Consider the following 72,089-nt stretch of genomic DNA (forward strand, 5'->3'; position numbering starts at 1 on the left):
GAAAAAGTTTGACATGACTTCAAATTGCACAAGCCATACACTTCATGTCCTCAATCACAATCACCAATTTGCAGCATCATCGATCAACTCTACACTTGTTGGAATCTTATTTGCCACTATTGACAGAAGTAGTTCGTGGTTCTTGCTCTTCTTTAGGCTTGATGAAGTTTCCGTTGATCCACTTTCCCTCCATACTCCTCGATTATTTCCTTGGAGCTGCACAAGTGAGATTAAATGAATGGGCTTCGTCCATGCTGGTTTTGGAGCTAGAAAATCCCGTGAAACTTGTTTCACTGTGGGCCATGACTTTGGATCAATACTTAAGCAAGCAAGCGCCAGAGAAATTACCATAATGATACTTCTTGTAATAGAATTTTCTCTTGGGATTGGCAAGCGCAGATCTAATATTTGATGTAGCATGATATCTTATTTGAATGGTGTCAGCATCATTAATATGATCTCACCCGGATGCTCACCTGTTACTATGATCTCACCCGGGTTTGTGTCGATGGGTTTCCTCGTCTGTGTCCTTGCGATCATCAATTCTAGTTAATTTAAAGGCTGCTTTCATTATCGCAAAACTTCAAGACATAAATCAATTTATACCATTGATAGTGTCTTCATAGTGGATGAACTCTGATTCCGCAATATCGTGATTGCAAAGTGGCAGGCCCTTCATCGTAAACTTCACGGTTAAATAATGATTAATTCAATAAGTGAAGGTCTTTGTCGAATACGCACCTCAAAAGTCAACAAGTCAAGGTCTTCGGACATGTATTGATTGCTGGACCAATTTACACGGTTCGTCTAGAGTAATCGTGGTCTTTTGTTGTTTTCAGGATGTCAATTTGCCGTCTAGCAAGGCTTCAACTAAATGTAAATGATCCAGAATAATGCGTAATGAATGTCCTCACGTTGCCCAATTTTCGTGGCCACAGACACATTGTCACCCATCATCCATTCCGATCTTACTAAAAAAGACGAGATAAATTACTGCCGAACAAATGCTTCTCACTCCTTATTGCGACATACGTAAATCTTAGCCTAGCTATTTTAGAAAAAGTTTGACATGACTTCAAATTGCACAAGCCATACACTTCATGTCCTCAATCACAATCACCAATTTGCAGCATCATCGATCAACTCTACACTTGTTGGAATCTTATTTGCCACTATTGACAGAAGTAGTTCGTGGTTCTTGCTCTTCTTTAGGCTTGATGAAGTTTCCGTTGATCCACTTTCCCTCCATACTCCTCGATTATTTCCTTGGAGGTACACAAGTGAGATTGAATGAATGGGCTTGGCCACATACACATTATCACTGACCATCCATTCCAATCTTACTAAATAAATGACTGCCCGATAAATGCTTCTCACTACTTAATGCGATATAGGTAAAAGGGAATTTTCTCTATCGAGTCATCATTCTCTGATTTCAGCTTACTTTCAAGGTATCAGGATCTCAGGATCTCCAAAATATTAAATTATACCGAAATAAAGCTTTTGGAGCCCATTTATCCATGCAGCTTCCATCTGCCGGAATCTGCAATGGAAATACCAAAAGGGAATTTTTAATGGAACCAAAGGGAATTTTCTCTTGCAAATCTTCATTTTCTGATTTCAGCTGACTTTCATGGTATCGGGATCTCCAAATTATTAAATTGTATTGAAATAAAAATTTTGGAGCCCATTTATGCATACAGTTTCCATATGTCAGCGTCTACAATGAAAATACCGAAAGGAAATTTTTAATGGAACAAAACGGAATTTTCTCTATCCAGTCTTCGTGTTTTGATTTCAATTGACTTTTAGGGTATTGGGATCTCCAAAATATTAAATCGTTCCAAAATAAAGCTTTTATAACCTATTTATCCATGCAGTTTTCATTTGCCGGGGTTTGCAGTGGAAATACCGGAAGGAAATTTTTAATGGAACAAAAGGGAATTTTCTCTATCAAGTCTTCATGTTTTGATTTCAAATGACATTCAAGGTATCGACATCTCCAAAATATTAAATCGTATCGAAATAAAGCTTTTGGAACCCATTTATCCATGTAGTTTCCATCTGCGGGGGTCCGTAGTGAAAATACCAAAAGGGAATTCTTAATGGAACAAAAGGGAATTTTCTATGTCAAATCTTTGTTTTCTGATTTCAGCTGACTTTCAGGGTATCCGGATCTCCAAAATATTAAATCATATTGAAATAAAACTTTTGGAGCCCATTTATACATGCGGTTTCCATCGCGAGTGCGGAATGAAAATACGGAATTTTTAATGGAACAAAGGGAATTTTCTGTCAAATCTTCGTTTTCGATTTCAGTGACTTTCGGGGTATCGGGATCTCCAAAATATTAAATATTATCGAAATAAAGCTTTAGGAACCCATTTGTCCATGAAGATTCCATCTACCAGAGTCTGCGGTGAAAATATTGAAAGTGAATTTTTAATGGAACAAAAGGGAATTTTCTTTGTCAAATCTTCGTTTTCTGATTTCAACTGACTTTCAAGGTATCGGGATCTTCAAAATATTAAATCTTACCGAAATAAAACTTTTGGAGCCCATTTATGCATGCAATTTCCATCTGTCGGGGTCTACGGTGAAAATACCGAAAATGAATTTATAATGGAACAAAAGGCAATTTTCTTTGTGAAGTGTCCATTTTCTAATTTCAGCTGACTTTCGCAGTATCGGGATCTCCAAAATATTAAATTGTATCTAAATAAAACTTTTGGAGCCCATTTATCCAAGCAAATTCCATCTGTAGAGTCCGTAGTGAAAATATCAAAAGAGAATTTTTAATGGAACAAAGGGAATTTTCTTTTTCAAATATTCGTTTTCTAATTTCAGTGACTTTCGGGGTATCGGGGTCTCCAAAATATTAAATCTTACCGAATAAAACTTTTGGAGCCCATTTATGCATGCTATTTCCATCTCACGGGGCGTTTTTTGTGAATATACCGAAAGGGAATTTTTAATGGAACATAATGGAACTTTCCCTGTCAAGTCTTCGCATTTTGATTGCAGTTGACTTTCAGGGTATCGGGATTTGCAAAATATTAAATCGTACCAAAATAAAGCTTTAGGAACCCATTTATCCAAGCAAATTCCATCCGCCAGAGTTTGTAGAAAGTACTTAAAGGGAGTTTTTAATGGAACAAAAGGGAACTTTCTCTGTCAAATCTTCATTTTTGAATTCAATTGACTTTTAGGGTATCGAGATCTCTAAAATATTAAATCATGCAGAGATAAACCTTTTGGAACCCATTTATCCATGTAGATTCCATCTGCCGGAGTCTTCATTGAAAATATCGAAAGGGAATTTTCTCTATCAAATCTTCTTTTTTCGACTTCAACAGACTTTCAAAGCACATTGGGATGCCCAAAATATTAAATCGTACCTGAGATAAAGCTTTTGGAACCCATTTAACCATGCAGTTTCCATTTGCTGTGGTATGCAATGAAAATATAAAATAGGACTTTTAATGGAACAAAAGGGAATTTTCTCTATCAAATATTTGTTTTATGAATTCGGTGACTTTCGGGGTATCGGGATCTCCAAAATATTAAATTATAACGAAGTAAAGCTTTTGGAGCCGATGTTTGCATGCGTTTCCATCTATAGGGTCTGCAAAGTGAAAATACCAAAAGCGGATTTTTAATGGAACAAAAGGAAATTTTCTTTGTCAAGTGTTCGTTTTCTAATTTTAGGCGACTTTCACGGTATCGTGATCTCCAAAATATTAAATTTTACTGAAATAAAACTTTTGGAGCCCATTTATCCAGGTAGATTCCATTTGCTAGAGTCGGTGGTGAAAATATCGAAAGGGAATTTTTAATAGAACAAAAGGGAATTTTCCTTTCAAATATACATTTTCGATTTCAGCTGACTTTCAGGGTATCGGGATCTCCAAAATATTAAATCTTACCGAAATAAAAGTTTTGGAGCCCATTTATGCATGTTGTTTCCATTTGCCGGCGTTTGCAGCGAAAATAAAATAGGGAATTTTTAATGGAACGGAATGGAACTTTCCTTGTCAAGTCTTCGTGTTTTGATTTCAATTGACTTTCAGGGTATCGGGATCTACAAAATATTAAATCGTACCAAAATAAAGCTTTAGGAACCCATTTATCCAAGCAGATTCCATCTGTCAGAGTTTGCAGTAAAAGTACCGAAAGAGAATTTTTAATAGAACAAAAGGGAACTTTCTGTCAAATCTTCGTTTTCGATTTCAATTGACTTTCGGTGGTGTCGGGATCTCCAAAATATTAAATCGTACAGAGATAAACATTTTGCAACCCATTTATCCATGTAGATTCCATCTCTTTGAGTCCGCACTAAAAATACCGAAATGGAATTTTTAATGGAACAAAAGGGAATTTTCTCTATCAAATCTTTTTTTTATTTAAACAAACTTTCACGGCATCGAGATGTCCAAAATATTAAATTGTACACATATAAAGCTTTTGGAACCCATTTATCCATGCAATTTCCATCTGCTAGGGTTTGCAATGAAAATATCGAATGGGAATTTTTAATGGAACAAAAGGGAATTTTCTCTGTCGAATCTTCGTTTTCTAAATTCAGCTAACTTTCAAGGTATCAGGATCTCCAAAATATTAAATCATAACAAATTAAAGCTTTTGGAGCCGATGTTTGCATGCGTTTCCATCTACTGTGGGTCTGCAGTGAAAATACCAAAAGTGAATTTTTAATGGAACAAAAGGAAATTTTATCTGTCAAGTATTCATTTATTGATTTCTGTGGACTTTCATGATATCGAGATCTCCAAAATATTAAATCATACCCAAATAAAACTTTCGGAGCAAATTTATGCATGCAGTTTCCATCTGCGGGAATCTGCAGTGAAAATACTGAAAGGGAATTCTTAATAGAACAAAAGGGAATTTTCTCCATCAAGTCTTCGTCTTTTGATTTCAGTTGACTTTCAAAGTATTGGGATTTGCAAAATATTAAATCATACCAAAATAAAGTTTTTGGAACGCATTACCCATGCGATTTCCATCTGCCAAGGTCTACAATAAAAATACCAAAAGGGAATTTTTAATGCAACAAAAGTGAATTTTCTCTTCTAGTGTTCGTTTTCTGATTTCTGCTAACTTTCAGTGTATTGGGATATCCAAAATATTAAATCGTACCAAAATAAAGCTTTTGGAGCCCATTTATGCATGCAGTTTCCATCTGCTGGGGACTGTAGTGAAAATACAAAAAGGGAATTTTTAATGGAACAAAAGGGAACTTTCTCTGTCAAATCTTCGTTTTATGATTTCAATTGACTTTTAGGGTATCGGGATCTCCAAAATATTAAATCATATAGAGATAAACCTTTTGAACCCATTTCTCCATGTAGATTCCATCTCGCCGGAGTCTCGCCGTGAAAATACTGAAAGGGAATTTTTAATGGAACAAAAGGGAATTTTCTGTCAAATCTTCCTTTTTTGATTTCAATAGGGTTTCGGGGCATCGAGATCTCCAAAATATTAAATCATAACAAAGTAAAGCTTTTGGAGCCGATGTTTGCATGCGTTTCCATCTGTGGGTGCAAAGTGAAAATACCAAAAGCGAATTTTTAATGGAACAAAAGGAAATTTTCTCTATCAAGTGTTCGTTTCCTAATTTCAGCCGACTTTCATGGTATTGGGATCTCCAACATATAAAATTGTACCGAAATAAAACTTTTGGAGCCCATTTATCCAGCAGATTCCATCGTGAGTCTCAAATCAAAATATCGAAAGGGAATTTATAATGGAACAAAAGGGAATTTTCTTTTTCAAATATTTGTTTTCTGATTTCAACTGACTTTCAGGGTATCAGGATCTCCAAAATATTAAATCTTACCAAAATAAAACTTTGGAGCCCATTTATGCATGTTGTTTCCATCTCGCTGGCGTTTGTAGTGAAAATACCAAAAGGGAATTTTTAATGGAACAAAATGGAACTTTCCCTGTCAAGTCTTCGCGTTTTGATTTCAGTTGACTTTCAAGGTATCGGGATCTGCAAAAGATTAAATCGTACCAAAATAAAGCTTTAGGAACCCATTTATCCAAGCATATTCCATCTGCCGAAGTTTGTAGTAAAAGTACTTAAAGGGAATTTTTAATGGAACAAAAGGGAACTTTCTCTGTCAAATCTTCGTTTTCTGAATTCAATTGACTTTTAGGGTATCGAGATCTCCAAAATATTAAATCATAAAGAGATAAACCTTTTTTAACCCATTTATCCATGTAGATTCCATCTGCAGGAGTATGCACTGAAAATACCGAAATGGAATTTTTTATGGAACAAAATTGAATTTTCTCTGTCAAATCTTATTTTTTTGATTTTAACAGACTTTCGGGGCATCGGGATGTCCAAAATATTAAATCATACACAGATAAAGCTTTTGGAACCCATTTATCCATGCAATTTTCATATGCTAGGGTTTTTAGTGAAAATATCGTATGTGAATTTTTAATGGAACAAAATGGAATTTTCTTTGTCAAATCTTCATTTTCTAAATTCAGTTAACTTTCAAGATATCGGGATCTCCAAAATATTAAATCATAACAAAGTAAAGCTTTTGGAGCCGATGTTTGCATGCAGTTTCCATCTACAGGGGTCTATAGTGAAAATACGAAAAAGCGAATTTTTAATGGAACAAAAGGAAATTTTATCTATCAAGTATTCGTTTATTGATTTCGGTGACTTTCAGCATATCGAGATCTCCAAAATATTAAATTGTACCCAAATAAAACTTTCTGAGCAAATTTATGCATGTAGTTTCCATCTGTCGGGATCTGTAGTGAAAATACCGAAAGGGAATTTTTAATAGAACAAAAGGGAATTTTCTCCATCAAGTCTTCATTTTTTTATTTAAGTTGACTTTCAAAGTATTGGGATGTGCAAAATATTAAATCCTACCAAAATAAAGTTTTTGGAACCCATTACCCATGCAGTTTCCATCTGCCGAGGTCTGCAGTGAAAATACCAAAAGAGAATTTTTAATGGAACGAAAGTGACTTTTCTCTTCTCGTGTACGTTTTCTAATTTCAGCTGATTTTCAGGGTATCGGGATATCCAAAATATTAAATCGTATCGAAATAAAGCTTTTCGAGCCCATTTATGCATGCGGTTTCCATCTGCTAGGGACTGCAGTGAAAATACCAAAAGAGAATTTTTAATGGAACAAAAGGGAACTTTCTCTATCAAATCTTCATTTTCTGATTTCAATTGACTTTTAGGGAATTAGGATCACCAAAATATTAAATCATATAGAGATAAACCTTTTTGAACCCATTTCTCCATGTAGATTCCATCTGCTGGAGTCTAGAGTCAAAATATCGAAACGGAATTTTTAATGGAACAAAAATGAATTTTCTATCAAATCTTCCTTTTTTTTCTCTGTTTTTCCATAGAAAATTCCCTTTCGGGCCATTTTTTCGCCGAAAAATCCAAATAGTTGGAAATCATAGGAAACATGGTTTCCAAAAGCTTTAGTTCCGTACAACCCATCATTTTGGAGATCACAATACCCTAAAGGACCAGCGAAACAAGAGAATGAAGATTCCACAGAGAAAATTCCCGATTTTTCCATAGAAAATTCCTTTTCGGGCCATTTTTTGGAAGGAAAACCCATATAGTTGGAAATCGCTGAAACATGGCTACCAAAAGGTTTAGTTCCGTACGGCCCATGATTTTGGAGATCATAGTGCCCTGAAGGCCCAGCGAAACAAAAGAACGAAGATTCCACAGAGAAAATTCCCTATTTTTCCATAGAAAATTCCCTTTCTAGCCATTTTTTGGTTGAAAAACCCGGACAAATGAAAATCTGCTGGGAAACATGGCTTCCAAAAGGTTTAGTTCTCTACGACCCATCATTTAGGAGATCACGGTGCCACTGAAGGCTCGGCGAAACAAGGAAAAAAAGTTTCCAAAGGGAAAATTCCCTGTTTTTCCATAGAAAATTTCCTTTCGCCATTTTTTGGTGAAAACCCCAACAGCTGGAAATACGTTTAGGAAACATGGCTGGCAAATGGTTTAGTTCTGTACAACCAATCATTTTGGAGATCACAGCGCCCCGAAGGCCCAAAAAAAAGAGAACGAAGATTTCACACAAAAAATTCCATGTTTTTTCATAGAAAATTCCCTTTCTAGCCATTTTTTGGCTGAAAAACCCGAGAATTTGAAATCTACTAGGAAACATGGCTTCAAAAAGGTTTAGTTCCATATGACCCATCATTTTGGAGATCATAACGCCATGAGGCCTAGTGAAACAAAAGAAAGAAGATTCCACAAAGAAAATTCCCTTTCCGACCATTTTGTGGCTGAAAAAACCCTAATAGTTGGAAATCTCGCTAGGAAATATGGCAGCCAAATGGTTTAGCTTCATACGACCCATCATTTTGGAGATCACAGCACCCTAAAGGCCCAATGAAACAAGAGAAAGAAGATTCCACACAGAAAATTCCCTGTTTTTCCATAAAAATTCCCCTTCTTACCATTTTTTGGCTGAAAAACCCCAACGGTTGGAAATCGCTTGCAAACATGGTGGCAAAAGGTTTAGTTCCATACGACACATGATTTTAGAGATCACGGTGCCTTGAAGGCCCAGCGAAACAAAAAGAACGAAGATTCCACAGAGAAAATTCCCTATTTTTCATAAAAATTCCATTTCCAAAGAATTTTTTGACTGAAAAACCGGACAAATGGAAATCTGTTGGGATACATGGCTTCCAAAAGGTTTAGTTCTCTACGACCCATCATTTTGGAGATCGAGCGCCCGAAGGCCTGGCAAAACAAGGGGATGAAGTTTCCAAAGGGAAAATTCCCTGTTTTCCACGTAACATTCCCTTTGAGCCATTTTTGGCTGAAAAACCCCGATAGTTGGAAATCAGTGGGAAACATGGCTGGAAAATGGTTTAGTTCCGTACAATGCATTATTTTGAGATCACAGGCGCCCTAAAGGCCCAAATAAACAAGAGAATGAAGATTTCACACAGAAAACCGCATGTTTTTCCATAAAAATTCTCTTTCTAGCCATTTTTTGGCTAAAAGACCCCGACATTTGAAAATTTGCTGGGAAACATGGCTTCCAAAAGGTTTACTTCCATACAACCCATCATTTTGGAGATCACAGCGCCTTGAAGGCCCAGCGAAACAAGAGAACGAATATTCCGCAAAGAAAATTCCCTTTTCGACCATTTTGTGGCTGAGAAACCCTAACAGTTGGAAATCTGCTGGGAAACATGGCTGCCAAATGGTTTAGTTTCCTACGACCCATAATTTTGGAGATCACAGTGCCCTGAAGGGCTAGCGAAACAAGAGAAAGAAGATTCCACACATAAAATTCCCTGTTTTTCCATATAAAATTCCCTTTATTGCCGTTTTTTGGCTAAAAAACCCCCGACAGTTAGAAATCTGCTGGGAAACATGGCTTCCAAAAGTTTTAGTTCCGTACGACCCATCATTTTGAAGGTCACAGTGCCCTGAAGACAGGGCGAAACACGAGAACGAAGATTCCACTGAGAAAATTCCCTATTTTCCATGGAAAATTTCATTTCCAGCCAGTTTTTGGTTGAAAAACCCTGACAAATGGAAATCTACTGGTAAACATGGCTTCCAAAATGTTTAGTTCCATACAACCCATTATTTTGGAGATCACAGCGCCCTGAAGGCCCGGTGAAATTAGAGAACGAAGATTTCAAAGAGAAAATTCCCTGTTTTTCCATAGAAAATTTCCTTTCGAGCCATTTTTTGGCTGAAAAACCCCGCTAGTTAGAAATCTACTGGGAAACATGGCTGCCAAATGGTTTAGTTCCATACAACCATCATTTTGGAGATCACACACCACCGAAGGCCCAGCCAAACAAGCGAACAAAGATTCCACACAGAAAATTCCCTGTGTTTCCAAAAGCATGGCTATCTGGCCATTTTTAGGCTGAAAAAGCCCGACAGTTGGAAATCTGTTGGGAAGCATGGCTTCCAAAAGCATTAGATCAGTCCGTCCCATCATTTTGGACATCACAAAGACCCTGAACGCCCGGTGAAACAAGAACACGAAGACTCCACAGAGAAAATTCCCTGCTTTTCCTTAGAAAATTCCCTTTCCGGCAATTTTTTGGTTAAAAAAGCCCGATAGTTGGAAATCTCTTGAGAAACATGGCTTCCAAAAGCATTAGATCAGTCTGTGCCATCATTTTAGACATCACAGCACCCCGAGCACACAGCGAAACAAGAACACAAAGACTCCACACAGAAAATTCCCTGTTTTTCCATAGAAATTTCCATTTTCGGACATTTTTTGGCTAAAAAAGCCCGACAATTGGAAATCTCTTGGGAAACATGGCTTCCAAAAGAATTAGATCAGTCAGTCCCATCATTTTGGACATCACCACACCCTAAACACCCGGCGAAACAAGAACACGAAGACTCCACAGAGAAAATTCCCTGTTTTTCCTTAGAAAATTCCCTATCCGGCCATTTTTTGGCTGAAAAAGCCCGACAGTTGGAAATGTTGGGATACATGGCTTCGAAAAGCATTAGATCGGTCTGTCCCATCATTTTGGACATCACAAGTACCACTGAATGCTCGGCAAAACAAGAACACGAAGACCCCACATAGAAAATTCCCTGTTTTTCCATAGAATATTCCCTTTCCAGCCATTTTTTGGTTGAAAAAGCCCGACAGTTGGAAATCTCTTGGGAAACATGGCTTCCAAAAGCATTAGATCAGTCCGTCCCATCATTTTGGACATCACCGCATCCCGAACGCTCGACGAAACAAGAATACGAAGACTCCACACAGAAAATTCCCTGTTTTTCCATAGAAAATTCCCTTTCCGGCCATTTTTTGGTGGGAAAAGCCCTACAGTTGGAAATCTATTGGGAAGCATGGCTTCCAAAAGTATTAGATCAGTTCGTCCCATCATTTTGGACATCACAGCACCCTGAACGCCCAGAAAAATGAGAACATGAAGACTCCACATAGAAAATTTCCTGTTTTTCTATAGAAAATTTCATTTCCGGCCATTTTTTGGCTGAAAAAGCCCGACAATTGAAAATCTCATGGGAAACATGGCTTCGAAAAGCATTAGATCGGTCGTCCCATGATTTTGGACATCACAGCACCCCGAACGCCCGGCAAAACAAGAACACAAATACTCCACAGAAAAAAATTCCCTGTTTTTTCATAGAAAATTCCATTTCCGACCATTTTTTGAATGAAAAAGCCCGACAGTTGGAAATCTCTTGGGAAACATGCCTTCCAAAAGCTTTAGATCAGTCTGTCCCATCATTTTGGACATCACAAAGACACCCTGAACACCCGGCGAAACAAGAACAGGAAGACTCCACAGAGAAAATTCCCTGCTTTTCCATAGAAAACTGCCTTTCCGTCCATTTTTTGGCTAAAAAAGCCCGACGGCTGGAACTCGGATGTTTAGGGTAGGCAAAACCGAAGCTAGAGTGTGACTTGTTCTTGAAAAAGCTTGCTGATTTCGTGTACACCGCCTGACCCAGAAACTTGTGGAGGCTTACTTGCATGTTTCAAGTTTGATTTTGACTTTGACTCCTTCATGAAAGTTGTAGAAAACATTTCAAAGTATAACATACGAAAATTTAAGACAAAAGGCTGAGTTTTAAGGGGTGAAACCCATCCTCTACAAAAAGGCTAGATCTGGAACGGTTTCGTCGAGCTCTTGATGGTTTTGTGTGCTGCATGTCACTTTTTACCGAGAATCTCCCTTCGACTTCTTCATGAAACTTGTAGATAACATCCTAAAGAATAACATACTCAAATTTGAGGTAAAATGAGCAAGTATAGCCTAGTGAATCGACTTTCTCTTGAAGACGGTAAATCTGGAAATACGGTACTGGACACCCGAGACTTCTTGGACCAATATGGTGACTATTCTTTGGAAATTTCACTTAGATCCCTTAATGAAAGTTGTAGGGGACCTCTTGAGGCACAAAATATCCAAATATCAGAGGAAACGAAGAAGAATAGGTGGGTGAAAACTCGATATTTCGGAGATAGCTATACTGGACGTTTCGGTGTTAGAAACAGGAGCTTCGGACGCCTGTAGAAAATTATCTAGAACGAATATGACCTAGATGTCTTCATGAAAAATCTACTTTAGTGTCTTAAATATAACCTGGTAAAATTTCATAATTTTCGGAGGTCATTCGGGTATTTTAATCGAATTATTTCAAAAACTGTGCAATCTGTTTCTATCCGAAATTACATGCTGTATTTGTGTGAATTATATCTTCTCGTGTGAAACTCTTTTGGACATGTTTTTCATGAAATTGTTATCTTATTGTCTTGCCTATCATATGTCCTGATTTCATGATTTTTGAGAATCATATGGATATTTAATTTAAATGTTTTCTAAAATGGTACAAGCTGGAATTTAGTAAACTTCAAAAAGGCATGATAAATGGACTATTCTAAATTGTATGGACTCCATGAATTGTATTGTTATGAATGATTATGTCTTGCTACATGTATGATGATGATCGGAGATGCATGTATGAATCAAAGGATGAAAATGATCTTGATTGCCATCACATCACATGCCATGTTAAAATTGAACTATAATTGAAGATGTGAATTGAGATAAGTGAGAAGGCCGTCGGAGGTGTGAGCCGACGATGCCCCGGGAGTGTCGAGATGCTTGGCTAGAAGGGTACGGCCAGTTGCCCGGTGGCCTGGAATGGCCGAATGCCGGAGGGTCCTCGGGAGTTTCGAGATGCCTGGAGAGTGGGGGAGCGAGAAGCTTGGCTGGTATTGAGCCGAGGGATGCCTCGCGATGCCAGTTGGGGTGCAAGATGCCTGGCTAGAAGGGTATGGCCGGATGCCCGACAAGTATTGTGCCAGAGGGTCCTCATGATGCCAGTTGGGGTACCGGATGCCCGGAGCGTGGGGGTGCCGGATGCCCGAAGGTATTGTGCCGAAGGGTTCTCGCGATGCCAGGATTGGGCGCAAGTGATGAATATGGGATGCAAACATTGGTCCCGGGAAAGAGAAATGTGGCGGTCCAAATTGAAAGGATGAAGTTGAGAAATTGAAATTGAATTATGCATGATGGTATATGCATGACATGATGATGATATGTGCATGGATGCATGGAAATGATGATGATATGTGCATGGATGCATGGTAATGATGATGATACATGCAATATGACGATGATGAGTGCATGGATGCATGATGATGGTAAATGCATAGATGTATGTGCACCTATGGCATGATGGTACATGTGACATGACGATGGTAAGTGTAGGATATGATGGTAATGACTATATGATGATGTATGTACATGAGGTATGATGACATGTGCATGATATCAAGGTAAATTGTGCATGGATGCTTTAATGACATGTGATGCTATGATTGTGATGATTGTGTGGCATGATGCATTGAGTGGTTTATTGGTCCTTTACCTGCTGAGTGGTTGTACTCACCCCTTCGGGGACCAATATTTCAGATTAGCAGGATGCCGCTCTCTGCTGTCACGCGAGGCGTCTTTTACGGCCTTCCTTCGAACGTAGAGGTCAAATGCGTGGAGATCGACTGTCCCACCATCCCTGGTCTTACGTTTATTCGGGTTCGTGCGATAGTGATGTACGATATAAGCCTGGCTGATGGCCCTGTCATTCAGGAGTTCATATCGGTTCACATTCGACGAGATGGGGCAATGCGAGGGATGTTGCCGCCGCCGCCGCCACCGCCTGATGCACCGGGATGGGTGTGAGGGCCCGTGCGTGAGAAGTAGGAGCAGCACCTTGAACGCCCGGCGAAACAAGAACATGAAGACTCTACAGAGAAACTTCCCTGTTTTTCCATCGAAAATTCCTTTTCCGGCTACTTTTTGGCTGAAAAAGTCCAACAGTTGGAAATCTGTTGGGAAGCATGGCCTCCAAAAGCATTAGATCAGTCCATCCCATCATTTTAGACATCACAGTACCCTGAATGCCCGGTGAAACAGGAACACGAAGACTCCACAGAGAAAATTCCCTATTTTTCCATAGAAAATTCCCTTTCCGGTCATTTTTTGGCTGAAAAAGCCCGACGGTTGGAACTCTCTTGGGAAAGATGGCTTCCAAAAGCATTCGATCAGCCCGTCACATCATTTTGGACATCACAGCACCCTGAATGCTCGGCAAAACAAGAACAAGAAGACTCCATGGAGAAAATTCCCATTTTTTCCATAGAAAATTCCCTTTCTTGCCATTTTTTGGCTGAAAAAGCCCAACAGTTGGAAATCTGTTGGGAAGCATGGCTTCCAAAAGCATTAGATCAGTACGTCCAATCATTTTGGACAACACAGCATACTGAATGCCCGGCGAAACAAGAACACGATGACTCCACAGAGAAAATTCCCCGTTTTTCCATACAAAATTCCCTTTCCGGCCATTTTTGCGCTAAAAAGCCCGACAATTGGAAATCTGTTAGGAAGCATGGCTTCCAAAAGCATTAGATCAGTCCGTCCGATCATTTTGGACAACATAGCACCTTGAACACCTGGCGAAACAAGAACACAAAGACTCCACAAAGAAAATTCCCTGTTTTTCCATCGAAAATTCCCTTTCCGGCCATTTTTGGCTAAAAAAACCCGACAGTTGGTCATCTGTTGGAAAGCATGGCATCCAAAATTATTAGATCAGTCCGTCCCATCATTTTGGACATCATAGCACCCTGAACGCCTGGCAAAATAGGAACACGAAGACTCCACAGAGAAAATTCCCTGTTTTTTCATAGAAAATTCCCTTTCTAGCCATTTTTTGGCTGAAAAAGCCCAACAGTTGGAACTCTCTTGGGAAACATCGCTTCCAAAAGCATTAGATCAGCCAGTCACAACATTTTGGACATCACAGCACCCCGAACACCCGGCGAAACAAGAACAAGAAGACTCCATAGAGAAAATTCCCATTTTTTCCATAGAAAATTCCCTTTCTGGCCATTTTTTGGCTGAAAAAGACCCACAGTTGGAAATCTGTTGGGAAACATGGCTTCCAAAAGCATTAGATTAGTCGGTCCCATCATTTTGGACATCACAGCACCCTGAGCGCTCGGCGAAACAAGAACACGAAGACTCCACAAAGAAAATTCCCTGTTTTTCTATAGAAAACTCCATTTCCGTCCATTTTTTGGCTGAAAATGCCCGACAGCTGGAAATCTGTTGGGAAGCATTAGATCAGTCCGTCCCATCATTTTGGATATCACAGCACCCGAACGCCTAGCGAAACAAGAACACAAAGACTCCACAGAGAAAATTCCCTGTATTTCCATAGAAAATTCCCTTTCCGGCCATTTTTTGGCTAAAAAAGCCCGACAGATGGAAATCTCTTGGGAAACATGGCTTCCAAAAGATTAGCTCAGTCCCATCATTTTGGATGTCACAGCACCCTGAACACCCAGAGAAACAAGAACACGAACACTCCACAGAGAAAATTCCCTATTTTTCCATAGAAAATTCCCTTTCCGACCATTTTTTTGCTGAAAAAGCCCGACAATTGGAAATTTGTTGAGAAGCATGGCTTCCAAAAGAATTAGATCAGTTCATCCCATTGTTTTGGACATGAAAGCACCCTGAACGCCCTATGAAACAAGAACACGAAGACTCCACAAAGAAAATTCCCTATTTTTCCATAGAAAATTCCATTTTCGGCCATTTTTGGCTGAAATAGCTTGATAGCTGGAACTCTCTTGGGAAACATGGATTCCAAAAGCGTTAGATCAGTCCGTGCCATCATTTTGGACATCACAACACCCTAAACGCCCGGTGAAACAAGAACAAGAAGACTCCACAGAGAAAATTCTCTGTTTTTCAATAGAAAATTCCATTTTCGGCCATTTTTTGGCTGAAAAAGCCCAATAGTTGGAAATATGTTGGGAAGCATGGCTTCCAAAAGAATTACATATGTTCGTCCGATCATTTTAGACAACACAGCACCCTGAACACCCGACGAAACAACAACAGGAAGACTCCACAGAGAAAATTCCTTGTTTTTCCACAGAAAATTCCATTTCCAGCCATTTTTGGTTGAAAAAGCCCAACATAGTTGGAAATCTGTTGGAAACATGGCTTCCAAAAGCATTAGATCAGTCCCTCCCATCATTTTGGACATCACAAAGCACCCGAAGGCCCGCTGAAACAAGAACACAAAGACTCCACAGAGAAAATTCCCTGTTTTTCCATAGAAAATTCCCTTTCCGGCCATTTTTTGGCTGAAAAAGCCCGACAGTTGGAAATCTGTTGGGAAACATGGCTTCCAAAAGCATTAGATCAGTCCGTCCCATCATTTTTCCCAACACAGCACCCTAAACGCCCGGAGAAACAAGAACAGGAAGACTCCATAGAGAAAATTCCCTGTTTTTCCATAGAAAATTCCCTTTCCAGCAATTTTTTGGTTGAAATAGCCCCACAGTTGACAATCCGTTGGGAAACATGGCTTCCAAAAGCATTAGATCAATCCATCCCATCATTTTGGACATCACAGCACCCTGAACGCCCGACGAAACAAGAACACGAAGACTCCACAAAGAAAATTCCCTGTTTTTCCATAGAAAATTCCCTTTCCGGCCATTTTTTGGCTGAAAAAGCCCGATAGTTGGAAATCTGTTGGGAAACATGGCTTCCAAAAGCATTAGATCAGTCCGTCCCATCATTTTGGACATCACAGCACCCTGAACGCCCGGCGAAATAAGAACACGAAGACTCCACAGAGAAAATTCCCTGTTTTTCCATAGAAAATTCCCTTTCCGGCCATTTTTTGGCTGAAAAAGCCCGACATTTGGAAATCTGTTGGGAAACATGGCTTCCAAAAGCATTAGATCAGTCCGACCCATCATTTTGGACATCACAGCACCTTGAATGCCCGGCGAAACAAGAACACGAAGACTCTACTAAGAAAATTCCCTGTTTTCCATCGAAAATTCCCTTTCCGACCATTTTTTAGCTGAAAAAGCCCAAGTTGAAACTCTCTTGGGAAACATGGCTTCCAAAAGCATTAGATCAGTCCGTCCCATCATTTTGGACATCACAGAACCCTGAAGGCCCTGGCGAAACAAGAAACGAAGACTCCACAGAGAAAATTCCCATTTTTTACATAGAAAATTCCCTTTCGGGCCATTTTTTGGCTGAAAAAGCCCGACAGTTGGAAATCTGTTGGGAAACATGGCTTCCAAAAGCATTAGATCAGTCCGTCCCATCATTTTGGACATCACAGCACCCTGAACGCCCGGCGAAACAAGAACACGAAGACTCCACAGAGAAAATTCCCTGTTTTTCCATCGAAAATTCCCTTTTTGACCTTTTTTTGGCTAAAAAGCCCGACAGTTGGAACTCTCTTGGGAAGGCAAAAGCATTAGATCAGTTCATCCGATCATTTTGGACAACACAGCACCCTGAACACCCAGCGAAACAAGAACACGAAGACTCCACGGTGAAAATTCCTTGTTTTTCCATAGAAAATTCCCTTTATGGCCATTTTTTGGTTGAAAAAGAGCGACAGTTGGAAATCTATTGGGAAACATGGCCTCCAAAAGCATTAGATCAATCCATCCCATCATTTTGGACATCACAGCACCCCGAACGCCCGGTGAAAAAAGAACACAAAGACTCCCATAGAGAAAATTCCCTATTTTTTCATAGAAAATTCCCTTTCCGGCCATTTTTTGGTTGAAAAACCCCACTGTTCGAAATCTGTTGGGAAACATGGCTTCCAAAAGCATTAGATCAGTCCGTCACATAATTTTTGACATCACAGCACCCTCAACGCTCGGCGAAACAAGATCAAGATGACTCCACAGAGAAAATTCCCTGTTTTTCCATAGAAAATTCCCTTTCCGGCCATTTTTTGCTGAAAAAGCCCGACAGTTGAAAATCTGTTCAGAAGCATCGCTTCCAAAAGCATTAGATCAGTCCGTCCGATCATTTTGGACATCACATAGCGCCCTGAACGCCCGGCGAAACAAGAACACGAAGACTCCATAGAGAAAATTTCCTGTTTTTCAATAGAAAATTCTCTTTCCGGCCATTTTTTGGTGAAAAAGCCCCACAGTTGGAAATCTGTTGGGAAACATGGCTTCCAAAAGCATTAGATCAGTCCGTCCCATCATTTTGGACATCACAGCACCCTGAACGCCCGGCGAAACAAGAACACAAAGACTCCACAAAGAAAATTCCCTGTTTTTCCATAGAAAATTCCCTTTCTGGCCATTTTTTGGCTAAAAAAGCCCGAGTTGGAAATCTGTTGGAAACATGGCTTCCAAAAGCATTAGATCAGTCCGTCCCATCATTTTGGACATCACATCACCCGAAAGGCCGGCGAAAAAAAGACACGAAGACTCCTTAGAGAAAATTCCCTGTTTTTCCATAGAAAAGTCCCTTTCAGGCCATTTTGTGGCTGAAAAATGCCCGACAGTTGGAAATCTGTTGGGAAACATGGCTTCCAAAAGCATTAGATCAGTCCGTCCCATCATTTTAGACATCACAGCACCTGAACGCCCGGCAAAACAAGAACACGAGTACTCCACCGAGAAAATTCCCTGTTTTTCCATAGAAAATTCCCTTTCCGGCCATTTTTTGGCTGAAAAAGCTCGACAGTTGGAAATCTGTTGGGAAACATGGCTTCCAAAAGCATTAGATCAGTCTATCCATCATTTTGGACATCACAACACCCTGAACGCCCGGCGAAACAAGAACACGAAGACTCCATAGACAAAATTCCCTATTTTTCCATAGCAAATTTCCTTTCCGGCCATTTTTTGGTTGAAAAAGCCCCACTGTTGGAAATATATTGGGAAACATGGCCTCCAAAAGCATTAGATCAGTCCGTCACATCATTTTGGACATTACAGCACCCTGAACGCTTGGCGAAACAAGAACAAGATAACTCCACAGAGAAAATTCCCTATTTTTCCACAGAAAATTCCCTTTCCGGCCTTTTTTTTTTGCTGAAAGGCCCGAGCGTTGAAATCTATTGGGAAACATGGCTTCCAAAAGCATTAGATCAGTCTGTCCAATCATTTTGGACATTAGAGCACCCTGATTGCCCGGCAAAACAAGAACACGAGCACTCCACAAAAAAAACTCCCTGTTTTTCCATACAAAATTCCATTTTCCGGCCATTTTTTGGCTAAAAAGTCCGACAGTTGGAAATATGCTGGGAAGCATGGCTTCCAAAAGCATGAGATCAGTCCGTCCGAACATTTTGGACAACACGGCACCCTGAACGCCGGGAGAAACAAGAACACGAAGACTCCACAAAGAAAATTCCCTGTTTTTCCATCGAAAATTCCCTTTCCGGCCATTTTTTGGCTGAAAATGCCCGACATTTGGAAATATGTTGGGAAATGGCTTCAAAAAGCATTAGATCTGTCCGACCCATCATTTTGGAAATCATAGCACCCGAAGGCCAAATGAAACAAGAACACGAAGACTCCACTAGAGAAAATTCCCTGTTTTTCAATAGAAAATTCCCTTTCCAGCCATTTTTTGGCTGAAAAACCCCGACAGTTGGAAATCTATTGGGAAACATGGCTTCCAAAAGCTTTAGTTCAGTCCGACCCATCATTACGGACATCACAGCACCCTGAAGGCCCGGCGAAACAAGAGAACGAAGATTCCACAGAGAAAATTCCCTGTTTTTCCATAGAAAATTCCATTTCCGACCATTTTTTGGTTGAAAAACCCCGATAGTTGGAAATCTGTTGGGAAACATGGCTTCCAAAAGCATTAGATCAGTCCGCCCATAATTTTGGACAACACAACACCCTGAACGCCCAGCGAAACAACAACACGAAGACTCCACAGAGAAAATTCCTTGTTTTTCCATAGAAAATTCCCTTTCCGCCCATTTTTTGGTTGAAAAGCCCAACAGTTGGAAATGTGTTGGGAAACATGGCCTCCAAAAGCATTAGATAAGTCCGTCCCATCATTTTGGATATCATAGCACCCTGAACGCCCAGCGAAACAAGAACACGAACACTCCATAGTGAAAATTCCCTGCTTTTCCATAGAAAATTCCCTTTCCAGCCATTTTTTGGTTGAAAAGCCCCACTGTTGGAAATCTGTTGGGAAATATGGCTTCCAAAAGCATTAGATCAGTCCGTCACATCATTTTGGACATCACAGCACCACGAAGGCCGGCGAAACAAGAACAAGATGACTCCACAGAGAAAATTCCTTGTTTTTCCATTGAAAATTTCCTTTCCGGCCTTTTTCCTTAAAAGGCCCGACAGATCAAAATTTGTTCAGAAGGATGGCTTCCAAAAGCATTAGATCAGTCCATCCAATCATTTTGGACATCACGAAACAAGAACACCTTGAAGAAAATTCCCTGTTTTCCACTAAACGCCCGGCAAAACAAGAACACGAAGACTCCACAGAGAAAATTCAATGTTTTTCCATAGAAAATTCCCTTTCTGGCCATTTTTAGGCTGTAAAAGCCCGAGAGTTGTAAATATGTTGGGAAACATGGCTTCCAAAAGCATTAGATCAGTCCGTCCCATCATTTAGGACATCACAGCACCCTGAACGCCCGGCAAAAGAAGAACATAAAGACTCCACAGAGAAAATTCCCTGTTTTTCCAGAGAAAATTCCCTTTCCGGCAATTTTTTGGCTGAAAATGCCCGACAGCTTGAAATATCTGGGAAACATGGCTTCCAAAAGCATTAGATCAGTCTATCCCATCATTTTGGACATCACAGCACCCTGAAGGCCAAATGAAACAAGAAACGAAGATTCCACAGAGAAAATTCCTTGTTTTTCCATAGAAAATTCCTTTCCGGCCATTTTTTGGCTAAAAAAAAGCCCCGACGGTTGGAAATCTGTTGGGAAACATGGCTTCCAAAAGCATTACATCAGTCCGTCACATCATTTTGGACATCACAGCATCCTGAACGCCCGACGAAACAAGAACAACATGACTCCATCGAGAAAATTCCCTGTTTTTGCATAGAAAATTCCCTTTCCGGCCATTTTTTGGCTGAAAAAGCCCGACAGTTGGAAATCTGTTGGGAAACATGGCTTCCAAAAGCATTAGATCAGTCCGTCCCATCATTTTGGACATCACAGCACCCTGAACGCCCGACGAAACAAGAACACGAAGACTCCACAGAGAAAATTCCCTGTTTTTCCATAGAAAATTCCATTTCCGGCCATTTTTTGGTTGAAAAAACCCAACAATTGGAAATCTGTTGGGAAACATGGCCTCCAAAAGCATTAGATCAGTCCGTCCCCTCATTTTTGATATCACAGCACCCTGAACGCCCGGCGAAACAAGAACACGAAGACTCCATTGAGAAAATTCCCTGTTTTTCCATAGAAAATTCCCTTTCCGGCCATTTTTTGGCTGAAAAAGCCCTACAGTTGGAAATTTGTTAGGAAACATGGCTTCCAAAAGCATTAGATCAGTCCGACACATCATTTTGGACTTCACAGAACCTTGAACGCCCGGTGAAACAAGAACAAGATGACTCCACAGAGAAAATTCCCTGTTTTTCCATAGAAAATTCCATTTCCGGCCATTTACTTGCTGAAAGGGCCCGACAGTTGAAAATCTATTTGGAAGCATGGCTTCCAAAAGCATTATATCAGTCCGTCCCATCATTTTGGACATCACAGCACCCTGAATGCCCGGCGAAACAAGAACACGAAGACTCCACAGAGAAAATTCCCTGTTTTTCCATAGAAAATTCCCTTTCCGGCCATTTTTTTTCGACAGTTGGAAATCTGTTGGGAAACATGGCTTCCAAAAGCATTAGATCAGTCCGTCCCATCATTTTGGACATCACAACATGTTGAACGCCCCAAAACAAGACACGAAAGACTCCACAGAGAAAATTCCTTGTTTTTTCCATAGAAAATTCCCTTTCCGGCCATTTTTTTTGCTGAGAAAGCCCGACTGTTGGAAATCTATTGGGAAACATGGCATCCGAAAGCATTAGATCAGTCCGACCCATCATTTTGGATATCACATCTCCCTGAAAGCCCGACGAAACAAGAACACGAACACTCCACAGAGAATATTCACTATTTTTCCATAGAAAATTCCCTTTTCGACCATTTTTTGGCTGAAAAAGCCCGACAGTTGGAAATCTGTTGGGTAACATGGATTCCAAAAGCATTAGATCATTCTGACCTATCATTTTTCACATCACAGCACCTTGAACACCTAGCAAAACAAGAGAACGAAGACTTCACAAAGAAAATTCCCTGTTTTTCCATAGAAAATTCCTTTTCCAGCCATTTTTTCGCTGAAAAACCTTGACAATTGGAAATCTATTGGGAAACATGGCTTCCAAAAGCATTAGATTAGTCCGACCCATCATTTTGGACATCACAGCCCCCTAAATGCCCGGGGAAACAAGAACACGAAGACTCCACAGAGAAAATTCTATGTTTTTTCTATAGAAAATTCCCTTTCTGGCCATTTTTTTGTTGAAAAAAACGATAGTTGGAAATCAATTGGTAAACATAGCTTCCAAAACATTAGATCTATCCGTCCCATCATTTTAGACATCACAGCACCATGAACGCCCGGTGAAACAACAACACGAAGACACCACAAAGAAAATTCCCTATTTTTCCATAGAAAATTCCCTTCCCGGTCATTTTTTGTCTGAAAAAGCCCGATAGTTGGAAATCTATTCGGAAACATGGCTTCCAAAAGCATTAGATCAGTCCGACCCATCATTTTGGACATCAGACCCCCCTGAACGCCTGACGAAACAAGAGTACGAAGACTCCACAGAGAAAATTCCTTGTTTTTCATAGAAAATTCCATTTCCGGCCATTTTTGGCTGAAAAAGCCCAAAACAGTTGGAAATATGTTGGGAAACATGGCTTCCAAAACATTAGATCAGTCCGACCCATCATTTTGGACATCACAGCACCCTGAACGCCCCGCGAAACAAGAACATGAAGACTCCACAGAGAAAATTCCCTTTCCGGCCATTTTTTGGCTGAAAACGCCCGACAGTTTGAAATCTGTTGGGAAACATGGCTTCCAAAAGCATTAGATCATTCCATCCCACCATTTTGGACATCACAGCACCCTGAAGGCCCAGCAAAACAAGAGAACGAAGACTCCACAAAGAAAATTCCCTGTTTTTCCATAGAAAATTCCATTTCCTACCATTTTTTGGCTTAAAAAGCCCGACAGTTGGAAATCTATTGGGAAACATGGCTTCCAAAAGCGTTAGATCATTCCAACCCATCATTTTGGACATCACAGCACCCTGAACACCCGGCGAAACAAAAGAACGAAGACTCCACAGAGAAAATTCCCTGTTTTTCCATAAAAAATTCCCTTTCCGGCCATTTTTTGGCTGAAAAAGCCCGACAGTTGGAAATCTGTTGGGAAACATGGCTTCCAAAAGCATTAGATCAGTCCGACCCATCATTTTGGACATCACAGCACCCTGAATGCCCGCAAAACAAGAACATAAAGACTCCACAGAGAAAATTCCCTATTTTTCCATAGAAAATTCCATTTCCGGCCATTCTTTCGCTGAAAAGCCCCCACGGTTGGAAATCTGTTGGGAAACATGGCTTCCAAAAACTTTAGATCAGTCTAACCCATCATTTTGGACATAATAACATCCTGAATGCCCGGCGAAAATAGAACACGAAGACTCCACAGAGAAAATTCCCTGTTTTTCCATAGAAAATTCCCTTTCCGGCCATTTTTTGGCTGACAAACCCCGACAGTTGGAAATCTTTTGGGAAACATGGCTTCCGAAAGCATTAGTTCGGTCCCACCCATCATTTTGGACATCACAGCACCCTGAAGGCCCGGCGAAACAAGAGAACGAAGACTCCATAGAGAAAATTCCCTGTTTTTCCATAGAAAATTCCATTTCCGGCAATTTTTTGGCTTAAAAAGCCCGACAGTTGGAAAACTGTTGGGAAACATAGCTTCCAAAAGCATTAGATCTGTCTGTCCCATCATTTTGGACATCACAGCACCCTGAAGGCCCAGTGAAACAAGAGAACAAAGACTCCACAGAGAAAATTCCCTGTTTTTCCATAGAAAATTCCATTTCCGGCAATTTTTTGGCTTAAAAAGCCCGACGGTTGGAAATCTGGTTGGAAACATAGCTTCCAAAAGCATTAGATTTGTCCGTCCCATCATTTTGGACATCACAGCACCCTGAAGGCCTGGCGAAACATGAAGACTCCACAGAGAAAGTTCCCTGTTTTTCCATTGAAAATTCCTTTTCCGGCCATGTTTTGGCTGAAAAAGCCCGACTGTTGGAAATCTGTTGGGAAACATGGCTTCTGAAAGCATTAGATCATTCTCACCTATCATTTTGCACATCACAGCACCCTGAACGCCCGGCGAAATATGAAAATGAAGACTCCACAGAGAAAATTCCCTGTTTTTCCATAGAAAATTCCCTTTCCGGCCATTTTAAGCTAAAAAGCCCCAACAATTGGAAATCTGTGAGGAAACATGGCTTCCAAAAGCATTAGATCAGTCTGTCCCATCATTTTGGACATCACAGCACCCTGAAGGCCCGGCGAAACAAGAACATGAAGACTCCACAGAGAAAATTCCTTGTTTTTCCATAGAAAATTCCCTTTCCGACCATTTTTTAGATGAAAAAACCCAACAGTTAAAAATCTGTTGGGAAACATGGCTGCCAAAAGCATTAGATCAGTCCGACCCATCATCTTAGACTTCACAATTAATGCCCAAAACAAGAACACGAAGACTCCATAGAGAAAATTCCATGTTTTTCCATAGAAAATTCCATTTCCGGCCATTTTTTCGATAAAAAGCCCCCACAGTTGGAAATCTGTTGGGAAACATTGCTTCCAAAAACATTAGATCAGTCCGACCCATCATTTTGGACATCACAGCATCCTAAATGCCCAGTGAAAATAGAACACGAAGACTCCACAGAGAAAATTTCCTGTTTTACAAACGAAAATACCCTTTCCGGCCATTTTTTGGCTGAAAAAGCCCGACAGTTGGAAATCTATTGGGAAACATGGCTTCCAAAAGCATTAGATCGATCCAACTCATCATTTTGGACATCACAGCACCCTGAAAGCCCAGCAAAACAAGAGAACGAAGACTCCACAAAGAAAATTCCCTGTTTTTCCATAGAAAATCCCATTTCCAGCCATTTTTTGGCTTAAAAAGCCCGACAATTGGAAATCTGTTGGGAAACATGGCTTCCGAAAGCGTTAGATCATTCCGTCCCATCAGTTTCGACATCACAGCACCCTGAAGGCCCGTTGAAACAACATAACAAAGACTCCACAGAGAAAATTCCCTGTTTTTCAGTAGAAAATTCCCTTTCCGGCCATTTTTAGGCTAAGAAAGCCCGACTGTTGGAAATCAGTTGGTAAACATGGCTTTCGAAACCATTAGATCAGTCCGACCCATCATTTTGGACATCACAGCACCCGAACGCGGCTGAAACAAGAACACGAAGACTCAACAGAGAAAATTCCATGTTTTTCCATAGAAAATTCCATTTCCGGTCATTTTTTGGCTTAAAAAGCCCGACGGTTGGAAATTTGTTGGGAAACATGGCTTCCAAAAGCATTAGATCAATATGTCCCATCATTTTGGACATCACGGCACCCTGAAGGCACAGCGAAACAAGAACACGAAGACTCCACAGAGAAAATTCCCTATTTTTCCATAGAAAATACATTTTCCGACCATTTTTTGGTTGAAAAAGCCCGATAGTTGGAAATCTGTTGGGAAACATGGCTTCAAAAACATTAGATCGGTCTGACCCATCATTTTGGACATCACAGCACCCTGCAGGCCCATTGAAACAAGAGAACGAAGACTCCACAGAGAAAATTCCCTATTTTTCCATAGAAATTCCCTTTCTGGCCATTTTTTTATGAGAAAGCCCGACTATTGGAAATCTATTGGGAAACATGGCTTCCGAAAGCATTAGATCAGTCCGACCCATCATTTTTTATATCACAACTCCCTGAACTCCCGGCGAAACAAGAACACGAAGACTCCACAGAGAAAATTCCCTGTTTTTCCATAGAAAATTCCCTTTTTCGACCATTTTTTGGCTGAAAAAGCCCAAGAGTTGGAAATCTGTTGGGAAACATGGCTTCCAAAAGCATTAGATCATTCCGTCCCATCATTTTGGACATCACAGCACCCTGAACGCCCGGCGAAACAAGAACACGAAGACTCCACAGAGAAAATTCCCTGTTTTTCCATAGAAAATTCCCTTTCCGGCCATTTTTTGGCTGAAAAGCCCGACAGTTGGAAATCTGTTGGGAAACATGGCTTCCAAAAGCATTAGATCATTTCGACCCATCATTTTGGACATCACAGCACCCTGAACACCCGGCGAAACAAGAAAATGAAGACTCCACAAAGAAAATTCCCTGTTTTTCCCAAAAAATTCCCTTTCCGACCATTTTTTGGCTGAAAAAGCCCGACAGTTGGAAATCTGTTGGGAAACATGGCTTCCAAAAGCATTAGATCAGTCCGACCCATCATTTTGGACATCACAGCACCCTGAATGCCCGGCGAAACAAGAACATGAAGACTCCACAGAGAAAATTCCCTGTTTTTCCATAGAAAATTCCATTTCCGGCCATTTTTTGGCTGAAAAAGCCTGACAGTTGGAAATCTGTTGGGAAACATGGCTTCCAAAAGCATTAGATCAGTCCGTCCCATCATTTTGGACATCACAGCATCATGAATGCCTAGCAAAAATAGAACACAAAGACTCAACAGAGAAAATTCCTTCTTTTACAATCAAAAATTCCCTTTCCGACCATTTTTTGGCTGAAAAAGCCCGACAGTTGGAAATCTATCGGGAAACATGGCTTCCAAATGCGTTAGATCAATCCAACTCATCATTTTGGACATCACAGCACCCTGAAGGCCAAGAGAAACAAGAGAACGTAGACTCGACAGAGAAAATTCCCTGTTTTTCCATTGAAATATCCGTTTCCTGCCATTTTTTGGCTTAAAAAGCCCGACAGTTGGATATCTGTTGGGAAACATGGCTTCCAAAAGCATTAGATCAGTTCGTCTGATCATTTTGGACATCACAGCACCCTGAAGGCCCGGCAAAACTAGAACACGAAGAGTCTACAGAGAAAATTCCCTGTTTTTCCATAGAAAATTCCCTTTCCGACCATTTTTTGTCTGAAAAAGCCCAACATTTGGAAATATGTTGGCAAACATAACGTCCAAAAGCATTAGATCATTTCCGACCCATCATTTTGGACATCACAGCACCCGAACGCCCGGCGAAACAAGAGAACGAAGACTCCACAGAGAAAATTCCCTCTTTTCCCATAGAAAATTCCCTCTTTTCCCATAGAAAATTCCCTTTCAAGCCATTTTTTCGCTGAAAAACCCCGACAATTGGAAATCTATTGGGAAACATGGCTTCCAAAAGCATTAGATCAGTCCGTCCCATCTTTTTGGACATCACAGCATTCTGAATGTCCAGCGAAACAAGAACACAAAGACTCCACAGAGAAAATTCCCTGTTTTTCCATAGAAAATTCCCCTTTCGGCTTTTTTTTCGCTAAAAAAGCCCGACAGTTGGAAATCTGTTGGGAAACATGGCTTCCAAAAGCATCAGATCATTCGACCCATCATTTTGGACATCACAGCACCTGAAGCCCGCGAAACAAGAACACGAAGACTTCCACAGAGAAAATTCCCTGTTTTTCCATAGAAAATTCCCTTTCGGCCATTTTTTGGCTGAAAAGCCCGACTATTGGAAATCTATTGGGAAACATGGCTTCCAAAAGCATTAGATCAGTCCGACCCATCATTTTGGACATCACAGCACCCTAAAAGCCCGCGAAAAACAAGAACACGAAGACTCCAAAGAAAATTCCTATTTTTCCATAGAAAATTCCCTTTTCGACCATTTTTTTGGCTGAAAAAGCCCGACAATTGGAAATATGTTGGGTAACATGGATTCAAAAAGCATTAGATCATTCCGACCTATCATTTTGCACATCACAGCACCCTGAACGCCTAGCAAAACAAGAGACCGAAGACTCCACAAAGAAAATTCCCTGTTTTTCCATAGAAAATTCCCTCTTCCAGCCATTTTTTCGCTAAAAAACCCCGACAATTGGAAATCTATTGGGAAACATGGCTTCCAAAAGCATTAGATCAGTCCGTCCCATCATTTTGGACATCACAGCACCCTGAACGCCCGGCGAAACAAGAACACGAAGACTCCACAAAGAAAATTCCATGTTTTTCCATAGAAAATTCCCTTTCCGGCCATTTTTTGGCTGAAAAAGCCCGACAGTTGGAAATCTGTTGGGAAACATGGCTTCCAAAAGCATTAGATCAGTCCGTCCCATTATTTTGGAAATCACAGTACCCTGAACGCCCGGTGAAACAAGAACACGAAGACTCCACAGAGAAAATTCCCTATTTTTCCATAGAAAATTCTCTTTCCAGCCTTTTTTTTGCTGAAAAAGCCCGAAAATTGGAAATCTGTTACGAAACATGGCTTCCAAAAGCATTAGATAATCAGTCCGTCCCATCATTTTGGACATCATAGCACCTGAACACCCGGCGAAACAAAGAACACGAAGACTCCACAGAGAAAATTCCCTATTTTTCCATAGAAAATTCCCTTTCCGGCCATTTTTTGGCTGAAAAAGCCCGACAGTTGGAAATCTATTGGGAAACATGGCTTCCAAAAGCATTAGATCAGTCCGACCCATCATTTTGGACATCACAACACCCTGAATGCCCAGCGAAACAAGAACATGAAGACTCCACAGAGAAAATTCCCTGTTTTTCCATAGAAAATTCCATTTCCGGCCATTTTTTGGCTGAAAAACCCCGACATTTGGAAATCTGTTGGGAAACATGGCTTCCAGAAGCTTTAGTTCAGTCTGACCCATCATTATGGACATCACAGCACCCTGAAGCCCCGGTGAAACAAGACAACGAAGATTCCACAAAGAAAATTCCCTATTTTTCCATAGAAAATTCCCTTTCCGACCATTTTTTGGCTGAAAAAGCCTGACAGTTTGAAATATATTGGGAAACATGGCTTCCAAAAGCGTTAGATCGATCCGACTCATCATTTTGGACATCACAGCACCCTGAAGGCCTAGCAAAACAAGAGAACGAAGACTCCACAGAGAAAATTTCCTGTTTTTCCATAGAAAATTCCATTTCCGGCCATTTTTGGCTAAAAAGCCCGACAGTTGGAAATATGTTGGGAAACATGGCTTCCAAAAGCATTAGATCATTCCGACCCATCATTTTGGACATCACAAGCACCCTGAAGGCCCCCAAAACAAAAGAACACGAAGACTCCACAGAGAAAATTCCCTGTTTTTCCATAGAAAATTCCTTTCCAGCCATTTTTTGGCTGAAAAAGCCCGGCAGTTGGAAATATGTTGGGAAACATGGCTTCAAAAATCAGTAAATCTTACATTAGATCAGTCCGACCCATCATTTTGGACATCACAAAGCACCCTGAATGCCCGGCAAAACAAGAACACGAAGACTCCACAGAGAAAATTCCCTGTTTTTCCATAGAAAATTCCCTTTCCATCCATTTTTTGGTTGAAAAGCCCAACAGTCGGAAATCTGTTTGGAAACATGGCTTCTAAAAGCATTCGATCAATCCGACCCCTCATTTTGGACATCATAGCAACCTGAATGCCCGGCGAAAATAGAACACAAAGACTCCACATTGAAAATTCCCTGTTTTACAATCGAAAATTCCCTTTCCGGCCTTTTTTTGGCTAAAAAAGCCCAACATTTGGAAATCTATTGGGAAACATGGCTTCCAAAAGCATTAGATCGATCCGTCCCATCATTTTGGACATCACAAAGACACCTGAAGGCCCGGTGAAACAAGAAACAAAGACTCCACAGAGAAAATTCCCTGTTTTTTCCATAGAAAATTCCATTTCCGGCCATTTTTTGGCTGAAAAAGCCCGAAACAAGTTGGAAATCTGTTGGAAACATGGCTTCCAAAAGCATTAGATTCAGTCCGTCCCATCATTTTGGACATCACAGCACCCCGAACGCCCTGTGAAACAAGAACATGAAGACTCCACAGAGAAAATTCCCTGTTTTTCCATTGAAAATTCCTTTTCCAGCCATTTTTTGGCTGAAAAAGCCCTACAGTTGGAAATCTGTTGGGAAACATGGCTTCCAAAAGCATTAGATCAGTCAGAGCCATCATTTTGGACATCACAGCACCCTAAACGCCAAGCGAAATTGGAACATGAACGCTCCATAGAGAAAATTCCCTGTTTTTCCATAGAAAATTCCCTTTCCAGCCATTTTTTGGCTGAAAAAGCCCTACAGTTGGAAATCTGTTGGGAAACATGGCTGCCAAAAGTATTAGATCAGTCCATCTCATCATTTTGGACATCACAGCACCCTCAACGGCCGACGAAACAACCACACAAAGGCTCCACAATGAAAATTCCCCGTTTTTCCCTAGAAATTCCCTTCCCAACCATTATTTTGCTGAAAAAGCACGATAGTTGGAAATCTGTTGGGAAACATGGCTTCCGAAAGCATTAGATCAGTCTGTCCCTTCATTTTAGGCATCACAACACCTTAAACACCCGACGAAACAAGCACACGAAGACTCCGCAATGAAAATTCCCTGTTTTTCCCTAGAAAATTCGTTTTCCGGCCATTTTTTGGCTGAAAAAGCCCGACAGTTGGAAATCTGTTGGGAAACATGGCTTCCAAAAGCATTAGATCAGTCTGTCCCATCATTTTGGACATCACAGCACCCTGAAGGCCCGGCGAAACAAGAACACGAAGACTCCATAGAGAAAATTCCTTGTTTTACAATCGAAAATTCCCTTTCCAGCCTTTTTTTTGCTGAAAAAGCCCGAAAGTTGGAAATCTATTGGGAAACATGGCTTCCAAAAGCATTAAATAAGTCCGTCCCATCATTTTGGACATCACAACACCCTGAACGCCCGGCAAAACAAGAGAACAAAGACTCCACAGAGAAAATTCCCTGTTTTTCCATAGAATATTCCCTTTCCAGCCATTTTTTCGCTGAAAAACCTCGACAATTGGAAATCTATTGGGAAACATGGCTTCCAAAAGCATTAGATCAGTCCGTCCCATCATTTTGGACATCACAACACCCTGAATGCCCGGCGAAACAAGAACACGAAGACTCCACAGAGAAAATTCCCTGTTTTTCCATAGAAAATTCCCTTTCCGCCATTTTTTGGCTAAAAAAGCCCGACAGTTGGAAATCTGTTGGGAAACATGGCTTCCAAAAGCATAAAATCATTCCGACCGATCATTTTGGACATCACGACACCCTGAACACCCGGAAAAACAATAGAACGAAGACTCCACAGAGAAAATTCCCTGTTTTTCCATAGAAAAATCTCTTTCCGGCCATTTTTTCGCTGAAAAGCCCCCACGGTTGGAAATCTGTTGGGAAACATGGCTTCCAAAAAGCATTAGATCAGTCCAACCCATCATTTTGGACATCAAAGCATCATGAATCCCCAGCAAAAATAGAACACGAAGACTCCGCAAAGAAAATTCCTTGTTTTTCCATAGAAAATTCCCTTTATGGCCATTTTTTGGCTGTAAAATCTCGACAGTTGCAAATATGTTGGGAAACAAGGCTTCGAAAAGCATTAGATCAATCCACTCCCATCATTTTGGACATCACAGCACCCTGAACGCCCCGAAACAAGAGACACGAAGACTCCACAAGAAAATTCCTTGTTTTCCATTAGAAAATTCCATTTCCGGCCATTTTTTGGCTTGAAAAAGCCCGACAGTTGGAAATCTGTTGGGAAACATGGCTTCCAAAAGCATTAGATCAGTTCCGTCCGATCATTTTGGACATCACAACACCCTGAAGGCCTGGCGAAACATGAACGCGAAGACTCCACAAAGAAAGTTCCCTATTTTTCCATAGAAAATTTCCTTTCCGACAATTTTTTGGCTGAAAAAGCCCGACAGTTGGAAATCTGTTGGGAAACATGGCTTCCAAAAGCATTAGATCAGTCCGTCCCATCATTTTGGACATCATAGCACCCTGAACGCCTGGCGAAACAAGAACATGAAGACTCCACAATGAAAATTCCCTGTTTTTCCCGAGAAAATTCCCTTTCTTACCATTTTTTGGCTGAAAAAGCTCAACAATTGGAAATCTGTTAGGAAACATGGCTTCCAAAAGCATTAGATCAGTCCGTCTCATCTTTTTGGAAATCACAGCACCCCCGAACGCCCGGCGAAACAAGAACACGAAGACTCCACAGAGAAAATTCCCTTTTTCCATAGAAAATTCCCTTTCCGGCCTTTTTTTTTAGCTGAAAAAGCCCGACAGCTTGGAAATATGTTGGGAAACATGGCTTCCAAAAGCATTAGATCATTCCAACCCATCATTTTGGACATCACACAGCACCCTAAACACCCCGAAACAATAGAACATGAAGACTCCACAGAGAAAATTCCCTGTTTTTCCATAGAAAATTCCATTTCCGCCATTTTTGGCTTAAAAAGCCAAACAGTTGGAAATATGTTGGGAAACATGGCTTCCAAAAGCATTAGATCAGTCCAATCCCATCATTTTGGACATCACAGCACCCCGAAACACCCGCAAAACAAGAGAACGAAGACTCCACGAGAAAATTCACTGTTTTTCCATAGAAAATTCCCTTTCCGCCATTTTTTGGTGGAAAAAGCCTGACAGTTGGAAATCTGTTGGGAAACATGGCTTCCAAAAGCTTTAAATTAGTCCGACCCATCATTTTTGACATGGCAGCACCTTGAACGCCCGCACGAAACAAGAACATGAAGACTCCACAGAGAAAATTCCCTGTTTTTCGATAGAAAATTCCATTTCCGACCATTTTTTGGCAAGCCCGACAGTTCGAAATCTGTTGGGAAACATGGCTTCCAAAAGCATTAGATCAGTCCGTCCCATCATTTTGGACATCACAACACCCTGAATGCCCGGCGAAACAAGAACACGAAGACTCCACAGAGAAAATTCCCTTTTTTCCAAAGAAAATTCCCTTTCCAGCCATTTTTTGGCTGAAAAAGCCCGACAATTGGAAATCTATTGGGAAACATGGCTTCCAAAAGCATTAGATCAGTCCGTCCCATCATTTTGGACATCACAGCACCCTAAACGCCCGGCGAAACAAGAACACGAAGACTCCACAGAGAAAATTCCCTGTTTTTCCATAGAAAATTCTATTTCCGGCCATTTTTTTGCTTAAAAATCTCAACAGGTGGAAATCTATTAGGAAACATGGCTTCCAAAAGCATTAGATCAGTCTCGTCCCATCATTTTGGACATCACAGCACCCTGAACGGCCGGCGAAACCAAAACACGAAGACTCCACAGAGAAAATTCCCTATTTTTTCATTAAAAAAATTCTCGTTCTAACCATTTTTTCACTGAAAAACCCCGATAGTTGGAAATTTGTTGGGAAACATGGCTTCCAAAAGCATTAGATCAGTCCGACCCATCATTTTGGACATCACAACACCCTGAAGGCCCGTTGAAACAAGAACACGAAGACTCCACAAAGAAAATTCCCTGTTTTTCCATAGAAAATTCCATTTCCGGCCATTTTTTGGCTGAAAAAGCCCGACAATTGGAAATCTGTTGGGAAACATGGCTTCCAAAAGCATTAGATCAGTCCATCCCATCATTTTGGACATCACAGCACCCTAAACACCCGACAAAACAAGAATATGAAGACTCGACAAAGAAAATTCCCTGTTTTTCCATAGAAAATTCCATTTCCGGACATTTTTTGGCTGAAAAAGCCCGACTGTTGGAAATCTATTGGGAAACATGGCTTCCAAATGCATTAGATCAGTTCGTCCCATCATTTTGGACATCACAGGATCCTGAACACCAGGCAAAACAAGAACACGAAAACTCCACAATGAAAATTCCCTGTTTTTCCTTAGAAAATTCCCTTTCCGGCCATTTTTTGGTTGAAAAAGCCCGACAGTTGGAAATCTATTGGGAAACATGGCTTCCAAAAGCATTAAATAAGTCCGTCCCATCATTTTGGACATCACAACACCCTGAACGCCCGGCAAAACAAGAACACGAGAACTCCACAGTGAAAATTCCCTGTTTTTCCATAGAAAATTCCCTTTCCGGCCACTTTTTGGCTGGAAAAGCCCGACAGTAGAAAATCTGTTGGGAAACATGGCTTCCAAAGGCATTAGATCAGTCCGACCCATCATTTTGGACATCACAGCACCCTGAACACCCGGCGAAACAAGAACACGAAGACTCCACAGAGAAAATTCCCTGTTTTTCCATAGAAAATTCCCTTTCCGACCATTTTTTAGCTGAAAAAAAAAATCGACAGTTGGAAATTATTTAGGAAACATGGCTTCCAAAAGCATTAGATCAATCCGTCCCATCATTTTGGACATCACAGCACCCTGAACGCCCGGCAAAACAAGAGAACGAAGACTCCATAGAGAAAATTCCCTATTTTTCCATAGAAAATTCCGTTTCCGGCCATTTTTTGGCTAAAAAAGCTTGACAGTTGGAAATCTGTTGGGAAACATTGCTTCCAAAAGCATTAGATTGGTCTGACTCATCATTTTGGACATCACAGCACCTTGAAGGCCCGGTGAAACAAGAGAACGAAGACTCCACAGAGAAAATTCCCTGTTTTTCCATAGAAAATTCCATTTCCTGCACTTTTTTGCCTGAAAAAGCCCAATAATTGGAAATCTGTTAGGAAACATGGCTTCCAAAAGCATTAGATCGGTCCAACTCATCATTTTGGACATCACAAAGCACCTAAAGGCCCGGCGAAACAAGAGAACGAAGACTCCACAGAGAAAATTACCTGTTTTTCCATAGATAATTCCATTTCCGACACTTTTTTGCTTGAAAAAGCCCGACAGTTGGAAATCTGTTGGGAAACATGGCTTCCAAAAGCATTAGATCAATCCATCCCATCATTTTGGACATCACAAAGCACCCGAACCCGCCAAAACAAGAACACGAAGACTCCACAGAGAAAATTCCCTTTTTTTCCATAGAAAATTCCATTTCCGGCCATTTTTTGGCTAAAAAAGCCCGACAGTTGGAAATCTGTTGGGAAACATGGCTTCCAAAAGCAGTAGATCATTTCGACCCATCATTTTGGACATCACAGCACCCTGAACGCCTGACAAAACAAGAGAACGAAGACTCCATAGAGTAAATTCCCTGTTTTTCTATAGAAAATTCCTTTTCCGGCAATTTTTTTGCTGAAAAAGCCCGACAGTTGGAAATCTGTTGCGAAACATGGCTTCCAAAAGTACTAGATCAGTCCGACCCATCATTTTGGACATCACAACACCTTGAATGCCAGGCGAAACAAGAACATGAAGACTCCACAAAGAAAATTCCCTGTTCTTCCATAGAAAATTCCCTTTCCGGCCATTTTTTTTGCTGAAAAGCCCCGACAACCTTAGGCATATGATGGAACCAAATGTTGAACATTTGTAAATTATTCTACTGCTAGAAATGGGGCACCATAATTAGGTCTTTCCTAAGGTAAAAATTTTAAAGGTTATAATATACAAACATATGGAAGGACTGGAGGTGGTTATGACTTTGGGAAACATGAGAGCTAAGGTTTTTTCGATACTTCTAGAGGGAAAGAGTTCTTCTTAACCCATTTATGAATGGTTTGTAGAAGGGTGAAACAATTGACTTTCGAGGTGAAAGTTTCCTTTTTGGTGGTGACTTATGAGGTGAAGGAGGTTCACATGGTTTAAGAATTTTTTACGGAGGGTGTGATCGAGGTGGTACCTATGAAATCAAGAATTAACATTTTCCTCCATCTTCACCAAGAAGTCCAACAATGGGGTCTCTATCAAGGCACCTCCGGTAAAATTTATCTTTTGACATTTTCTTTTTCCTAGGAGCCTATTATCATTTTCTTCATTAGGAGGATTTGTGCAAAAGGAACATCACAATCAAGATTCAAAAAATAGTGTCATCTCTGGGGATCTTTGTAATAATGAATAGGTCATCCCTACTAGTCAAAAGATTTAAACGTGAGCTTTGGATCTACATGGCCATTATTTGTTGGAACATCAACTAAGACGTCCAAAACGTCGCTCGACACGTGATTATTGTATTATTACTCTTTTTTAACATGCAGAAATGTAATCAAACATTTAAGAATGTTATTTTAACAATTAAATCCTTACAAATGTAACCAATATACTTAAGCTTCTTTTATTTATACCATATTTGAGTTCATAATTCCATTACATTAAGAGTAAAATGACAAAAGTCTGAATAGGGGTAAGGAGACCCATCTCTATACTATACTTGTAAAAGTCTATCTATACAAACGTCCAGATTGAAATCACGGGTCAATAACTTCTTCATCCATTATGTCTTTATCGTCCAGGTTGAAGCCACCCAACAGATTGACTAACTCACCGTCGATACCAGGCAACAAACTGAAAAGGAACCCACTCCGTGAAACCTCCTACATCAACTCATATTGTAGAACTATATTTGATATATATTATTCCATACTCTAGTTCAAGCACATTTTTATAAAGGGTTTCGTTATAATAGGGACTCAATAGTACAAAAGTTGAGGGGTGTCCATTCTACATGTCTAAAAAGTGAAAGAAATAACCCAAAACCTAGTAAATGAAATCTCTAATTTTAAGTTAGAAAAATTCTCTTACCACTTTACCTAGTATACATAAAATGAATACATAAATCATTTGATAGGTATGATCAAACATAAGTGAACATTACTTTTCCCATTTCATTTATCACATAAATCGTCAACTAATAAAACATCCATCTAAACTCATGAATATACACACATCATGTTTTACACAAACAAACAATTTAAGCAGTATTACATTTTACACATGGCAATGCATTTTATTCATTAATGTTTCCTTTTCAACCGCTCGAACTCTCAACTTTGAGGGGTAAACTTCCACCACAAGGGCATCTCACTCTTAGGGTGTTCATTTTCAACCAGGGTCGCTCGAGCATCTCAACTTTGAGGTATCCTGTAAACTTCCACCACAAGGGCATCTCGACTCTTGAGACATCCCGATACACTTCTCAGGGCATTCCAACCACTAGAACATCCCACAAACTTCCATAATGGGGTATCGTCACTAATCGCTAGACGGATGACATAATCATATTAATCTCATTCAAGTCATACTATATGCATATTTACAAGTATGGCATACATATTTCAATTCAATTTAATGCATTAACCAAATAACTGTATATCAAATAACATATAATCATAGTATGATCGTCAAAGTATAGACATTCAATAAGTACATTCTAAGTCTAGATATTGAGAAGGTTTTAGACATTAACATCTGATAAATCTAATGGGTATATTCCGAGTTTGAACAAATAAGTATATTTTGGCCGCAAAGTTTGAATAATTAAAAGGGTAAATTTTGGCTTGATAAAAACTTATAGAACAAAAGAACAAATCCAACAATGGACAGATTTACAAATGAACAAATTCAACGATGAACAAAATCAACAAATGAATGGATTTAACAATAAATATATTTAATTTTAGTAAAGTTTGTCTGAACCAATGGACAAATTTATCAACAAACAGATTCACAAATTGACAGATTCAAAGAGGAATAGATTCAAATTCAGTAAAGTTTGTCTAAAGCAATAAACAGATTTATCAACAAATGGATTCATAAGTTGGTACTTTCAACAAGTGAATGGATTCACAAATTAATGGATTCAAACAAATAAGTAGATTCACAGAGGGGGGCAGATTCACAAATGGATAGATTACATTATTAGGAAGTTTAATAGAAATAAGTGAAATGAACAAATTCTGACTAGTAGAATTCTAGTAGAACGAAGTAAAACAAACATGGAATAGGTCATTGACATGCAATGGATCATCAAAATAAAAATGGTAGAATAACCAAATTCTAACTATTTAGAATGAGACAGAAAAAAGTAGAACGAATATATAATGGGTCATCAAAGTAAATATTGCAAAATAACCAGTTTCTAACTATCCAAAATGAGGTAAAAAGAAGCAAAATGAACATACAATGGGTCATCAATATAAATATGGTTAAATAATTCAATTTCTAACTACATAGAATAAAACAGAAAGAAGCAAAACAAACATGCAATGGGTCATCAAGACAAATATAACAGAATGACTAAATTTTAACCGCACAAAATGAAGCAGAAAGAAGCAAAACCAATATACAATGGGTCGTTGGGATAACTAGGGCAAAACGAGTCGAATCTAAATATGGCAAAATAACCAGTTTCTAATTATCCATAATGATGTAGAAAGAAGTAGAATGAACATGCAATTGGTCATCAAGATAAATATGTTTAAATAATCAATTTCTAACTACATAGAATAAAACAGAAAGAAGCAAAACAAACATGCAATGGGTCGTCAAGACAAATATAACAGAATGAATAAATTTTAACTACACAAAATGAAACGGAAAGAAGCAAAACCAATATACAATGGGTAATTGGGATAACTAGGGCAGAACGAGTAGATTCTAAATATGGCAAAATAACTAGTTTCTAATTATCCATAATGAGGTAGAAAGAAGTAGAATGAACATGCAATTGGTCATCAAGATAATCATGGTTAAATAACCAAATTTTAACTACCTAGAATGAAATAGAAAGAAGCAAAACAAACATGTAATGGGTCATCAAGACAAATTTGACAGAATGACTAGATTCTAACTACTCAAAATGAAACAAAACAAATATACAATGGGTTATTGGGATAATTAGAAGCAAAACAAATATGTAATGAGTTATTAAAACAAATATGGTAGAATGATCATATTTTGTTTACTTGGAATGAACCAGAACGAACCAAAGCGAAGCAAAATGAACTTGTAAGAAATTATTAAAGTCACTTAACAATCACCATACCCACATCAAGACTTTATCTCTCACCCAACCAACCAAGATAGAAGCAATCAAGTAGATTTAAGCTAACTTAATACTAAAATCTTCACTTACCTTTGACACAACCACAAACCATGAACTATCGATTGCCTTCATCATCTTAGCAACTCTTGAATATGAAGTTTTGCTCTTCAAATTCTTGGATTGAAAGGTGGAAATAACACATGCATGTTTCTACTTGAATTTTTGGAGGAATGAAAAGAGTTCTACAACAAAGCTAGAATGAGTTTTTTTTTTTCAAAATTAATTGAGGTAATTTGAAGTCTTTCCTTACTAGGTGTAAATTTGCATGCTAATCTTTAGCTTGATGCGGCACAAATCCAAAGCAAGGCTCTTGCATGTGGCCAAGGGAAATGGAAGAAGAAGAAAAGTCATTTTGAAATAATCATAATTTAATTTAGGTGTAAGAGAAATTAACCACAAAATCTTATTTTGTAAGAACACATCGCCATGCAAAGCTTGAATAAGGACATATGGGACTCCTAATTTTAATTAATAAATTTTGCAAGGGGAATATAGCAAGCGGAGTGTAATCTTTTCTTCTAGCATTATTAACACAAATTATTTATTATTACTATCAATTAACTAAAACTTACATAATTAATATCAACCGTCACTATTAAGATTATAATAAATTAATTAATACCACCATGACATTATTGTATGCATAATTCAATTCACATGTCAGACTTAGGATGATTTACGTTGGCGGAAAAGTTACCCACCGTGTTTTCCGAAACTTACGATTCAACTAAAAACATTCATAATGCAAATAATATTTAGTTTAAAATCTAAGTATTATTATCATATATGAGAATTTATGAATATTATATAATTATAAATACGAAAATTTCGGATGTCACATCAATTGCACAAAGTTGGATCATAGAAATAGTAGGAAAGATAGAAGAAGTGACTTATTCCTTTTCCTTGCTAAATTTAATGACAATTGTGCCATCTTTCTTCTTGGTGAACTATGACTTTGTTGATTGGATCGGCCTAGAGTTTTGGTTGATTTTTTCATAGTTAATTACCCAATATCTATGAGTAATTTAACTAGCTAATCTCGAGAGATTTATCTAGGTCCAGTAAACCATCTAGTATATAAGGTGGCAGCAATAGAATCCGAAGTTCAAGGTGCTCCAATAATCTATAGTTGAACTTTAAGAGCTAAGAAAAGTCGTGGATCCAAGAGAACGGTATTGAAGTTAGGAAATAGCATACTGAACATTGTTCCTACATTGATAGTAATTTGGGTAGTATCAATACAAGCATGCTGGTAATCCAAAAATAAGATGTCTAAAAGAGCTATTTGAGCAACCATGGGTAATCCCTTCCTTCCATGAAAGGATAAAGTAAGTAAGTCTAATGGCACCAAAGTAAAGGTATGTATAACTCTGTTGTATCCATTGTCATAGAAAGTCAAAAAGAATTTGAAGGGTGACAAAGTATTCTTGTTGAGTAGTGGAATAGGATGCTAGTCAAATTTGGAAGAATTGGACATACTCCTTAACCTCTCGAGAAGTATGTTTCATAAACTGCTTAATAGAATGGATAGGTGAGAAAGAGGAAGGTTGAGCAAAAGCGAAATATGGATTTATAAATGGAAGGTAAGTCTCTAAAATTTTACTATCTTCGTTGAGATAAGAAACCTCATAAAGATAGTCAATTTTAGAGACACTAGAAGTACGGAGTTCTAATGGAGGACTGAGGGATGGTGAGGAAATTTCAGAGAATTATGTCATGATATGAAAATTCTCCTTTTTTGCACTAAGTAGTGAAGTGGTTCATGAAGATTAAGTTGCACTCATGTTAAGCGAGCAGAGTAGTCAAGCTAGAGAGGCCCCCCCTAAAAATAAAAAAGAAGAAGCAAGAAGCAAGTGTTTGATCGAATTGACGAAATCAATCATACTTTCATTATGGTGGATTGGCTTTCATAAAGCACCTTTGGGCAGCAACCACTTCCATTCGTAATCCCTAGTCCTTATTTATTTCTTAATGGTTATGAGAAATGATTCAAGAGCCAGTAAATGGTGAAAATAGCAAAACCAATAAATAAATAGGGTATTGCTAAAATTGCTCCTATATCAGTTAAAATATTAATGTATCAAATTAATGGTTACGCATACACAAACATATATATATATATATATATATATAATACTAAAAAGTCTTTGATAATTACATGCTTTAATGGAGTAGAGACTGCCACATCTTTTGGGATTAATCTAGTACTCATAGAGCAATAGACACACCATTAATATAAAAAGAAAACCTATGACATACTTTCTAGTTAAAGTTATCTTGGGAATATTAAGACTAAAACGAGTATTAAATGATTTGGAGGATTTCTTAATGGAGTCTCTATTAACTTACATAACCACTTATTATTTGCCAAAAAAACCCTTAATCCCACGGATCCAACGGGCGAGCGTGAGCCGGGTCCTGGGCGGTCCGACCGGTAAGCCTAAACCAGAAGTTCGAACCCCCCCGGCCATGGAGATCATCTTCGAAATCGGAACGGCGAAACCTACGAGCTGCACAGTTGCTCCTGCAAGTTCAACTCCGATCACCGATTCACCTTCCCGATCTGTCCCCCTCGCCGGAGAATTCACGGCCGGAGGGGAGCCACCGGAGCTCCGACCGCCCGAGAGCCTACGAAAAGGCCGGAAGACCCCTCCGCCGGGAGCATGTTCTCGCAGTTCGGAGCCACGGCGGAGACGCTGAGCAAGGCGTCGACGATGATGTTCCGGATCGGTACCGACGCCCACCTCTACGACGACCCCGAGGACGTCAGCATCGCCCCGCTGCTCGACAGCAGGTTCGACTCCGAGAAGTGCGAGGCCCTGAAGCGCCTGCTCGCGCTCATCGCCCAGGGCTACGACGTCTCCAACTTCTTCCCCAGGTCGTCAAGAACGTCGCGTCCCAGTCCCTGGAAGTGAAGAAGCTTGTCTACTTGTACGTGCTGCATTATGCCGAAAAGTATGTGATCGGATCGACCGGTGTGCTCATTTGAAATGGATCCTCAATTCCGATTGTTTTTGAGCTTTGAAGAGGTGTGCGTGATTGTTTTCTATCTCTCATGTAGGCTTTTGGGTAGGAACTGTTAAGGCATTGTTCATATGTCCCTAAGTTTCTGCTAATCCTTTTAAAGAAGTGGGATGATATGTCATGTTTACATGCTCTCACTAGATATCCATCCCATACTTGAATTCTATATCACCTTGACGTGGACGATTGGATTTAGATTTCGGCACTTGGCTGATTGATTGTGTTTACGCTTTCTTGATGCTTGTAGGCGTCCGAATGAAGCATTGCTTTCGATAAATTGTTTCCAAAGGGATTTGGGGGACACCAATCCATTGGTGAGGGCCTGGGCACTCCGCACAATGGCTGGAATTCGTCTTCACGTAGTTGCACCCATCGTCCTTCTAGCTGTAAACAAGTGTGCTCGAGATCCATCTGTTTATGTCAGAAAATGTGCTGCTAATGCTCTTCCCAAGTTGTTCGACTTGCGCATTGAGGAAAATATATCTGCAATTGAAGAGGTGTTTGTTTTCACTTTTTGGTTTTCTGCAATTACTATTTGCCATTGCTTTTTGTCTGGGCAAAATGCTTGGTAAGGTGTATATGATGTTTTGTTAGAGCAGGAGAAAGAACTCAACAGGTTTATGTACCTCAACTCTTTTTGCCCGTGCCAAAAATTTTCTGAAAAGTAATTAATGGGGTTGAGGATATGGCTCATCAAAATTGATTTCTCCTTTTGCTTATTCATTTTATTTACCGCTGTTTTTGGGTTGGGGGGAGGGGGTGTTTATATTCCTTTTAATCAGCTCATCACTAAATTAAATGCCAGCATGCACTTGGTATCTGGTTTACCAAGACTGTATCCAGTCATTTGGTGAAAGATAGGCTTCTATGCTTTCAGTTGCCATGTAGGAAGATTATCTCTGTTTGTTGTCCATTTTATGCACTCTGATTAAGTTCCACCGCTTTGTCCTTTTAACATGTGATTGACATTTTATATCATTGCAGAAATCATAGAACTACTCTCATTAAAGAAAGAACAATAAGGGTAAACTTTACTGTCTGGTTGGGAACCCCTTTTACTTGTTGTTCCTTTTGTGCATAATTAATTATTCCAACTTGTGTCACTACATTATGAACAATCTCCTAAATTACAAAGAAACAGTGGATCATTTATTAAAGGTCCTTTTTGGGTTACACATGGAGAATAAAGCAGTCAAAGGAAGATATTGTAATGAAGTAGGATTTAGAAATCAGACTCAAATCCTACCAACCATTCATTCTGCCATAGGGTAGAGGTCGATGGTGAGGTCAGTGTGGAAATTAAGTGTCATGTTGTTAGACAGGAAGTGCATCTGGAGTTTTGTGTCCATTTAGTAAAACTTAGGTAATCTTGAAGCAATTTGGTTTGTGATGAGTGAGATGAAATGAGCAAAACTCATTTTGGGGTGATTTTGGCATGGTAAACAATGATATGAAGACACTCTTGTGTTTTTTTATTGGCATAATGACACTTTAGTTAACTGAAAAGTACTGCAAATATGTATGGTTCTTCCAGGTGACATAGTGGTAGGTTGGATGCACTGGTGTAGAATCCATACAATCAACCCTGCATAGTCCAAAATTGCTCAGTTGCGCTTGTTTGCTATTTTAACTAGAGACTTTGTTATACTCATAATCTGCGTTGAATATATGGACATTTGTCTTTGTGTTAACAGTTTGCTGCACAACTGGTTTTCAAATTTCTTCGGCTGTATTCCTTTCTTTTTCCTTAACGATTCAATTTATAACCTATGAAATGCAGGTTGTTGGAAAACTGTTGAATGATAATTCCCCTGGAGTAGTTGGGGCTGCTGCTGCTGCTTTTGCTTCTGTCTGTCCAAATAACTTCCCTTTAATAGGGAAGAGCTACAAAAGATTATGTGAGATTCTGCCTGATGTGGAAGAGTGGGGTCAGATATTGTTAATCAGCATTCTTTTACGCTATGTAGTCGCAAGACATGGTCTAGTAAGAGAATCGATCATGTCTTTTCTGATTAAAAAAGAGAGTTCACATCAGGATGAGGAAGATGAGTTTACCAGAATTATAGAAGGAGAAGAAAATACTGACCTGAAAGATGTTTATGAGGCTGAATTGGCCAATACAATATGCAGGTCGTACATTGAAGGACCGGATGAATATTTATCACGTGCAAGTTACATTAATATAGTTTCACTGAAGTTAACTTCTGCAAGCTATACATCTGGGAAAATTAATGAAGACATTAAGATCTTACTTCAATGTACATCACCACTGCTATGGAGTTATAACAGTGCAGTGGTAGTTGCTGCTGCTAGTGTACACTGGATTATGGCGCCGATGGAGGATGTCAGAAGGATAGTTAAGCCACTTTTGTTTGTCCTGCGATCCTCTAATGCCTCAAGATATGTGGTAAGCCATTTTCTCAAGCTCTCACATTGATGTATCTATGGAGGGCAGGAGGGTGGATGTGTCTGCATATGTACGTTTATGCTAACTTGGTCGACATCTATATTTATTTGGTGATATATCCGGTTATGCCTTTGATATGGTATTGGGGTAATTTGTTTCACTACCACTATTGACCTGACATCCAGTTTATTTTTCTGTTTCAACCTATATTATGAAGTAAAATGAGAATTACTTGACCATTCCCCAACTCCCTAGCTTAATACATACATGGTCTTTGAGGAGATTGTCTGACACTGCATTCTCTGTTTTTTTTGCCCAACCGTTCCCCTACCTAGGCACAAGGTTGTTCTTGTGTCATCGTTCTTGAACATAAGTGAATGAGACTTAGGTCATGGGTGTGACAGACATATGCAAGGTGAACATATTGCTTTCCAGTTCAATAGGAACGAAATTAAATGGTTATCATGTAACATGAATGAGGATTAAGAACATAGTAAAGTAAATATAATAAGGTAGGTGCTACATATAGACAAGAAAATCTGCAGAAGACACCTGTTCTTATGTTGCTGACTTTTCAAGTTTGTGAATGTATCCTGGGTGGGCAGGCAAGTTAGTGGATTGCTCCAGCTAAACCTAGTATTTGCTATTATATGTGTCAATTTGGCAGAATCCAGTTTCGAAATGTATCTGTCATTCCACTTGCATTTATTAAAATCATAGTGGATGTTGATGTTGGTAACTTTGATTTGTGTTTCTAGGTGCTTTGCAACATTCAAATTTTTGCAAAAGCAATGCCCTCTCTTTTCGCGACTAACTTTGAAGACTTCTACATAGTTTCTTCTGATACATACCAAATAAAAGCTTTGAAGCTTGATATCCTAGCTTCCATTGCAACTGAATCATCGATTCCATTCATTCTGAAAGAGTTTCAGGTACTTTTTTTTTTCTTGCCCCTGTGCTGTCTTCTTCTTACTTGTTAGTGACCGGCCTCTTTTGGAGGAAGAATTCATTGCATAATATTAAGATTTTGTGGTGGTATAGTTTAGTTAGTACTTAATTTGAAGTTATTATTCTTTTCTTGGATATGTAGATATCTTTATTTGCTCCAAACTCAAAATGTGGGAGAACTGCTACCTACTACAAGTCCAAGCAACACCTCTACACTACCTACCTGCAATGCAGCAAAATAATGTCCCTGTAACCCCCACCACACCTCTTCCAGAAGATGGAAAGAACCATTGAAACAACCTGGGACAAAATCGTTAGCCACTCATACAACCAAATTCCTCCAGAAAGCTCCAAAAAAAAAAAAAAAAAAAAGAGGACAAGAAAAGCCATGCCGCAGATCATTCAAACCATTCAGCAGTACAACTTCAATTCTAGACAAAATCAATTGGCAATGAATTTGAATTTTTGTGGAGTGAGTTGCATGAAAGAATAGAATGATCCTAGTATTTTGACTTCATAATTCTCTGTCCTTTCATAAATTTCTTTTTAAAAAATACAGATAATATGCAGTTGACTTTGTAATTGTGGTCATGCTTGTGATTGAATCTGTTGTGAATCACATATGCTTTTTCGCCAAGATTATCTTCCATTGCAATATGTAGATATATGGTTGGGTAGGTTTAAGGTTTTCTATTTTCTGTTGGCTTTGGAACTTTAGGGCTTAACTGCACTAGTTGATTGATTCTTGGATTTTGGAATGAGTAGGATGGAAACTATTGTTTAAATGGAAGTTTAGATTAGCAGAAGGGGTATTATTGCAGTCTTGGTATGCTTAGGTGTAGCTTTATTCTTATTAATTAATGTAGATAGGGATACTTATAAATAGCTGGAGTAATCTAATGTGGGTATGTGATTGTCAGAGGTATGTTCCCAAATTTTCCTCCTACTAACAGGATAAATGCTTTCAAAGTGATTCTCATTTTTAGTACTTCATTGTTAGGATTATATTAGGGATCCAGACAGGAGATTTGCTGCGGCTACTGTGGGTGCGATTGGTTTATGCGCACGACGGCTTCCAAAAATGGCAGATGGATGCTTAGACGGTTTGTTGTCTCTGACTAGGCATGGTAAGTTACTATCACTTACCTTTTATCTGCTGTTAAGAAGTCCTTTTCATTAAGTGGGCAAAGATTGGTGTTGCAGAATTTTTCTCTGGTGAGCTTGGTTCTCTAGATGAGGAAGCAGGAGTTTTGACTCAAATAATAATGTCCATTTGGTCCATCATAAACAGAGATCCAATAAGACATGAGAAGGTTGTATTTTCTTCCCTATACCTGTAAAGTTAGTCACTCCATAGCAATCGATCTGAATATTTTGTGATGTGTACAGAGATGAGCTTTAGAGGATTGGTAGGATTCTTCTGAACATTATGAGAGAATATGGTTTGCATCTTGGTGAAATAAGTGAAAGGGGCCATAGGTACTTTCAGTAGAGAATTGAAAAGATCAAGATGATTATTAGTACTGCTTTCCAGATTATTTTTTTGAATTTTAGATGTTGAAAATCTTATGGTGCCTGGAATTTGCTGACCAACCCCCTTCCCCTGGTGCGGCCACTATCAGGAAGAATATGGAGTAAACAAACCATTAGGCTTGACTAATCCCTGTTTATAGTTCAGTTGAGATAACTGAATGGGGCATTAGTTCTTTTTTTAAAACTGGACCAATTGGAGAGGAATGATAAATCCATATCTTTGCCTTTTAAAGTTGGGATAGGTGATATCTGACATTTTCTTGATGTAAATTGGAAGCCCTTCCTCATTACAGTAGGCACATTTTCATGTGATTTCCCTAACATCGCCTGAGATGTTCTTCAAGTTTTGATGAACTTATACTGTGTCCATATGGGAAATTAGCAGATAAATTCTCCATTCTGAACTAGTGGACTTTGCTCTGATTACTGCATTATCATACCTACCTACTCCACTAGCAAAATGAATATACCACTAACCAGCAGTCACAGTAATGTGGATGGAATATTAAAGCAGTGTCAGCAGCAATCATGTTAAGTCATTGGATTGGGTTTTGCCTCAATGTTTGGTACAGGACTCTTTCTATGCTTCTATTGGGGAAAAACAAGAAGCTGAAGTAAAAGAACACGGCAAGAAGATTGTTATCATACTGATCTAGGAAATCTTTGACCAAGATTCTTGATTCTTCCTGAATATGCCCATGGAATATTGAGCCACATGTGCCTGTCTAGCTGAACTAAGTTTTCTTCGGCCTTCTCCACGCTGGTTCAAGCTTTGTTGTATCATTGCCTAGTGTGCTTACTAAAAAATCATAAACAAGCCCAATATGAAAAAGAGAATATTTTGCAAAAGTCTTATTACAAGCTACAAGATAGGGAGGTTGTTGGGGGTAGAATGGATTTTCCTTGGAAAGTGAGGGTTCCACTAGAGCTTCTTTTTTTTGCTTGCGAAGCAACTGGGGAAAATATAATTACTCTACATAACTGACAACAATTAATGGGTGTTTCCTCTGTAAAAAGGAGGCAGAGTCCATGCAGTATCTCCTCCTTCATTGTTCTTGGAGAATGGTGTGGACAGTTTCCTATGCCTGTACTGGGTTATCTTGGGTTACTGGAGGTTCCATTGAGCAAGAACTTTGGGCTTGGCATGGATTTTGTTCACAGTGCAACAACAAAAGAATTACATTAATTCCTTTCTCTCTCTGTTTTTCGGTTGATTTGGAAGGAGCAGAACAAGAGAGCTTTTGATGGAGAGGAATCTTCCTTTTCTATTTTCATTGATAATTGGCTTAAAGTAATACAGTCTTGGCATAATGAATACTTGCATATGGATGTAAATGCCTTGGTTGATATAGTCAATGATTTGTCTTGTGTTTGAGCTCTCTTTTGCTTTTGAGAGCTGTTTTGTATATGGTTTCAGTTTTTCTGAGCTCTCTTTGTATATAAGGTTGCACCCCCTTGGTGCTGTGTAGTTGTACTTTCTATCTATTGAAAAGAAAAAAAGAGAACCTGTTTTGCCTCATGGGCTGAACAGGTTTTCATAAATTATAACCACTCAAACCCATTGCTTATCTATGCTCTTTGGCTTTTTTCCCGACCTCTCCACTTGCCTATGAGTTGCGTTGTTGATTGTGGCAATCTGCCAATTCTCCTCCAGTGTTAGTTATATTAACTATGTAGCTCCTGATTTCTTTTTTCATGAGGAGTTTTCATCATAATAATGTGTCGTTATTGATTGTATATCATTTAGCTCCACTTTTACTCTGAAAAATTTCCATGAACATATTGAGTTTGGTCTGAGGCATTTGTGACATACCAGGTGGTAGAGTTGGTAGTGCTGCATGAATGACACTTGATGGATGACTTCATTTAGCTTCACTTCTTTCTTCAATTTTCGGTACATGTTAATTGCTGACGTATTGACACTTGATGGATGACTTCTTTTTCATTACAGGTTGTAATCCAATTGATTCGTAGTTTAGATGCAATCAAGGTGCCGGCAGCTCGGGCGATAATTATTTGGATGGTAGGACAATACAGATCCGTAGGAGAGAAAATTCCAAAGATGTTAACCCCTGTGCTTGCGTATCTGGCTTATTGCTTTAAGTCAGAAGCGCTAGAAGCAAAGCTTCAGATTCTTAACACTAATTTTAAGGTAATGTGAACAGTTATACCCTACTTTATTTTAACTTTTGTGTGAATGGTTTCGCTAAACCCACCTTACTTCTTTTTATAGTTAGTTTTAAATATATTTATTCTATCCACATAGATAGTAAACTCTATACTAATCAACAAACTATAATGGTATAAAAGACAAGGTTCACAATAATTGAGGTGAAAATCAGTCAAAATCCAGTTGAAGTTGAACTGATTTTGGTATATGTATGCCACTTGCTCATATTGCACATTCCTAACTACTTCTTACATCTAGCCAAGCAATCACGTTAGAGAAACAGGGCACATTAAAGTTTAGTGAAGACCAACTCCTTTTCAACTGTGCTAATTGTTGGTAGGCAAGTTTCTGAAGATATGCATCGATGTAATCATCAAAGATTGTTATAGAACCAAACAGGTGATTGAAATTATAGATGGATGGAAGATAACTTTCTATGATGTTGATGAAAGTTAATATGCTCTATCTAGAAAAGTTGTCTAACTTCTTCAATTACTGTTGTTAAAACAACTAAGCCATTCATGAATTGTAAATTGAACTGCATTGGCTAACCAGTATTGTCTCCCCTTACCAGTACTGTCATTAGTTATTTAGAAAAAAAGTTGCAGAATTTATCAAATTATTTGGTGTGTAGCATTACTTTGAAATGCTCCCATAATCCTCATGGCAAGAATGGATTTCATTCTCTATTTTTACATTAGATTAGATTAGTAATTAGATATTTCTGAGCAGTACAGAATTTGGCACCAGTTATGCATGAGAGTAATACAAGGTGCAGAGAAGAATTCATGCCAAGGTTTAACAACCTAGGGGGTAAAATGGCGAGTTTGGAAGCTTAAAAATGAGATGCTGTGGAGATACTTAAATTTGAAGATTGTGATTTATCATGGAGTAAATTTAGCAGAAAATCAAAAGAATGAAAGAGCAAACTGGAGTCATTCCACGAAGAATCTGAAGAACTTGACAGTCAGAGGATTTTTATGAATGCTTTGACTAATTTTCTTTTCATGTGACCAAAATTACATTAGTAGGTCAGAGTTCCCAAATCACGTAAGAAGTATTTGATTAAGTTCAGCTGGAATTGTCATTATGTGCTTGGGATACCTTTTCCACTTGTTTTATTCTAACTATTTTTGTTGGCTCATGCTTATTGGTATTTGTCGGTTTGGTTCTGATTGCTGTGTTCTCAATTATTGTTGTCAATCTCAAGTCCACTGTTCAAAGTCACCCTTATGCTCTTACCAGATTCACATTGTATTGATGCTTGGAACTTTGTATCTTGAACTAAGTTCTCCACAAGGTGATGTTGTTGAACAGGCTTCATTTAAGGTGTTGATGTACTGAGACGTGGGGAATCTAGTTCTGTTGTTGCCTCTAAACTATATGTTCATTTCTTATAGGTGGCTTTTAATTGCTGGGTGTGGAGATTTGTTTTGATCATATTGAGCATGTTGGTGTTGACTTGTTATGCCCAACCTACTTCACATAATTGTCACAGTTAATTTTTAGGAAGTGATGTAAGAAATTTGAAGTAAGTGGACATGTCCTAGGTAATTACCGATATCTGCACTTATTGGAGTTTTGAGATGGAAATATCTATTCCGTGATGTTTAAGTGCCAATGCCAACTTTTATATGTTTATCTGCTGAGTCCACTTATGGCACATGTGGACATGCACATGAATAAAAAGTCGAGATATACTCGACTCCTGGGCTTAATTACTGTTAAGCAGCCCCTGCTTACATTGGGTCATATTGGCCTGACTAAATAGTTTTGAGGTTAATTATTGACACTGGGGGATCCTTTGCCGGTTTTTGACACATAATAGAAAGGAGTGCCACTACAGTATGGCATTGAAGGCTTTCTCTCACTGCTTAGTATGTGTATGTCCGACACATATCAATGAAACTTTTTTAAAGTAAACTTTCTTACTTTAATAACATCACCTCGGTGAGGACAAGCCTTGGCATAAAGGTGAACTTACCAGCCTTTTACTGGATTGTGAGTTCGAGTCATGTTGACTGCCTCTTTGTGGAAAAGCAAGGGAAAGGCTGCATATGATATATGATGCTCCCACAGTGAGGTGCCTCATGCACTGGGGCGCCCTCTAATGAAGTCAGCCATAGAAATATCTGGAAATAATTTGAGCTGTTAGGTTTGTTCATGCTGTCAACTTTAGACAAATATCACACTGCATTGAATGGTTAAATAAAGGCTTTAGTGACATAACTATATGTTATGGCTTTATTTTGACATCTGATTTTTTCACGAGAATCGTATTTGTAGTGTAGTTCATTGATGAAATATAATATAATTCTATTTGTCATTCTGGCCACCTCATGCTGTCTCAGCATCTAAGATGGTAACTATTTCCTTTGGGCTATAATATATTGAACTTTGTCTCTCTTCAGTCGTAAGTGAATGTCTTGATGAGAGCATAGTCATTTATATGAAGCAAAATAACAAAGGCTGAGAAAATTCAAATTTCTTGATTTGCATGACCTGTTTTACTTGGTATATCAAGGTAGACAAACCAATTGAAGGAACAAGTTGCAATTTGAAAATTGTAACCTGAAAATCCTCGTCCCTGTATCTTTAAAAAATGGTTATCTTCAGAGACCAGGAGCAATGCTTACTATATTTGTTTACATATCACCTGTCGATCTCTGTGATTGCTTCAGTATATGTACTTCCTTTGACCTGTTTTACCATGCCTATGCATCGGTATATTTACTATAATACTATATACCTATTAAGTATGCTGAAGAACAATCATGTACCTTCTCTGCAGGTCTTGTTTGATGCTAGAGGGAAAGATCATTTGATATTTAGAAAGACTCTTGCCTTTGTGCTAGATTTGGCTGAATGTGATGCTAATTATGATATTCGGGACCGAGCTCGCTTTCTCAAAAAGCTTTTGGAATGCAATATAGGTTCTTGCCTTTCAGACACACAAGCAGATTGTTTGCCACAAAATAAAAACCTGCATTGTGTACTTGCAGAGCACATATTTGGGGGCAAACTAAAGTCAATCTCACCTGAGCCACTAAGCAACCGATTTTATCTCCCTGGGTCACTTTCGCAGATTGTTTTCCATGCTGCTCCTGGGTATGAGCCTCTTCCAAAGCCTTGCAGTTTGCTTCAGGATGACCTGGATCTGATATCAAATGCTAAAGGAAAAAATATGCCTGGAGATGGGGTTGCAGAAAGTGGTACTACTGGGATGGATGAGTTTGATGCTTCTGACGGATCTTCAGATGAAGGCAGCGCTTCAAATTACAGCTCTCAGGTTACTATGACCGGCTCTGGCAGTGATGTTTATAATTCTGAAAGTGGTTCTGTTAGTGAAGAAGATAATGATGCTGGTCCTTTGATTCAGATTTCTGATATTGGAAATGAGGATGTAGCTCCACAGACTGGGAATGACTATATGGGCGATTTAGTATCAAAGTCTGCTCTTGAATCATGGTTAGGTGAGCAACCTGGATCTTCAAACACGAGTATATCACATTCAAATCGAGTCCACAGATCTTCAGCAAGAATTAGTTTTGGGAACATTGGACAGCGAGTCAAACCTAAAATCTACGTACTCTTGGACCCAGCAAATGGAAATGGGTTGAAAGTTGAATATTCATTTTCATCAGAAGTTTCAAGCGTATCACCTCTCCTTGTATGCATTGAAGTTTCCTTAAAGAATTGTTCTGCAGAGTCCATGACAGAAGTAAATTTAGTGGAAGAGGAATCCAGCAATGGACAGGATTCCGCTGATCAAATAGTGTCTGCCCCTGAAAGGTCAATTAGTTTTCTGCTTGTCCATATCTCTTGACTGTACCATCATCATTCACGTACTGTTGACCTGTCATGCATGCCTGGTGCAAATGCTGCTCTCTCTCTCTCTCTCTCTCTCTCTCTCTCTCTCTCTCACGCTGTGCGCACATACATTAGGTAGTATTCTTTTTTCCATGGACTAATGCTCCATGGTTGGAAAAAAATTTCTTGTATGCTTCCACTTAATTTTGAGATATCCTGAAACACTCTGATCTGTGCACCCATCTCAACAGAACAGTGTTGGAGTTTGTTCACCCATCTCAAAAGTGTTCACCCATTTGAAAGTTGATCTATCATTGGCTTAGAAAAAGCTTGTTTACAGACACACATACAAATAAAGAAAAAAGCAAAAGATTACATTTCTCCCCAATGTTCTAGGCAACGTGTTGAACTTTCTGTCCAAGAACCTGAAATTCTATTGCATTAAATTCTTTTTTCAATCTTTTGCTATGCTTTCAAGCACTAATATCTACTCTGGGTTTGCAGTTTCTCAACGTCCAACAGCAACATGCCAACTTTAGTTCCTATGGAAGAGATCAATTCTCTGGAACCTGGTGACACATTAAAAAGGATTATGCAAGTTCGCTTCCATCACCATTTATTGCCTCTTAAACTTGCATTGCTGTACAATGGCAAGAAGGTTCCTGTTAAGTTGCGGCCCAATATAGGGTACTTTGTCAAACCACTTCTGCTGGATTTAGAAGCCTTCACAGACAATGAATCCCATCTCAGAGGGATGTTTGAATACATGAGAGGGTCAGAATTTTTGTCTGAAGTTTATAACAAGAAGCAATTTATTAACTTTATCTTATTTGCTGGCATTTTCACCTCCCTCATCCTTGTAAGTTGGGCAACTAACAAATATCAGATACACCTTTCGTCTTTGCTTGCAACAGGTGCACTTTTAACGATCACATTGAAGAGATAAATAAGGACAAGGATGGTGACGCAGTGAAAGATAAATTCCTTTTAATTTGTGAGAGCCTAGTGCTGAAGATGCTCAGCAATGCAAATCTATCCTTGGTATCTGTGGACATGCCAGTTGATACCAAGCTCGATGATGCGACGGGTTTGTGCCTGCGATTTGGCTGTGAGATCCTGAGCAAGTCTATTCCTTGTTTAATAACTGTAACTGTAGAAGGTAAGTGTTCTGAGCCACTAAATTTAACAGTTAAAGTCAATTGTGAAGAAACAGTATTTGGGTTGAATCTTCTGAACAGGGTGGTAAGTTTTTTGAGTGAATCCCCACACCATCACCCCTAATTGGATTTTGAGGGATGGATCATACAGTTGTTCATCATTGACTCAGGTTGGCATAAAGGAAATTACAATCGTCATTCTGATCTTTCAATTGATGTCATGGTTACTGCACTAAATGGAGGGCCTTCGTTCTCTTTTTGTTAATTTTTGCTTGTCTTGTGTTTTGGGGTCGTAGATGGTGTAGGCTGGAGCTTGCTTTTCTCCTTTTTTTCCCTCCATTCTTTTTGTACAGAAAAAAAATGCTTCCATTTTACTTTCTGTTTTCGTTTTTCGGTTGGAGTACAAGATGTTAAAACTTTGAACCCAGGTGTGACATAGCAATCTAATGGAGTTCCACATGGCATATGTTTGTAAGGAAACGTTTGTTTTGGGCTATCTGAAATTCAGTTTTAATGTTTAAAGACATTAATTACATCGATGGCTGATCGGAAGTAATATGGGCAAGCTGGGTGATCGCTCTCATTTCGGAGGCAAAGGGCTCAATCGGAAAGGTGCGTCATCGAAAGGTGAAGTAGAGAAGAAAATAAGTTGGTAGAATCTGCGATTCGGCTGCACATGCTTTTGCTAAGTGGGGAGTGGGGACTAAAGAATCATGTCTTTTCTTACTTGGTTCCTGAGATACTAATCAACGGCGTTAGTATTGGTAGTTTGGCCAGGATGCACTTCTAACTGAACTTTTAGCGGTGAATTCTGGTGGTTCAGTGTTGAAGAAGAACATGATGAAAAGTTGACTCCCGAAGTGTCGTCGTCAATTTGGCGTCTCAAATCATCAACGCTTTGAACTGCCTGGTACAAAATTAAAGCAAAGTTTGGCTCATTCGTTAGTCTCAAAACAGGCACAATCCCATTGTATTCTATGACACGGCTGTGGTTGTTACTTACTGACCAGCATCAATTAACAATTCTCTCTGGAGTTAAGACAGGACAAATGGCAAAAACAAAACTAAAAGTAGAACGCCGTCTGTGGGAATCGAACCCACGACCACATGGTTAAAAGCCATGCGCTCTACCAGCTGAGCTAAGACGGCTTGTCTGAGATATTTTGACTTATTATACTATTTAACATAGATCTAAATAAGAGGTATTTTTTGCCCATCCATATGGTTTAGTCGTGAATGGGAAGCCGTAAATGAATCGAAAACGGCAATGTCATGCATTGTCAGGAGAAACGTGCGGCTGTTTCAATAAAAGAAGTTGATCTTGATAGTACTTTCGAAATTTGAGCGAATGAGAGGTCTCGTTTTCTTGAATTGCAGGACGGATTTGTCCTTTGAGCATTTTGGTTCCGGTCATTATGTTTGATGTCATTTCCAATTCCATTAAGTTTCAGCTTTAGTCTATCTCCCTAGCTGTCTGTTTGGCATAGCTTTGACCTCGCCCATGCATTCACCTCGATTTGCAATTTTTACTCCATAAGTCATTGGCGAGGCAGGATGAAAGCGCGACGCAGGAAAAATGCTGCTGCAATCGATCCCAGTGGTGTGATTCGCCGTGTAAGTCATTCCGGAGGAATTATCTCAGGTGTTTCTCCTGGAATTTGCTCAGTGAAGAACAAGGTGAAGAAAGACACCCTGGAAATTCTGGGCAAAACTTAAAAAAGAGATGCTCCATTTCAAGTCATAAAAAGCTACAGCTGATGATCCACACGTTCATAAACAAAACAACAGAAGTAAAGGAAAAGATCATACATGACATAAAACTCAAGCAAGCCGATCGATTTTGTGTATAGGGTCCGTGATAGATTTATGAGATGGGCCTGAGTTGGCCCGTCCGCCCAAGTTGGGCCCAAAAAGCCCGGCCCACGGGAATAGGGCCCGTGGATGGGGGAAGGTATAAAAGGGAGGAGAGAGAGAGAGAGACGCACCTTTGGCACAATCAACGTACACTTCTCCCCCGCGTTTTCTCTCCCGAAGAACAATAGGCATACGGCTTCCAATTTCTTCCCTTCAAGGCTTCATCGACCGGATTCTCTTCCTCCATTGACGACGGTGTTTAATCTGTGGCTAACAAGGTACGCTCAAATCCGTGGTGTGCTTTACGATCGGTGATGCGTGTTTTCCTGGCTTCGTCTTCCACATTCGATTTAGGGGGTTCGATTTAGTGTCGAATCCGGTTTTGGGATCGATTATTCCCAACATTGGTATCGTGAGCCCTAGTTCACGTTTTCCCGATCAATTTGATGTTTTTGATTGATTTTTCGTAAAAAATTCTCGGCCGTACGGATCGGGGCGTGAAATCCCGACACCCGAGCACTGTACGTCCTTTTTTATGAGTTTCCGTAAGTTGGAATCAAATTCTGAAGGCACCGGGTGAAAGGCGACGACGAGACGAGTCCGGGCGACATGTCGTGCGTCGCCGGACGACGCCGCAAGCGCCACACGCGCTGCCACAAGCCGCTGCGCGTGGGCGCCACGCGCCCAAAGCGCTGGCTATGGCCGCCAGGCAGCCACGCGCGGTGACGAACCGGCACGTGCGCGCGGCGCCGGGCGGAATGGCACGCGCCGGTCCGCGGACCGACGCGTGCCGACGTCACGTGATGACGTCACCGATGACGTCATCCCCGACGACGTTTTCGCTGAGCGGTCACCGCCGGCACCCGACCGGCGACCCGACCCCGGCGAGACCCAAGACGTGCGGATGACGTCTTGGTGACGTCAGCCCGTGCACGTGAGCGGCACGTGCGGGCGGTTCACGCGAACCGGCCCGACCGGCCCGACCGGCCCTTCCGATCCGACCCCACGCCCGTTGACCCGACCCGTTGACCGACGACCGTTGACCGTTGACTTGACCGTTGACCCGAAAAAAAAAAAAAAAAAACAAAAACAAAAAAAAACAATTTGTTTCTTTTTCAATTATGTCTGTGTGGGTTGTAGGTCATCCATTTTAATTCTGCATTTGTTGCATGAATCATGGAAATTTATGTATTTTCCATTTTGTTTATTATGGATGATAAGTGATCCATTTTAGTTCTGCATTTGTTGCAAAAACTATGATGCGTAATGCACGGATACCTGCAATCCCGAGACCGGACGAAGGAAGAGTTAGACTGAAAAGGCTAATGAAAAAGTTAGCTGATTTTCGGTGGCTTGATGGTGATTTAGTATCACATATGGTCAGGTCAATCGATGATACAGAAATCATCAATAATGGTTATCTTATGCCGGATTTTGATAAGGTGCCGGCTTTGTTGACACTCTTCCACCGAATGGCAAGCGGTGTTAGACGGCTATGGGAGGTCAACGTGGTCCCGGGTTATAGGAGGCTGGTGGAAGCTTTTGTAAGAGAGTACTATAGATTGAGTTGGCCAAAACTTCAACCCTTAGATTGTGCTCTACGTGGCGCAGTGAATGCGCTTGGTGGCGACATGAAAACTCTCCAAAAGATTTTCCATGGTTGGCAAATGTACCTTCGTTTTCGAGATGTTTTGACCGATAGATTAGAAGGGACATTCCTAATTATTTCTTAGATTAATTATGAGATGTTTTATGGATGTAAATATCTCTTTCCAAGTTGATATTTTTCTTTGTATATATTGCTCAAAGTGTAATGTATAGTTGTATTATGTGAAAGCACCGTTATTATATTGAATGTTAGATAATATTTGCTTTCTCATTTATCGCCGATTGTGTGGGTAGTTAGTCATGGGGTAGTTATAGAAGTTTTTGTAACTTCATAGAATTGATTTTGCATATGACAATCATATTAATGATAATTTTAAGTTAGGATTTTTGGAGGATGATTGGAAACATAGTGACCTTTTGATTCTGAAGCCTTACTTGAAATTATTCATTAATATGATGGGTCTATGCAAATAAGGATGCATAATTGATAGGCATTAATTATTCGTGCATGTATGTCTGATGTGTTCGAAGCGATAGTTCAAAGCAACTAAGAATGTAATTGCCGATATGAACGGCTACAATTGTGAAATATTGAATATGAAGATTCAATATGTGCTGGAAAAGCAAGAAGCACTAGAAGCTCTTAACCATGTTATGGAAGATCTTGAGAATGCTGTGCGCCACCTTGAGCTGGTAGAGGACCGCTTAACGGGATGTGAGCTGAGAATAGATATTTGCAATGCTGGTTCTAGCTCATAAAGAGTTTTGAGCTGTAAGCGCAAGCGTATTGATTCGTTCAATATGTGGAAATGTAAAGGATCAAGTCCTTATTGCAAGAGATCACGAGTTAACCAACACAAGAGAGGAAAACGTCCTCAAGTGAAGAAAATGTCAAGGGTGAAATGTTACAACCGTGACAAGAAGGGTCACTATGCTCGCGACTGTCGTGAGCCAAAGAAGGTAAACACCTCTTGTACATTTGAGAACTTTGATTATGTGTCAAGTTCTGCATTATAGACTGAATCCAATCCTTTGTGGAATGTAGATTCAGGAGCGACAGACCATGTAGCGAAGGATAAAGGATCCTTCGTGGAATTCCGACGAATACCAACTGGAACTGAGTGGATCTATGTGGAAAACAACCAGAGCTGAAGTTAAAAGGATTGGCACCGCCAACCGAACATGTGTGGTGGACGCAACTTGTTCCTACATGATGTTCTAAATGCTCTAGAGATTCGTCGAAATTTAATTGTCTGTTTTGATGTTGGTTAAGCTTGGTTTTGGTATGAACTTCCATAATAAATGTGTAGATTTGTGTTTAGATACAAATTACTATGGTTGTGGTCACTTTCTAGATGGTTTTATTGTACTAAATGTTGACTGTGATGATGTCAATATGTTATCCCCTTGTTTCACGTCTTCTATCTTATATGATAATGATGTGAATATGATGGCATGCTAGACTTGGTCATATGGGCCAACAACATATGAACAGACTAGCCAAAGAGGGCTTGTTGGGCAACATTGAAAAAGTCGATTTGCCCATATGTAAGCATTGCCTAGAAGGGAAAATGACAAGGAGACCATTTGGAAAAGGTAAAAGAGCTGAATTTCCTCAGATTTAATCCATTTGGACGTCCTGTGGTTCAATGAATGTGAAAGGAAGGCAAGGGGCTGTTTTATTTCATCACTCTTAATAGATTATTATACTCGATTCGGAGGTGTCTATTTGATTTCTCATAAATCTGAAGCATAAGTTGTTTTCAAAAGGTTTATGAACTTGGTTGAAAATCAATTAGACAAGAAAATAAAAGCATTTAGATCCGATCGAGGTCGAGAATATTTATCTGATGAGTTCAGAAAATTATGTGATGAAAAAGGAATAGAAAGACAGTTGTCTATTCCACATACTCCTCAACAAAATGGTGTTGCAGAGAGAAGAAACAGAACCCTACTGGAAATGGTTAGGTCCATGATAGCATATGCTAACTTACATATCACTTTTATGGAGTGATGCGTTGTTAACGCTGCATAAACACTTAACCGGTGCCTTCCAAATCGTTAGTTCCACTCCATATGAGTTATGGATAGGTAGAAAACCGGACTTAAGTTTACTTAAGCCATGGGGTTATGCTGTCTATACTCATATGTCCTCTCACAAGTTTGGGAAATTGAGTCCCATATAAAAGTAGAGTATTTTAATGAGATACTCCGAACACTCAAAAGGGTATGTGTTCGTAAGTGAGCAGGAAAGTGGGAGAATAACTGAATTTGAATCACAGGATGTCACATTCTTAGTGGATGAATTTCCTAAAAATGGCGAAATATGGGAAGATTACTTCCTATTTGAAACCTTGGATTAAGATTATGATATTAATGGAGTTCATCCAAGTGGGAGTAATATGAGATGTGATGAATTGAATTCAACTCATTCTCAATTGCAACCACATGATGTGACGACATCATCATTACCTAATCCAAGTGGGAGCATAATGGGGAATGATGTGCTAAGTGTACAATCTCCCATACGGTGAACAAGTCGCCAAAGTATTCCCCGTCGATGTTTTGACATTGAAAGGGAAACTTTTATTGTTGCTCCACAAGATGAGTATGAGCCAAGAAATATTAATGAGGCTCTGAATTGCCCTAGTAAGGAAAAATGGATTTATGCAATGAAAGAGGAGATGGAGTCAATGAAATCAAACCAAGTCTGGGAACTGGTTGATCTGCCAAAAGGACGCAGAGCTATTGGGAACAAATGGGTTCTCAAAATAAAGCGAAAGGCTGATGGCTCGATTGAAAGGCATAAGACTCGCCTTGTGGCGAAGGGGTATAATCAATAGGAAGGAATTGATTATGAAGATATTTTTCTCCCGTAGTAAGATTTGCCTTGATTCGCATAGTTCGGCAATAGTGTTTAGTATGGATCTTGAGTTACATCAAATGGATGTAAAGACTGCTTTCCTCAATGGAAACTTAGAGGATGAAATATATATGGAACAACCTGTTGGTTTCATAGTGAAAGGCCAAGAAGAAAAGGTATGTCGACTTTGGGGGTCAATATATGGCCTTAAGCAGTCGTCAAGACAATGATATATACGTTTTCATAATGCCATAATGGCATATGACTTTACAATGATAGATGAGGATCATTGTGTATATATCAAAAGATCCAAGGATCAATTTGTGATCATATCATTATATGTTGATGATATACTAATTGCCGGAAGCAATATGGAGCTAGTCAATACTTTGTCAAAAGTTGGTTGTCTTCCAAAATTTTGAATTGAATGATATGGGATTGTAAACCCATTGACGCTCCTATTGCAAAAGGTGAAGGATTGAGCCATAGACTGTGTCCAAGGACTCCACAAGAGAAGGAACAAATGAAACATGTTCCTTATGCTAGTGCTGTTAGAAGCTTGTTGTACGCTATGATGTGTACAAGACCTGACATATGTTTTGCAGTTGGAATGGTGAGTAGATACTAATCCAATCCAGGTCAAGCACGTTGGAAAGCCGTTAAGTGAATACTCGAGGTATCTAAAGTGGACTGCTGATTATATGTTGAGTTATTATGGAAAGGATCTCGCGACTCTAAGGCTATTCTGATGTTGATTGGGGAGGAGATTTAAATGAAAGGAAATCTACCTCTAGGTTTGTTCTCTTACCGAATAATGGCACCATGTGTTGGAGCAGTAAGAAACAAAAGTATATAGCCTTGTCCACGATGGAATTGAGTTCGTGGCATTATCGCCAGTGATAAGAAGATGTTTGGCTTAAGAGATTTTTGGATCATTTAGGTGTTATTGGAAGTGCTGCAGATTTGTTATTAGTTAACTATGATAATCAAGCAGCAAAAGTGTACACCAAAGATCCAAAATATCATGGCAAGACCGAACATATAGATACCAAGTAGAATCTTGTCAAGGATATGGTTGCACGAAAAGATGTGAACTTAGAGTACATACTACGCATGGAATGGTAGCAGATCCTATAACAAAGCCAATACCTAGAGATGTGTTTTGTGGCCATGTGAAATCTATAGGATTGCGTAGAGGATGATGTACTGAATATTGTAATTTCCCTAAGAGTTCACATTTGATGAATTTGTGTTTTCATCATTAATGTCTATGAATCTTTGTATGATCTTTATGCATCTTAATGCTCAGTGCATTACTTTAAGTTGAGGAGTATGTCGGACAGATATAAGATTAGTACACTCACACGGGTAATCGCATCTATTTACTATGTGATAAATAGAGATGAAACAGTATTTAAGCTTATTATCTAGGTGATAATCGAAAGCTCAAGCTTAAAATACACATGTCGCCTTAACTAAGTGTTAAGATGAGGACATAATACTTGTGATGTCCGAAAGTAAAATACCCCACATATTTTTACTTTTATCCGTCTAAGATGCCGATGTGAGTTCGATGAATTTTGTGAATGAGTAGATACGTGAACTCAAGTTAGACATTGGGTATGTCTCGAACTATCATCTGTACGGTATTGAAAGGTGTAGACATACGCTCCATGGGAAAGGAGTTAATACCGTAATACGTATTTCATACTATGTATGCATGAGACGACCAATAAGAGTGGCAAAAGTTTGATCTCAACTTTTATGTCGTGTGAGACTCTTGAGGAAGAGAGTTCCTCAATTTCTTAGTCCCCTCAAGACTCTTACTTACTCGGAGTGACGTCCCCATACTAGTTTAAACATCCAATGGAAAATTGCAGTACTTTCCTTGGTCTTATGAAGAGAAATTAAAATATAATTAAAATGAAGAGAAAGAAAAGGAAGAAGAAAAGAAAAAAATTAAAAAATATATATTAAAATATTATTAAAAATTATTCATGCCAGCGTCGGTCATGCGATTGTGCGACATAAGATAGTTGGCGTTCATTGGTCAGATTAATTCAATTGGCAAAACTTCAATATATTTGAGATTCAATTGATAAAATTAGAAAATTTGAAACTGATTTAGTAAAAATGTAATAAGTTTAGGAATTTGTGGATAATTTTTTTCCAGGATCTACACTTATGTGTTGCTGGTCCATCATAATGTATGCCACGTGGCAATCACTAGATGGTTGGCACAACCGCCAACGGATATATATATATATATATATATATATATATATATATATATTTTTTTTTTTTTTTTTTTTTTTGAAAACTTACCAATCTCACATTGTATATATTTTCCATCTGACATTTGATTGAGCTGATTTTTTGCACCCATCAATATATGTTGTGACCCAATCTTACTGAAAATGTGATACAATCGTCAAAAAGTGTAGAAATTGTACGTTTCTAAGGAACAGGCCGAAGTGGAGTTGTGGTGAAAAATTGCGATATTCTTTATTTTTTTCTCTCAAATCCGATTGGTGTGATTCTTAGGAAGTTGAAAAAGTTGCGAATTGATGGAAAGATCTTAATGAATACTACCCAGTTAAGCACTTCAATCGACCTTTCTATGAATTTTATGCTAGGTCAAAGTCGCTTTAATTTTGAAAAGGATTAGGTAAAATATAGGGTTTCTAAAATCACATTTTATGGTCAATTATTAATTCTATATTTTTTGTACATTGCAAAAAATAAAATTTTCTTTAGATTTTTTAAATTGGTCATATGGGTTGCTTTAGAAGTTAAGGAATGCACATATGTGTTGGTTAGGCACATGACAAGTATTTCACATTTAGACCACCCCTTAATTTGACTAGTGTCTTATTTGGTCATCGAGTTTAATGTGGTATATTATGTGTTCAAAATTTATCAACTCAGAATAGATTCCCTCCTAAGGAAAAACATTATTGTCTGTTCAATTTTTGTTGCTATACTTTGAGGTTTGCACATGTGTTTAATTTGTGGCTCTTCTTGCATGCTAGACATGTTACGAGTACTTGGCAATCTTTATAAACTTTAATATTGAACTGTTCTCGTTTAACACGAGTGCAACTTAATCTTCATGAACCACTTCACTACTCAGTGCAAAAAAGGAGAATTTTCATATCATGACATAATCCTCTAAAATTTCCTCACTGACTACTGTAATGCCCTCATTTCCCTCACTCCTCCATTAGAACTCCGTACTTCTAGTGTCTCCCAAAATTGACTATCTTTATGAGGTTTCTCATCTCAAAGAAGATAGTAAAATTTTAGAGATCTACCTTCCATTTATAAATCCATATTTCACTTTTGCTCAACCTTCCTCTTTGTCACCTATCCATTCTATTAAGCAGTTTATGAAACATACTTTTCGAGACGTTAATGAGTATGTCCAATCTTTCAAATTTGACTGGCATCCTATTCCCGCTGAAATTTGTGGCTCTTCTCGCTTAACATGAGGGCAACTTAATCGCAAGTACCATAGCAGCTTCTTAGCTTTGAGCCGTCCATGTCAGATTAAGGATGGGAATAATACTCCAATGGATATGATTTGCAACGAAAGGTTGAACCCATGTCTCACTTTGGGCAACAGTTATGAGGAGGAGACAAATACAATTGTCTGGTAGGATTGATGAAGAACCTATCAAACATGCATTTCGCGTGGCCATTGCTGAAAATAAGGCAATTGTGGGGTATAGAAACCTTCCTCATTTGTTAGGAGTACCTAGCTGTATGAACACTCTGAAGCTGAATGCCCGTCTGGATAACATACCTGTGCTTGTCATGCGTAATGGCGGAGGCAACGCACATCGAACCTTCACTTGCAATCACAATGACAAAGGAAAATGCATTATTTTTGGAGGAGAGCTCACTGCCAATGATATGATGATAATAAACAATCGAAACTCTACTCAAGCTTCGTGGGAAACTAGTCAAGCGGGCACAGTTGAACCAAATGCTCATCCTGCTCTAGGGAGCACTTTGAATATGGGAGGTATCGCAAAGAAAATAGAAAGCTTGCAAAAGAAAGAAACTAGCCATGACTAGTGAGCCTAACCCTGACATATATTCATTTTCCAACCGGAGTCTATTATTGACTGGAGTATTTGATGGGGTTCCAGTAAAGTATGTTTTGAGGAGACGTGATGTAAGTTTTTTCTCATATAGTCATTTGCCAAATTTCTTTAATGTTTTATTCTTCTTAAATTTTTATGGTTCTTTACTCAACAATTGACGCATGGAGTTCCACAAATAATTCTCCATAGTGTTATAAAAGGGTCAAAGATTCTTTGTTGCTGCAGCAAATGCAAGAACTCTCAAGTAAGGTTGTACCTCGATTTATTTCCCTTTTTGTTCAATTATGGAGTTGAAGAGGACGGTATGAATTGGAGATTTGTACGGTAACCTGTCTTATATGTTAAACCATGCAGTGCATTAGTCCTTGCAAGTTTGAGCGCCATGCAACAAGGAAGACCAAGAGACCGTATTCTAGCATCTACTTAGAGAATGGCAAGACCATCAACCAAATTTGTGAGGAGCTAAGGGCCACTCCAAGGATTGTTTTTTCATGGGCTTCCGGAAATAACAAGTTCCGCTTTTACTTGGTTAAGTTTTAATAGTTGGAAAGGTCATTCTAATATTGACTCCTCTCCAGCAGCACCTCCCCCAATTTGAAGATGTCGCACTCTAAGTCTTTGCAATAAGTTGTTATCATCGCAAGATAGGTCGGTTCGGATGCATTTGGGAAATCATTTCGTTTTGCGATTGTCCAAAATATTGCAACTTTGCTTTACTTTGGTGAAATAAAAATCTACCGGTCCAAACTTTGTCCTCCTCTGCCGATGCAGTTGCACGTCAATCATGAGTGTAGAAAAGCAAAAGAAATTTTGTTTTGACAAAGTACTGCACGGATGGGAAAGCTTTGTTTCGTCAGAGTGTTACATTAGTATATGTGAATGTATTGAATGCGTTAGATTCAATTTGAAGTCCAAACTAAATATAGAATTGCATGACTAACCTCGTCTGCTCCAAAAAGGACAAAGATGTTCGTCTGTGCAAGTTTCTTATATATATAGATATATGTATGTAAAGTTATTCTCCAGAGGAGCTCTATCTCATCTTCGAGGGAAAGAAATCATAGCACTCCAAATTCAATTGACTAAAAACTTACTTACATAACCTTACCAAAATTATTGATTTCATGCCTTGGTGCAACTTCCTCCGGTCATTATAACCATTTTTACCACTTCTCATAATTAACACAGATTATGAACGTATCTGATAAAAATTAAATATAACTAACGTGCACATATGACATTTACTGTAGGGTCGAATTTTGTTCTATTTATGTGCCCAAAAGGGACGTAAGCATATTATGCTTACCCCTTATATTTTTCTTAGCCATATTTGACGGGCAATCAAGTTTGGGCATATCGAAGAAGCCAATAGTTGCCTGCAATAATTATTTTTGAAATTATGTGCCAATAATATGAATTACAGAAACAACTATCAACATGTCCATTTATGCTTCTCCGATGACTAGATGGCTTTCGTTGAATTGGCTATATAGAAAGCAACCGACTGATCTCATATACAACCTAAAAAAATCCTATAAAATTTTCTTTGAAATAAATTTATTACTGAAACTCATTGTAGAGATTTTTAATATTAAAAGAAAAGGAATTTGTAGGATATTGATCCCACCCATCAATTAATTAAATCACAATATAGGTTTATAATATAACTAATCTGTAACAAATTTTATTTAAAAAGAATGATATGCGCACGAAACAAAATAAAAAGAAACATGTTGACCCATAATATCATAGATTACGTCATATACGATACTAAATGTCTTTGATCTAATTATTTTTCACTTGTATTGTGAAAATGCTGTCAATTAATAATGGCTATGAAATATCCGCTACTTGTAATCCGATAATGCCAGCTCAACATCCCACAAGGCATAGCTCACGTAGTGCATAGTTGGTATGCAATTTGGCTCCTCGAATGGAGAGAGTGGCCCACATAATTAGTCACATAAAACCGAGCTAGGATCTAAAATAGATATAGCATAGATGTTACCGCAATAACTCTAGCCACTCGTAATTTAAGGGTCCCGAAGGTCAAATTTTTTAAACTTCGTTTCACATACATTTTCCTTATCAAAGAGGAAAAAGTTTTAATCTTTCGGCGTTTGACACAGTGTACTTCGAGCTCAAGGGGATAAGACGATGATGTCGCCTTTGCTTGCAAGTCCTTCTGGGCAAGAAAATTGGTAGTGGCCTTTAAGGCTGCACATGACCACTCTTCTGTTCCAGAAAAGAGTTTTTTTTCATAAATAATTCTATTCTATTTCTATTCCGGAAAATAATTTTTAAGTAAAAGAATCCGTTTGGTAATTAGACAAAATTTCTACTCTTAAAATAGAAAAAGAATAGAAATGCATTTGGTAATGCAACAATTTCTTTTTTATATTTATTCATTTTTTATTCTTGCTTACGGATTGCCACCACCGCCGGCATGTCGGCCGCTGCCATTGCACGACCACCGGTCGCCGACCGTCACCGTTGACCGCCCCCTCCTGCTGGTTGTTGGCCGCCGCCAGCGACCGGCGACCGGCGGCGGTAGCGGCGGCCGGCGGTGGGCGGTGGCTCTAGGCGATTGACGGTGGCCGTGGTAAGAAAAAGAAATAAAAGGAAATTAAAAAGAAAATTAGCTTATTTCTAGAAATTGTTCCTAGGAACAAGAAGTAACTTTTTTTTGCTTCTCAAAACTATTCTCAGGAACAAAAAAATAAGAGAAATTGTTCTCGAGAACAAATGTTTTACCAAACAAGTTTATATTCTTTTTTTGTTCTGGGTAACAAAAGAACAGAAATTTGGAGAAACAGGAGCATTACCATGTGCTACCTACACTAGTGGTGCATTTAGTATTAAATTCTTTATTTGTGGCGCTAAGAGTTATCCTTGTTTGTCCAAGGATGTATGCTATTGATCTTTCTTTTACCCCTTCTTGCTTGACTATTTTATTGTGGCTACGTTAACCTAATCAAAATTTTGAAGTAACGATCTTAAAATACGTAGTTACTCTAGCTATGCGGTTGTCTTGTTATTTGATATATATATCTGCTAAAATAGAACATCTTAATTGTTTTGTGACATTTAAGCTTACCACAAAGTCGATGGATTGTGTGAGACATGCGCCTCGTCTATGAGCAATTCTATTGAAAGATTGTAATTAGTATTGTCAGTTTATTGCGAACTTATTTAAGTCGTCGAGATCATCTCATCACATGACTTGATGGTAGGAAGCGATAATTCAAACCGAGTCAGAAACATGACAAGGATCATTTACAATCCTGGACAATCGTTTTCCCACATTTTGGATTTGAAGAGACGCCTATAACTTCTTCCATTACGAAACTAAATCTTAATATTCTTTTTTCGAGGCCTATGAAACTTTCTTTAGCTCCTTTATCTTCAGTTAAATGTCCTAGAAGATGAGTCTATGTCTTGAATACACTAATGAATAAGTACATTCTCCATTTCAAGTCCTCAAAAGCCACAGCTGATGATCCGCACGTTCATGAACAAAACAACAAAAGAAAAGGGAAAAGATCACACATGGACATAGCTGTCGACTAATACTCGCTTTGCTTCCATCCTCCGTACTCTTCATTAATCTCCGGCTCCTCCTACAAATCCCAACACATAAAAATAGTGTCAAACTTGTATAGCCATGGATTATTTCAATCGAGATAACTTTAGCAAGCCGATTGATTTTGCGTATGGCTCCCCATGCTAGTTAAAAATCCAATGTAAAAATGCAGTGCGTCGACCATTGGTCTTATGAAGGGAAATGTAACTTCTATCGAGATTGGAAAGAAAATTTTCGATAAATCCGCGAGAGAGGATGGGACCAGTGAATACCCTTAAATTGAATGTTAAGCCAACTTGGATCTCTCCGCAATAGGACTGGTCCATCCGAACCACCCGGTATTTGCTCGGATGCAGCTCGGCGGTCCCGTTCTCCACTCCTAACGCCAGAAAGTCCTCCAGAAAGATGCTAACCATTCAAAAAGAAAGAACTTAAAAGTCATCTACTTTCACTACTTGATCAAAATCGACGTTGCATAGTAAGATTAATCAGCACTTATTAGAAACTGTGATTTCATTCTTTCTGTGGCAAATATTGAAAAACTCACGTCGCACTTCCAATGTAGTCGTCGGCGGAGAAGGTGTCTTTGTCCATGATCTTGAGGTTGAGCTTGAACTGGTGATGGTCGCCTTCTCCTGGATACTCCACCCGCAACGTGAACTTCTCCCCCCATGATGGATTACTTCCCTGCCCTGCTTCACCATTTTATCGCTCTTACTTTCAATCCCAAATTTAACTCGTTTCTCAACACATTTGTCTTCTCCACAAAGTTATATAGGTCAAATTTGTGAAGAAGTAAAAGCAGCGGGCAAATAGCATAGCCTTCCAATTCATTAATCTAGTTGGTTTAATTTCTTATGCCTAAAAGTTTATCACTAATCAAAAAAATTATCAATTAGTCTAGTTGGTCCAATTTCTCTTCATTTTTTTTTTTTACTTTTGTCAAGACCCTTTACTATATTGCGGGCCGCGACAGTGAGTAGAATCATTCAATTACACTATTCTTCAGCATAACAAAGGAAAAATAAAAATAAATAAATAAATAAAAATAAATAAAGATCCGCATCTTAGAAAATTCACGTAGTCAACATAGGACTATGTCTTCCTTTTCACACCACAACCCAATTAAAGATGCCCCACCATTTTCCATGTACTGGTTAGCTGTGTGCTCCAATCAGAATTGGTCAACATCACAATTCTAATATGTTTTTGACAAAAAATAATAATAATAATAATAATAATAATAATAATAATAATAATAATAATAATAATAATAATATGTTAATTCCAATCAACTTCGAGGCAATTGACAACACCGATGCCCAACACCGATGCCCAACGACATGGTTGAAGACTCGGTTGTCTTACTTAGTTTTTTGCCTAAGTTCCACAACGTGACACCCCTCAAATTACGTGTTAGCATGATTTCCTATGACCTCTATCAAAATTCAATGCGTGGAAAAGTGACAAACGATTCAAATTACTAATATCACTTCAATACTTAGGGACAAAAGAAGAAAAAGTACTCGATACCATTTTCTATGTGAACAAAAAAAGGAAGATTATTTTGGCTTTTACCTCTGGCGATGCTGCTTTTGCGTTCTTGTGTCTTGTACTGAATCAAAACGTAGGGATCCATCTTACCTATTAAACCATCTCAAAGAGACAAAGGGAAAATAAATAAATAAATAAATTAAGGAATTCTATTGTATTCTCAATTAGTGAAAAGTAAAAATGTCCACGCTTTTCTTCCATAAAATATTAATGGAAATTTATTGTCAGGGTCATGAGTAGAAATTATCACGTTTATCATCATGAACAAAATTTCATAAACACATACAAAGAGGGGAAAATAACATCAGAGACCCTAAAGTTTCGGGTAGGACTATTCAATGTAGACCCACCCGAATTGCTCCAAAAGATATGTTACAGTCATTTTATAAAATTGCAATTCAGCCCTCAATTACACGATTTTTTTTTCTCCCTTAAAAACCTCTTGTCCATAACTGACGAAATTCACTTCAATGTCTGACGAAAGTCTTCCTTTTGTTATGGAATTTTAGAAGCAAATATAATCCGACATAATGTTATGACCTAAATAAAAATTGTCGAATGGAGAAACAATCAAAAGTTTTAAAGTATCATTGTCTGCGTTTTAAAGTTCTTGAACTAAATTGAAATTTCACTCAAAACTCTGGCAATTTTTTCTTTCAACGTCCAATGAGATGACCCACAAATGAAGTCAACCATTGCCATCTCTCCAAAAATCATGTAGATAATAATAATAGTAATCAAAGTGAGAATAATTCTTCAGGAGTTTAAATTAAAAAAAAAAAAAAAAAAAAAAAAGAGCCAAAGAAGGGCAGATAATGCAAATAAACATGCTTCCAATCTTTCAAGAGATCACATGAACTCGCGCAAAATCTTGAAAATCTGGCTTTTCTTAGTTTTCCTAATTTTCCATTTACCGTCCAAATTTTGGAGAGACAGAAGTTGCAACCAAATGAAAACTGACTAACAAAGTGAGAAAAAAGAAAACTTTTTTTTTGGTTGCTGGGGAGATAAAAATGATGACAAACTCTATAACAACTACTGGATCAATTTCAGATACTGTCTTCAATGTGTGTGCGGGTGAGGGCGTGTGTGTTCAGAGAGTCATCAAGAAGACATCGGCATGCGACTTTTGCTGCGGTGGATGATTTTGATGATCCGGAAGGAGGAGGAGGCGAAGAAGTTACCAAAGAAATCAGTGTTTCCAAGGCCTTTTGCGCTCACCAGCAACACCTCCAAAACCCCAACTGCCATCCTCTCTCTTTCAGCCGAGAATTCAAAGGCTATTCTGCGATGGAATCTGAGAAAGAAATCTCTCTCTCTCTCTCTCTCTCTCTCTCTCTGCTGAGAATTCAAGGGGAATCGTATGAAACCTTCTGAGACTCGACTTCTCCGAGGTTTAAGGTGGTTTGTGACCATAAGGTGGTTTATCTGGACAGGTTGATGACGGCAACCTGACCAGGAAAAAAATATCTTTATATAATAATAACACGCAATAAACAAAGATTGGCAGTACATATCCAACTCGTGTTCATACCTTGCGGGAATCGATATCTTCTCTAATTAAATTAACATGATGTGGGGTGTTGTTTGCTTTGACCAGATAAAATTACGGCCACGTTCAGTCTTCTTGGGCCAAGTTCCAAAAAAATTGTTTATTATTTACGTGCTTTACAAGTTGGGTTCTTAAGCTTTACCGATGGAGATTAATCTTTACATATGCGAAAACATTGCTTATGGACATAGAAAAAAATTCCCATTATAACGTGGGCACAAATTTATTAGGTTTGAGATTACTGGCGATTGATAAAAACTCAAGTATAATTTCTGTGTGATCATATATGATTGTTAAATTTATAGCAAAGGACAACCTTTCTGTCATGTCATAGATCACTTTCACCACGCCACATAGTTAAAGCGTATACGTATACGAAACATAGCAACTTTTTATAATAGTCCCAGGAGTATTCTGCGCTTCAGAGGAATTCATTACTGCCTGCACGGATGTCAGTCTCACTTTAATTGCGTTGCCCCCTTTTCAGTCTTGACTTGGTCAGTCATTTCACTGAGTGAATTCAAAGGTAAATTGAATGCAAGACTTCTTTATTTTCCTTCGGTCCAAGAACTCGTTCATTGAAATAACTAAGACAAAGTAGAAGACCTGAACGCTCGGGCTTCGTTCAATAAAAGATCCATAAGGTGTCGAAGGCAGGAGGAAAGCCAATTACTTAAAAAAACTTTTCTGTAGATTTTAGCAACCTAATCTGCTACCAAATTTTTCTAAAGCGATGGACTAACCGTACATCAGGAAAGAGCGACAGCAGATAACTGCATTCCTGCGTAAGCACGCGACCTTCCCAAAACCGCGCACACTAGACTTCAAGAGGAATGGAATCCATTGTCCCCTGGCCTCCAGAAAACGTATTCTACTCCCGGCCAATTGAGGTCGAGGACATTGACTTGACCAAAACT

The 72,089-nt window shown here is 39.1% G+C and overlaps 2 protein-coding genes and 1 non-coding gene across 4 annotated transcripts; 1 reads left to right on the plus strand and 2 right to left on the minus strand.

Annotated features, from left to right (window-relative positions):
• The first annotated feature begins 41,464 nt into the window (after positions 1-41,464).
• Positions 41,465-54,571, plus strand: LOC104420877 (AP3-complex subunit beta-A). Its single transcript, XM_010032650.2, is given in 11 exon segments — positions 41,465-41,874; positions 41,877-41,955; positions 42,272-42,521; positions 43,805-44,431; positions 45,190-45,363; positions 46,380-46,506; positions 46,583-46,692; positions 48,864-49,064; positions 51,874-52,874; positions 53,397-53,666; positions 53,807-54,571. Coding segments are annotated over 11 exon segments (3,417 nt in total). The 5' UTR covers positions 41,465-41,663; the 3' UTR covers positions 54,174-54,571.
• Positions 54,572-55,125: 554 nt separating this feature from the next.
• Positions 55,126-55,198, minus strand: TRNAK-UUU. The gene has a single exon. It is a non-coding gene; the product is annotated as a tRNA-Lys (tRNA).
• A 12,662-nt stretch (positions 55,199-67,860) lies between these two features.
• LOC104420879 (16 kDa phloem protein 1) lies at positions 67,861-71,029 on the minus strand. Of its 2 annotated transcripts, none has more exons than XM_010032651.3 (5): positions 70,805-71,029; positions 69,645-69,722; positions 68,614-68,758; positions 68,339-68,474; positions 67,861-68,103 (listed from the first exon to the last, which is right to left on the minus strand). In XM_010032651.3, the coding sequence occupies exons 1-5, from the start codon at positions 70,869-70,871 to the stop codon at positions 68,050-68,052; spliced, it is 480 nt and encodes a 159-aa protein (XP_010030953.2). In that variant the 5' UTR covers positions 70,872-71,029; the 3' UTR covers positions 67,861-68,049. The 2 variants fall into 2 exon arrangements, with proteins under 2 accessions (XP_010030953.2, XP_010030954.2); XM_010032652.3 differs by having other exon boundaries at positions 69,645-69,710; positions 70,805-71,028.
• Positions 71,030-72,089: the final 1,060 nt, after the last annotated feature.

This window comes from Eucalyptus grandis, chromosome 10 (assembly GCF_016545825.1).
Source record: "Eucalyptus grandis isolate ANBG69807.140 chromosome 10, ASM1654582v1, whole genome shotgun sequence".
Classification (NCBI taxonomy): domain Eukaryota; kingdom Viridiplantae; phylum Streptophyta; class Magnoliopsida; order Myrtales; family Myrtaceae; genus Eucalyptus; species Eucalyptus grandis.

What these genes read in the sequence shown, in the direction of transcription:
- LOC104420879 (XM_010032651.3), bottom strand. Translation starts at nt 70,871, where the DNA reads ATGGCAGTTGGGGTTTTGGAGGTGTTGCTGGTGAGCGCAAAAGGCCTT. An exon ending in TGGAAACACTGATTTCTTTG is followed by an intron (nt 69,723 to 70,804) that starts GTAACTTCTTCG and finishes TGTCTCTTTGAG; the next exon opens with ATGGTTTAATAGGTAAGATG. An exon ending in GCTTAACATTCAATTTAAGG is followed by an intron (nt 68,104 to 68,338) that starts GTATTCACTGGT and finishes TGGGATTTGTAG; the next exon opens with GAGGAGCCGGAGATTAATGA.